This window comes from Hordeum vulgare, chromosome 6H (assembly GCF_904849725.1).
Source record: "Hordeum vulgare subsp. vulgare chromosome 6H, MorexV3_pseudomolecules_assembly, whole genome shotgun sequence".
NCBI lineage: Eukaryota > Viridiplantae > Streptophyta > Magnoliopsida > Poales > Poaceae > Hordeum > Hordeum vulgare.
Window position 1 is genome coordinate 20,504,483 of NC_058523.1, and position 72,089 is coordinate 20,576,571.

At 44.9% G+C, this 72,089-nt stretch overlaps 2 protein-coding genes across 3 annotated transcripts; both read right to left on the reverse strand.

Moving 5' to 3' along the window:
• Positions 1-16,443: 16,443 nt before the first annotated feature.
• LOC123403198 (ubiquitin thioesterase OTUB1-like) lies at positions 16,444-20,535 on the reverse strand. Its single transcript, XM_045097152.1, has 8 exons — positions 20,016-20,535; positions 19,159-19,209; positions 18,545-18,682; positions 18,356-18,475; positions 17,728-17,789; positions 17,582-17,637; positions 17,403-17,506; positions 16,444-17,293 (listed from the first exon to the last, which is right to left on the reverse strand). Exons 1-8 carry the CDS (start codon positions 20,133-20,135, stop codon positions 16,844-16,846), a joined length of 1,101 nt encoding a protein of 366 aa, XP_044953087.1. The 5' UTR covers positions 20,136-20,535; the 3' UTR covers positions 16,444-16,843.
• A 2,811-nt stretch (positions 20,536-23,346) lies between these two features.
• On the reverse strand, positions 23,347-28,287 carry LOC123403197. Of its 2 annotated transcripts, XM_045097150.1 has the most exons (10): positions 27,568-28,287; positions 27,438-27,482; positions 26,681-26,770; positions 25,774-25,824; positions 25,220-25,357; positions 25,014-25,133; positions 24,417-24,493; positions 24,271-24,326; positions 24,090-24,193; positions 23,347-23,976 (listed from the first exon to the last, which is right to left on the reverse strand). In XM_045097150.1, exons 1-10 carry the CDS (start codon positions 28,270-28,272, stop codon positions 23,665-23,667), a joined length of 1,698 nt encoding a protein of 565 aa, XP_044953085.1. In that variant the 5' UTR covers positions 28,273-28,287; the 3' UTR covers positions 23,347-23,664. The 2 variants fall into 2 exon arrangements, with proteins under 2 accessions (XP_044953085.1, XP_044953086.1); XM_045097151.1 differs by lacking the exon at positions 27,438-27,482.
• Between the last annotated feature and the right edge of the window lie 43,802 nt (positions 28,288-72,089).

Here is a 72,089-nt window from a genome sequence, read left to right on the forward strand (position 1 = left end):
GGCGTTATCATTGTTTACTCTAACTCTCTTGGTCTCAATGTTATGTATATGCGTATCGCTATCGAGATTCAATATGAACAATCCTCTCACATTCGGTGCATGACCATAAAAGATGTTACTCATAGAAATAGAACAACCATTATTCTCAGACTTAAAAGAGTAACCGTCTCGCAATAAACAAGATCCAGATATAATGTTCATGCTCAACGCAGGCACTAAATAACAATGATTTAAGTTCATCACTAATCCCGATGGTAGTTGAAGTGACTCGGTGCCGACGGCGATTGCATCAACCTTGGAACCGTTTCCTACGCGCATCGTCACTTCGTCTTTCGCCAGCCTCCGTCTATTCCGCAGTTCCTGTTTCGAGTTGCAAATGTGAGCAACAGAACCGGTATCGAATACCCAGGCACTACTACGAGAGCCGGTTAAGTACACATCAATAACATGTATATCAAATATACCTGATTTTTCTTTGCCCGCCTTCTTATCTGCCAGATACTTGGGGCAATTGCGCTTCCAGTGACCCATACCCTTGCAATAGAAGCACTCTGTTTCAGGCTTAGGTCCAGCCTTGGGTTTCTTCGGCGGATTGGCAACAGGCTTGCCGCTCTTCTTCGAATTGCCCTTCTTGCCTTTGCCGTTTCTCTTGAAACTAGTGGTCTTGCTCACCATCAACATTTGATGCTCTTTACGGAGTTCAGACTCTGCGACTTTCAGCATCGCAAACAACTCGCCGGGAGACTTGTTCATCCCTTGCATGTTGTAGTTCAACACAAAGCCTTTATAGCTTGGCGGCAATGATTGGAGGATTCTGTCAGTGATAGCTTCTTGTGGGAGTTCAATCCCTAGTTCAGCTAGACGGTTTGAGTACCCACACATCTTGAGCACATGTTCACTGACAGACGAGCTTTCCTCCATCTTGCAAGCATAGAATTTATCGGAGGTCTCATACCTCTCGATCCGGGCGTTCTTCTGAAAGATAAACTTCAACTCCTGGAACATCTCAAATGCTCCATGACGCTCAAAGCGACGTTGAAGTCCCGGCTCTAAGCCATACAAGACTGCACATTGAACTATTGAGTAGTCCTCCTTACGCGCTAACCAAGCGTTCTTAACATCCTGATCAGCCGTAGCGGGTGGTTCATCTCCTAGCGCAGCATTAAGGACATAATCCTTCTTTCCAGCTTGTAAGATTAGCTTAAGATTACGAGCCCAGTCTACAAAGTTGCTTCCATCATCTTTCAACTTAGCTTTCTCTAGGAACGTATTAAAATTGAGGATGAGACTTGCGTGAGCAATGATCTACAACATAAACATATTCAAAGTGGACTTAGACTATGTTCAAGATAATTAGAGTTCAACTTAATCAAATTATATGCTAAACTCCCACTCAAAAAGTACATCTCTCTAGTCATTTGAGTGGTTCATGATCCACTTACACTATCCCAAGTCCGATCATCACGTGAGTCGAGAGTAGTTTCAGTGGTAAGCATCCCTATGCTAATCATATCAACTATATGATTCATGATCGACCTTTCGGTCTCATGTGTTCCGAGGCCATGTCTGCACATGCTAGGCTCGTCAAGCTTAACCCGAGTGTTCCGCGTGCGCAACTGTTTTGCACCCGTTGTATGTGAACGTTGAGTCTATCACACCCGATCATCACGTGGTGTCTCGAAACGACGAACTGTAGCAACGGTGCACAGTCGGGGAGAACACAATTTCGTCTTGAAATTTTAGTGAGAGATCACCTCATAATGCTACCGTCGTTCTAAGCAAAATAAGGTGCATAAAAGGATTAACATCACATGCAATTCATAAGTGACATGATATGGCCATCATCACGTGCTTCTTGATCTCCATCACCAAAGCACCGGCACGATCTTCTTGTCACCGGTGCCACACCATGATCTCCATCATCATGATCTCCATCAACGTGTCGCCATCGGGGTTGTCGTGCTACTTATGCTATCACTACTAAAGCTACATCCTAGCAAAATAGTAAACGCATCTGCAAGCACATATGTTAGTATAAAGACAACCCTATGGCTCCTGCCGGTTGCCGTACCATCGACATGCAAGTCGATATTTCTATTACAACATGATCATCTCATACATCCAATATATCACATCACATCGTTTGGCCATATCACATCACAATCATACCCTGCAAAAACAAGTTAGACGTCCTCTAATTTTGTTGTTGCATGTTTTACGTGGTGACCAAGGGTATCTAGTAGGATCGCATCTTACTTACGCAAACACCACAACGGAGATATATGAGTTGCTATTTAACCTCATCCAAGGACCTCCTCGGTCAAATCCGATTCAACTAAAGTTGGAGAAACCGTCACTTGCCAGTCATCTTTGAGCAAAGGGGGTTACTCGTAACGATGAAACCAGTCTCTCGTAAGCGTACGAGTAATGTCGGTCCAAGCCGCTTCAATCCAACAATACCGCGGAATCAAGAAAAGACTAAGGAGGGCAGCAAAACGCACATCACCGCCCACAAAACCTTTTGTGTTCTACTCGAGAAGACATCTACGCATGAACCTAGCTCATGATGCCACTGTTGGGGAACGTCGCATGGGAAACAAAAATTTTCCTACGCGCACGTAGACCTATCATGGTGATGTCCATCTACGAGAGGGGATGAGTGATCTACGTACCCTTGTAGATCGTACAGCAGAAGCGATTAGAGATCGCGGTTGATGTAGTGGAACGTCCTCACGTCCCTCGATCCGCCCCGCGAACAATCCCGCGATCATTCCCACGATCTAGTACCGAACGGACGGCACCTCCGCGTTCAGCACACGTACAGCTCGACGATGATCTCGGCCTTCTTGATCCAGCAAGAGAGACGGAGAGGTAGAAGAGTTCTCCGGCAGCGTGACGGCGCTCCGGAGGTTGGTGATGATCTTGTCTCAGCAGGGCTCCGCCCGAGCTCCGCAGAAACACGATCTAGAGGAAAAACTATGGAGGTATGTGGTCGGGCAGCCGTGAGAAAGTCGTCTCAAATCTGCCCTAAAAGCCCCATATATATAGGAGGAGGGAGGGGGACCTTGCCTTGGGGTCCAAGGGAACCCCAAGGGGTCGGCCGAGCCAGGGGGGAGGACTCTCCCCCCCCCAAACCGAGTCCTACTTGGTTTGGTGGGAGGGAGTCCTTCCCCCTTCCCACCTCTCCTTTTTTTTTCCTTTCCTTTGATATTTTCTCTTTCTTGGCGCATAGGATTTGGTGGGCTGTCCCACCAGCCCACTAAGGGCTGGTGTGACCCCCCCAAATACCTATGGGCTTCCCCGGAGTGGGTTGCCCCCCTCCGGTGAACCCCCGGAACCCATTCGTCATTCCCGGTACATTCCCGGTAACTCCGAAAACCTTCCGGTAATCAAATGAGGTCATCCTATATATCAATCTTCGTTTCCGGACCATTCCGGAAACCCTCATGACGTCCGTGATCTCATCCGGGACTCCGAACAACATTCGGTAACCAACCATATAACTCAAATACGCATAAAACAACGTCGAACCTTAAGTGTGCAGACCCTGCGGGTTCGAGAACTATGTAGACATGACCCGAGAGACTCCTCGGTCAATATCCAATAGCGGGACCTGGATGCCCATATTGGATCCTACATATTCTACGAAGATCTTATCGTTTGAACCTCAGTGCCAAGGATTCGTATAATCCCGTATGTCATTCCCTTTGTCCTTCGGTATGTTACTTGCCCGAGATTCGATCGTCAGTATCCGCATACCTATTTCAATCTCGTTTACCGGCAAGTCTCTTTACTCGTTCCGTAATACAAGATCCCGCAACTTACACTAAGTTACTTTGCTTGCAAGGCTTGTGTGTGATGTTGTATTACCGAGTGGGCCCCGAGATACCTCTCCGTCACACGGAGTGACAAATCCCAGTCTTGATCCATACTAACTCAACTACCACCTTCGGAGATACCTGTAGAGCATCTTTATAGTCACCCAGTTACGTTGCGACGTTTGATACACACAAAGCATTCCTCCGGTGTCAGTGAGTTATATGATCTCATGGTCATAGGAATAAATACTTGACACGCAGAAAACAGTAGCAACAAAATGACACGATCAACATGCTACGTCTATTAGTTTGGGTCTTAGTCCATCACGTGATTCTCCTAATGACGTGATCCAGTTATCAAGCAACAACACCTTGTTCATAATCAGAAGACACTGACTATCATCGATCAACTGGCTAGCCAACTAGAGGCATGCTAGGGACGGTGTTTTTGTCTATGTATCCACACATGTAAATGAGTCTTCATTCAATACAATTATAGCATGGATAATAAACTATTATCTTGATACAGGAATTATAATAATAACTATACATTTATTATTGCCTCTAGGGCATAATTCCAACAGCTCCGAGGTGACCTCAACCGTCTAGGGTGCTCAAACACCCAAGAGTAACAAGATCCACAAGGGATTAGTGGGGGAATCAAAAATATCTTGGCGGAAAGTTAGATCAAGGTCCTCTCAAGCAATCCCTCAACAAGTTTGATTCGCTAGGGAGAGAGATTGGGCAAGAATAAGCTTTTGGAGCAACAATGGAGCTTGGGGAGGTAAGAGTTAAACTTCTTAGGGAAGAAGACACCTATATATAGTGGGGGTACAATCCAACCGTTACCCATCCACCAACTGCACTAGACAAACGGTACTACCGCTCTGGGAGCGGTACTACCTCTGCTAGGAGCGGTACTACCGCTCCTAGGAGCGGTACTACCGCCCGACAGCTCACCAACCACGGTAGTAAGAAAATACTACCGTGCCTACTGCCTACCACTATGGGGGAAAAGGATGCGCAAAAAGTCCGACGGAGCGGTAGTAAAAAACTACTACCGCCCCGAGGGTGGTAGTACCGCTCATGAAGCGGTAGTAAAAAATTACTACCGCCCTTATAGAGGTACTACCGTTGTGCCAGCGGTACTACCGCTGGCCCTTTTGCACATGCATGAGAAAATAGGGTTGGAGCTCCATTGTAGCAAGGGAAAGGTGGTGCACTAGAAAGGTGTACGTGATGATTCCACCCAAACCTTTTTTACGCAGACCCCTTCTTAATAGTACGGCTTTCCTATGACTCAAATCCACCAAAGAGAAATGTAGAAAGCAATCGTCTTCAAAATACTCCGAGGGGCATCAAATCATCTTGTGCCTAGTCATGAATTATTTGAAATGCTCAATGCACACGATTAGTCCGCACATGCATTGTCATCAATCACTAAAACCACTTAGAAAGAAATATGCCCTAACAGTTGGGTGACGCCGCCAGGCTTAAATAGCCGGAATTTGGCCCTTGGGCAACGGGCTGGAGTGGCATCACACGCAACGTTCGCACCCCGGAGGAGACGCCCGTCAGACCATTAGGTTTTCGGACAATATCGTGTAGGAACTAGTCATCACAATCTGACGCGACGAACGCGTTCGGGTGGGTGGGATAATTTTGGGTTTCACCAATTCCTCGCCGGATTCTTCTCCTTGGCATCTCCGCAATGACGTTACTAGTCCAGGACGTAGGCATCTATGGCTGGAGAGGGGTCGTCGTCGATGGTGGTGCCGCCGTTGGACGAGGATGAGGATGTGGAGGAGATGCCGACGAGACGACGGGCAACGGGGCTCTGCTCCTTGGCGAGGCGCGTGGCTCTTGCCGCGTTGGCGGAACTCCGCGGGGCGAATTGCCCACACTCCTCGATGCCCAACCGCAATGCATTTGCATTTGTGTGGTGCTAGCGACGGACGTTCGTCTCTACTGAGGTGAAGAACCGTCGGAGGACGTCGCAGAGGAGTTCATCTTCGAGTCCGAGGCCACCCGGACGGTCGTGGCATGGCTAGACCCCATCCGGAATGGCTGAACCCGGCCTTCACCGCCCTCTGCCGAGTGAGGCAAGCCGCCCTTGCCTTTGATTCTAGTTGGCGCAATGACACACGGTCGGTATAGTAGGCATGAGGAGCCACCGCCAGCCACAAGGAGCAGGTGCTGTAGTGGAAAACCGTAGAGTGCGAGGGGCTGACACGGTCAAGCGCGAAGCTTGACAACCGAACTATCAGGACGTTTGCGAAGCTCGAGCTCCCGCCCCCGTCCTCATCGCCCATAGCTTTGGTCGGAGTCGTTGTCGGTTCTGCTAACGAAGCCGGACATGGTGGAGGGACACAAGCTCAATGACAAAGCAACGATGCCTTTCCAACCCGCTAATTGTTTCGACCGTCCATGACGGATCTTCCAATCAAGGTTCGTCTTTAGTTTGTCACTCGCGTTATGGTTGATTCTCTGTTGTGCCGTGGAGCTTGATACACATGTCGGACCGGTGCGTTAGGTTGTTTGCAGAGTCTTGGTATTGTGATCCTTCGACAACACCTCATCTTTCCTCATGGTGGTCTTTCTGTCTGCAAGCTAGGTCATGTCTTTTTCTGTGTGACATTTTTTTTCTCATCTTTTGTAACTTTGTTACCTGTACGATTTTTGCCCAGTTTTGTCATATTAAACGGGGTCAAGTTATTTAGGTTTTCGATTCGGTTTCCCTTATAAACTGAATCAACCAAAGCTCAAGGAGTGACTCTGAGCTTTGTCAGCTTTTGAGCAATATATTCAGGTGGTGATCGTCTTCTCCCGATGATCGTTCAAAAATAATATAGTTGAGGAGAGTAGCTAGGTCAGTATTTGGAAGGTGCCGGATAGTCGAACAAATACGAACAATGAGTGGTCCGAGGTGGCATTCTCGTGACCGAACAATCCGCCCGACGCATAAGGGTGATTTGAGGTATCAAGCTATAGGTGAACAATTTGTCTTTTTTGTAAATAAGTTAAAGTGTAAACTGTTTTTTTTTAATCTCACAAGTATAATAAAAGATCAAGTTTATTTTAAAAATATTTTCAATATTTTTATTGACTTTTTTTTAATATAAAACGTATATATATCCAGGTTTCAAAAGTTACGGTCCCGTCGGTCACATAATATTGCGGAGCTGAGATGCAAGCCAAGTATAGAGACGATGCAAGCCAAGTATAGAGACCACAGCTTAGAGCAACTCTAGCAGACCATGCATCCCGCCCCGGCCCGCAAAATAACCGCCAAATTGCGGGTTGGGGCCGGAAAATCCTCACGATCAGACCCCGCATCCAGCCCCGACCTGCAAATTTTTTTACGGGGTGCGGCAAATCTTCTCCCCCAACCTCCATCTTCAGGGGTGGGAGGCCGACCCGAGCTGAACCCCTATCCGGCGCGAGATTTGGCGGGAGGGACATTTCCGCGCGCCCTTTCCCCGCTCCCCGCATCCTCCGCCACCATTGCTCCCCCTCCGCAAGCTCCGGTTCCTCCTCCCCGGCCGTTCCTCACCGCCATGAAGGACCCCATGTTGTCCCCCGTCACCGTCGAGGTCGCGCATGCTCCTTCCCCTCGAGCGGATCTCGTCGCCGGCCATGTTGCCCCCGCAGCCGTCGCCGAAGCACACGCCGCGCCTTCCCGAAAGAGGCAGGGCAACGTGGTCATGCAGGGCGGGAATCCGGCTGCCCGCGCTCCAGGCGCCAACGCCGCAGAAGGCTGGAAAGGCCGCAGGCGTAAAGCGGAGGAAGGTTCCGGCTTCAAGGAAGCCACCTTATTCAACCTCTGACTTCACCCCCCCCCCCCCCGCAAGGAGGTGCTCCAGCGATGCCGTTGAACGATGTTGCTCCCCCCGCGGCCGTGTTCGACGAAATGGTCGGAAGGTATGCCTCTTCGGTCTTGGCGATTCCTTTTCATTTTTTGCCATTAGTCTCGATAGCTCGTGACTTGTTATCGTTCGCTATAGCGGTGGTTCGAACAATGCAACAACCGAGTTCATGAACATGTTGGACACGAACGCGGTTGACATTGATCAAGCCTCTTTCGAACCATTCAACTACAATGAAACGGGCGTCGGCGTGTATGATCATGGTGCTGCAGACGAATTGGAGGAGATCAAAGCGGAAGCGTTTGAGCAATAGCAAGCAAAGGGTGGGAAAAGCCAAAGATCGAAGAACTACACGATTTTGGAAGATCAAGCTTTGATCCAAGCATGGAGTGCGGTGTCTCTTGATGCATGCACGGGTGTTTCTCAAACCGCCAAGAGATATTGGCAAAGGATCGAAGATCAATACTTCCGCATTATGAAAAACTATCCTAATAGGACTGCACGCACATTTCGGTCACTTCAAGGGCGTTGGGAGAATATCAAGCCTATGTGCAGCCGTTGGGCAGCTTGCTTGGAGCAAGTACGCAATGCACCTCCAAGTGGCACCGCGGAGTCCGACTATGTGAGTTTGTTTGTCCTTTGTTCAAGTTGTGCATCATCATAATGTATCATGGGAAATGATTGCATCACTTTGTTCACATTTTTTAGGACAAGATTGCTCAACGTAGATACAAGGACATGGAAGCTTCGGAAGGCAAATTCTTCAAATTAGAGCATTGTTGGGAGTTGCTCCAAAAGTGCAAGAAGTGGAAGTTGATCGACAAAGAATCCCCACCAAAGAGAGGCTCACTTATAAACATGGATGAAGATGAGGATGATCATGGCCCAATAAATTTGCACAAGCCCGATGACGACAAGAAGACTAAAGAGAAGATGAAGAGAGAGCAAGAAGCAGCGAGTTTGAGGGAGAAGATTGATGCCATGGTGCAATCAAACGAGTTGATGTTGTTGAAGTCATTGGAGATCAAGAAAGAGTTGGCCGAGAAAAAGGCAAAAGAGAAGCAAGAAAAATGGCAAATGCTCAAGGAAGAGGGGCTTCGCAAAGCTGTCATTGAGAAGAGAAAAGCACGCGTCTCTGAAACCAAATCGATGTCATTGTTGCTCGTCGAGGAGAACAAGATCATGTCAATGAACCGCAATGACATGGACGACCTCACCAAAACATGGCATGCTATGACAAGGAGAGAGATCTTGAAGAGGAGAATGGTCGCCTCGGCCGGTCCGTGTTCCAGTTCCGATGATGTTTTCTCTGCTCCGTATGGTGCCAATGTGGATGATTTCGGTGCGGGAGTTGGAACAAGCGACGGAGGTGGATTCGGCGGCGCCGATAAGACTCCATGGCGCGGAATGAAGATCGACCCCGAAGATGATGCCGGACATGACTTCAAGGGTCTGCATCTGTGCCAGCCAGCGTCGTCCCGCAAAAGTGGTTTTGCGCGAACTACAAACGCATTTTGCGAGCCGGCGGGATGCGGCTGCTAGAGTTGCTCTTACACATGTACGACCCAGCAATGCAACTTGCGAACATGCCAACTAAATTCAGCCAACACTTGTGAATATTTCTCTAGCTGCATTTGTTCATCCTTGCTCGCCTGTAATGTAAGCCGAAGCTCTATACATGGACTTTGGCGGTGCAAAATTTTGTTAGCGTACGTGCAGTGAGCTCCCCCGTTGCACACAACCCAGTCCTCCTGATGGATCGGTGACTAAGATGTTTTACAGCACGTAAATAAGTTCAACCCGTTTACTGAATGTCCCACTGCTCCTGAGAAGATTCAGCAACCTCTGAATGGCTTCCAGATCTGTTCTGAATGCAACCTCTGGCTAGATTCAGCCAGCGATCCCTGCTTCCGAGGGCAAGCGTACGTGATTCTTGCGCTATGCAGGGGGCTTGTTGGTTCTTGCGCTACGCCGAGCAGTATAAGTACGGGAGGGCACCACCCCCCAACCAACGCCCCAACCGCCTCGCCCCCAATCCTTCAAACTCCCGCCACCCCCAACGGCCGCCTCCATGGCCTCCTCCTCCACCTCCACCATGCCCTCCATCGCCTCCTCCTCCATCTCCATGTCCTCCGCCGCCGCCGCCACCTCCTCGCGGCCCCCCGCCGACGCAGCGCTCGCGCCGGGGCTCGACTACGACACGGCCTTTCCGGTTCTTGGGAGTTCGCCGTCGCGTCCGAGGGGCAGGAGCGCGGCGCGGCCGCCGCGTCCTCTGAGGAGGAGCGAGGACCGTCCGAGAGGAGGGAAGGCTGCGGCCACGGCCGTGGCGAGCCATGCCGCCGCGGGGACGACCTCGGCGGCTCCTCCGACCTCTGACGTTCCCGCCACGACGAGCAAGGCGGGGGCGATCTCCGCGCGTCCGCCGACCTGCGCCGCCCCGGGAAGCCTCGCCGCAGCGGCGGCGGTTCTCTCAGGTGCGATCGATCGGTTCCCGCAGAGTTTTCCTGTTGGATTCTTGCTTTCTTGCAAGCTAATCGGAGGAACAACTCGTCCAGGGGCTCCCGCCCTGCTGCCTGCCGTGCAGGCGTTCGGCGGCTACAGCTTCGGGTACAAGATGGGCGACCTCTTCCAGGACCTCGAGCTGCATCCCCCGTCTCCCCAGGTCGAGCCTGCCGGTCTCCGGCAGCATCCCCAGCTCGTCAACGAGCCGAGGCATCCGCCGCCGCTCCGGTTTCAGGTCCAGCCGCCGCTCCGGCCCCAGATGCTTCAGGCCCCCGGCTACTTCAACGCGCCGATGGCCCAGGTTCAGCTCCAGCGGCCTCCGCCCCAGTTCGCGCCGCCGCGCTTCGGCGGGCAGCAGTACCAGGTCCCAGCTCGTCCGCTGCACCAACGGCATGCGTCCGACGCAGCTCGCGGCGCCGCACCACCACCCAACGCCATTCCAGTTCGAGCACCAGCAGGGGTCCTTCACGGGTTTATTTCGTCAGGGTACAGGCGCGAAGACTGCCGCAGCTCGTCAGGGTATAGGACAGGTACACTACGATCTGCACAGGATTTTTTTTTCATGCACAGTAACTGATGATCCTTGATTATATTTGTCATGCACAACGTTCATATTTTGGTCTAGATGTCTTTTGCTGCATTCCAGTGATCTTTTGGGGTTTACTGAAGCTGTTTTAGTCCGAGAAAGAGTTTACTGAAACTGTTGTGGTCTGAAAAAACAGTGAACTGAAACTCTTGTAGTGTAAAACTGAATAACTGATAGGTGTTGCAACTTGTCTGCATGCAACTGCTGTAATCTTGTAGATTAGTAAAAGGTGGTATGTTATTGGGTGAATAAATCGTTATGGAATCTGAAACTCCAAATCAGTTAATTCATCTCCTTTTGGCCTTAACATAGAAGATGGTGACATCCGTTCGAATTAGCCAATTTTTCGTGCGTCGAACCATTCTGGGAACAATATTCGGGTTCCAACAATACTAAACTAAATGAATCTTATTTCTGAACATGAGCTGCATTCAGGTTTTGTACATGAGTTGTAATCTTTGATCTTCCTATATTTTATTCTACAAAAATTTTGAGATTTAGATTTTTCATATGCCTCCTGCTGATCTTCTTTGGCAAGAATGTGCTCTGGTCTTGATTATATTATGCACAATGTAGATCCTATTTTGATGCATAAAAATATTTGGAATCTTCCTTCAGTTGAGTGCTAATCTGATCGTGGTTGGAAAAAGGATATTATGATACGTTCTGTTAGGACTTGGTAGTTGTCTGAAACTGTTAGTCTTATAGAGGAGTGAAAGTAGATAGAAATAGAAGGTGCCATGTGGATTTGTTTAGTTCTTGATTCAGATAATTCAGTTCCATGTCGGAACATTTGCCTATAGATAGGTAGGTAAATCAAGTTCAGTCATCTCATTTCATTATTGCAGATAATATACTACATAATTTTCTAACCTCTGAATTAATTCCTAAGAAACTCTGAATATAATTCAGGTAGTATCTTACAATAATAGCGCATGATGCTTAGTTCCTTGCAAATTGTATTGTTTGAAGATTCTTCCTTCTTGATCTGCCTAACTCGCTCATAATTTCCTCTAATTCAGCCTAGGATGAACTGCAACACCCGGATGTCGACGCAGAGTAGATGAAGATCAGAGTGGGAGTTCTTCACCAGTTCGGGATACGATGACACCCGAACTGGACGCTCACTTTTCCCTATAGAACAGATAGATATAGGTTTAGAAAAATGCAATCAGCAGCTCTCCTGTTTCTTCTGCTAGCTACACTCGCTCCGTTCTGTCGACAGAACTGGTGTTTTGGCCTCGCGGTCCTATGATACAGGACTGCTGAAATTGTTGACGCTGGATGTAGTTGTTCTTCTGACATTCATCTCTGTAATGTGATCCGTTGACGAAGCATTCCACCGTAGGGATTTTTGCAATGAGTGCATGATCATGCAGTTTTCTTTAGATCATCATTTCGCATAACTACAAAATGCAGTGGTTTTATGATAGAATCGTAAGAGATTTCAGAAATATTAATAGAGAAGGGCGGCAAATCAATTCTATTGTTCTGCTTTTCTTTACGAACATGCATGTATCCTCTTGGACCGATTTGAATTCTTTGGCCAACATATCATGGGAATACTTGTCAGTAGCAACTTTTTGCAATTTCTGTCAAGAACAGACACATCATAATGAAGATGATTTGCACCAGCTACTGAGAATATTTCAGTATCACAGGTGGCTTGCTGCTGACAATCTATCTCCTGTTTCCAGTTCATCTACTATACTGTCTGTCTACCATGCTCGTTAATCTGATGATGATATCCACCTTGCCTTTTCTGTCTGTTGAAATCAATATGACTCCTCAATCAGGAATCATATGTAAGAACATCATATGTCCTATGCTCACAATTTCCCGTTTCTGTCTGTTGAAATCAATATGACTCCTCAATCAGGAATCATATGTAAGAACATCATATGTCCTATGCTCACAATTTCCCGTTTCTGTCTGTTGAAATCAATATGACTCCTCAATCAGGAATCATATGTAAGAACATCATATGTCCTATGCTCACAATTTCCCGTTTCTGTCTGTTGAAATCAATATGACTCCTCAATCAGGAATCATATGTAAGAACATCATATGTCCTATGCTCACAATTTCCCGTTTCTGTCTGTTGAAATCAATATGACTCCTCAATCAGGAATCATATGTAAGAACATCATATGTCCTATGCTCACAATTTCCCGTTTCTGTCTGTTGAAATCAATATGACTCCTCAATCAGGAATCATATGTAAGAACATCATATGTCCTATGCTCACAATTTCCCGTTTCTGTCTGTTGAAATCAATATGACTCCTCAATCAGGAATCATATGTAAGAATATCATATGTCCTATGCTCACAATTTCCCGTAGATGCAAAAACAGTTCAATGATAATCATGCAACTGAGCACCCATTGTACGAGGCCAAGCAGTGGCGGGTGTAAAATCATTCAGATTCAGAGGCTAGATAAATTTAAATAACCAAACTACAGATATGATGTATAAATTTAACTGAGTTCCAGTGGTAGCTACATCGTAGGAAAATCCTCAACTTTTCAGTGAGATTGATTGTACAGCTACATTACGCTCCTGCGATCAAATATCAGGAGGCAGAGGCAGGCGGCGTAGTGGTTTTGCACCAGCAAGCACACAGAGCATTGCTTCATGGTTATTTCTCCACCAGTGCAGCGACATCCGGGTTGACAGAACCGAAAACACATTCAGTCAAGATGTGGGAGATCGACTCCGCTTCTTGGTCGCAAAGGGACAGATTGCCCGGTGTGATGCCATTTTTTTGTTTGATCCCAGGTGCTACTACAAAAATGTGTCGGAGGAAAATGGGAAACGGCACAGTGGAAGAAATGAAAAAAAATGGTTCACATTAAGAATTACTTAACGTTCTTATATTTCTTTACGGAGGAAGTAGCAACTACTCCCTCCGTTCCTAAATATAAGTCTTTTAAGATATTTTACTAGAGTCTACATACGGAGCAAAATAAATGAATCTACACTTTAAAATATGTCTATATACATCCGTATGTAGTCCATTAATGAAACCTCTTTAAAGACTTATATTTAGGAACGGAGGGAGTAATAGACAGTCTGAGCACCGCCCATTATGGATAATGCCGAGATAAATATAACATTTTTTCCCAAAGTTTAGGTAGGCAAGGCTATTTTGGGTTTTCGGTGCAGCATCCTCGAATGCCGACTTTCCGACGGCATTGTAAAAATATATATTTTAAATGTCACAAACATATTTTTGAAAAGCATGAACATTTTTCTGAATGTGATGTGCCATTTTCCCTTCTTGCAGATTGTGTTGATGTGGAGCTGGAGCCCGATGACACCACAGGTGCAAAGATTGTGGTTTCTACAAATTCTGCTGATGTAAGCGAAAGGGATTACTAGAAAAGATCCCGGCCGGTCTGCTATTGGAAGACCATATGGTGTGATTTTTTTTTAGAGAAGGAGGTTAACCCCCGGCCTCTGCATCAATCGATGCATGCAGCCATCTTATTAATTATTTCACAAAGGTCTAACAAGAGTATACATCAATTCACCTAAAGCCACCACTCACACCTAAAAACTCGATAATGTGGAGTGCTCTCACTCTACATATCTAAGACCGGTGTTGTTTCCAATTCATCCACATAACGTATCGGGAACAACAGCCGGTGCAGCACACCTAAAACACACACCTTACGCACACGTTTTACCAGCCGACACCATCCTCGAACCACTGACCCATCTTCAGGTAAGAGATCCGCATCATCCTTGCCAGTCCAATCATCCGTCGACGCCACCACGGCGCCCAACGGCGCCACCGCCCTGCGCTCATCCGTCCATATGCGATTGTCGTGCGTAGCACCTGCCAACCAGGCATGACTCAGCGTAGCACCTGTCGGCCAGGCATGACTTGACAGCTCCACCGAAATTCCGTGCAAGACGAAGCCGCTCCACCTCCTGCCTCAGTCTGCCAACGCTGCTCCACAAACGATGCTCCCAAGAGAGAAACAGCACCGCAGTACCGCCATCGTCCGATCTGGAAGACCAGGTCCTAGGGTTTCCCCCGAAGCAGTGCCCACCACCAGCAACCGTTCAGGACCCACACAGTGCCCACCACCACTCAGCCCTCAAGGCGACGCCTTCAGGAAGGTCACGACGTCAAGGACGCCGCTGCCGCCCACCGAAGTTAGGGTTTTCACCCGAGAGGCAAGGAAGGGGAGCAGAGGAGCATATGTATACCGACATCTCCAAAAAGAATAACGGCGCCTTGAGCGTCATCGGCGGCGCGGCCGGCCTGGGCCAACCAAGGGGTTTCCCCCAATCCGAATCTCCTCCACCGGCTTCACCCACAGGAAGGGCCCCGACAACCACGCCGGCACCGCCAAGAATCCGCAGGAGAGAGGCCCACAGATCAGGACCTGGGGGACGCAGGTGGCGGTGCGGGCAGCGCCCGATGAAGGGGAACAACACACCTCCACAACGATGCTTCCAAGAAAGATAGCGGCACCCGCGGGCGTCGCCGTCGCGGCTCCGATGAAACCAGAGCAAGGATTTCTCCCGGAGCTGCGCTGGATATCCACCGCCACCAACCGCTGAGCATGGCCGCCACGCACCATCACGACCCCCAGCCAAGGCCACTGCACCGCGCGCCCTGGACACTGCTCGTGCCCAGCCGACCAGCGCAGCCCCACCCGGCTGCCGCTCCCGGCTACCGCTCCCTACCACCAGGGCCGAGCGCCCCGCTAGATCCGGCCATGGAGCCCCGGATCCGCCCTCCACCGCTGTCGATTGGCGAGATCACACCGGATCCCGCAACCGCCGACGCGGGGCGCCGCCGTCAGAGCCCGAAGGCCGACGCGAGGGGCCCCGCCGCCGCCATCCCCGGGGCGCGCGCAGCTTCGCCGGCGTCCCCTCCGGCAGCGGCGAAGCGGGAGGTAGGCGAAGAGGGGGTCCGGTGGTGGCGCGGTGCGTGTCTCTACGCGGAGAGGATGCGCGCCGGCGACGTGCTCGCAAGGCGCCGGACTGGAGGAGCGCGGGCCGGGCAGATCGGGAGCCGGGGCAGCGGCGTGGAACTGGTGAGATGGGGTGGCGGCGGCTGGCGCACGAGATGGGGTGGCGGCGGCTGGGGCACGAGAAGAGCTATCGTGTATGATCCAACCAGCCGACCATATGGGGTGATGTGTGCCTCATGCCGGAATCAATTAGTACAACAAGTTGTCTTAACGCATAGTTAGGGACTGTTCGGGAACCCACCAGCTCCGGAAATCCCAGGATCCACGGAGTATCAATTTCCTCGCTCCGCTCTTTTTAACTGCAGCTCCTGCTGCTCCCGGAGCGGAGTCGCGTGGAGCGGAGGGGCTCCGAACAGGGCTTTAGTATACCCTCTGTTTCTAAATGTAAGACATTTTAGTAGTTTAAAACCCTCTGTTTCTAAATGTAAGACGTTGAAACCGTTTTCCAAGAATTTACTCGTATTACTCTGCCTGCTTTGTGAAGCTGTTTGAATCACAACAACCTGGCTGGTACAGTACTACTTTGTAATGTACTGCCTCTGTTTCTAAATGTAAGACGTTCTGTCAGGCAGGGTAATATCTAATATGAGTAAATTATTGGAAAACAGTTTCATCCTTGGCACCAGCAGTGCAAATATATGCCAAACTGATCAATCATTCCAGTGGCATCAGCAGTATGTATTTTTGCCAACACAAGCAAGAATGCACAAGTATCTGTGCTTCATTACTGTATTCATTCATATGCAGGCAGTAGCCCAACTCAACATTATAACCTAGCAAAATCTGTTGGATTTCTGTGTGGGGGATCAATTATACACCAGCCGGCAATTAACAAGTTCAATGTGATCACACAAGATTCAACGTATGCTATACCAGCTAACAATTAAAACCACAACACAAGTTTTCCTTCCTATCAAAGAAGAAAGCACAAGTGTACATGCTATGCCTACCCCCAACTTCATCACTGCATGTAGATATCTGGAGCATGACATGCCTACCCCTAATCTCGGAAACACTCTCATTCATAGGCAGCAGCCCAACTCAAGTACTCAGAATTAATCCAGCGGAATCTATTCACTTCAACTCTCATCAGCAGGATCTTCTCTCTGGGGAGCCTGATGACTTGGACTCTCATCAGCAGGATCTTCTCTCTGGGAAGCCTGATGACTTGAACTCTCAGCAGAAGGATCTTCTCTCTGGGAAGCCTGGTGACTTGAACTCTCATCAGCAGGATCTTCTCTCTGGGAAGTCTGTTGGCTTGAACTCTCATCAGCAAGATCTTCTCTCTGGGAAGCCTGATGACTCGAACTCTCATCAGAAGGAGCGCGTGGGTAGATGATTTCGTAGTGATTTGCCGAGTACAACAAGGTCACTCTTGGACGGGGAACTCCAGGACCAGTGTAGATATCTGGATCATATCCTCCTCGGACTCGCTCCACTCTGAGGGGTACCTCAAGCGCTCTGGCCAAGGCCTCCATCATAACATGATCTGTCAACTGACGAGCTGGAGTGACGCGCTGCAAGCACCACTGTTTGTACACCAACAACAACAGGTTAGATAAGTCGAGTGATGCGCCAAGAATGGATGCATTTGGAAATCAGCACGAGGTAATGCAAGGGAGGATATGCATCACTGACATCTTCCAGATTGTAATTTCCTCTGAGCCCTGGTATAAGCGGTTCATACACCTCCCTGTGCGAGCATATCTGGATAGCTACTACTAATCTGAGGAAAATGAAAACTAACCAAGAAAATGTGTCAGAAACATGAATTATGAAGAACAAAAGGAATATGACTTCGAGGGTGTTTCTCTCACTGTCTAGCGTCGTATCATACTTGCTGAAGAACTTGAGAAGTTTCTCTTTACGGTAGCTAAAAATTGCACATATTATGTCAGTGAGATGGAATGCATTCGGCCACAACACTATGACGGAATTGCAAAAAACCAAGCGAGTCAAAAACCTGCTAGTTGAATCTCTGCCGTGTTTCCGTCTCATTATTTTCTTGATCAGATTCTTAAATGCCTGAAAGAAGCCGCGACTACTTAATTCGCAGTTGATAATCATATATCATAGGTTACAATGATACATACAGAATACTGATCAGTAGCAAGATATAAAAGAACACACCTAAGACAACTCGCCTGAGAAGCTTTAGTCATTAAGTATATACTACAGCTAGTAACAGAACAGTGAGGTGGCTATACAATAATAACCAGTAGGTGTGCATTGTTGCAGTGCTCAAACAAGCATAAAATTATGTTATTTCCTCATTATATTGACGCTGTTCCTTTGTAAGTAAATTTTCTTAAGGCCATTGTTACAATCGTGTCGTTAACTTTACAATGAACTTCAAATTTGAGTTTCTGCCAACAGTGTATAAAACTAGGATGGCATGCCACTACTGTGTTAAGCAATTGTGAATCTCCTGCAAATGAAAAACAAAGATTGTGAGATGCCAGATGCTGATTGAAGTGTAATTTAACCTGAATAGAATCATCATCCCTTACAAGCATGTTTATCCAAGAAAGAACATTACCCTCAAAAAAAGAAAAAGAAAAAGAACAAATATGGAGAAGGCGAGAAATTACTTTGCTGCTCCTGATAAAGTCAGAGTTCCATCGAAGATTTGCATGTTGCATGGACATTCTTTCAACAACACGAAGGAGACGATGTTCCTCATGTGTGTCCTGCCTATCAATAACTTGCTCCTGTAAACAGAGAAAGTTAAATAACTAAACCTACATCCTATGATAAGGAAAAGAGGGGAGGACGATTACAAGGTACGAAAATATGAAGCTCCTGTAGAAACACTCCCCATCTCCAATCACCGATCGATATTCTGAATAGGCATCAAGATGGTTTGCCTCATCAGAAGCAAGCCTATGATGCCTTCTGACTTCAGTGATGGGATGTGTCTGCAACGAACGCACAAATATGAGAATTCAAATTACGCTGAGTTGAACATGGAAACAATATATCTACAAATGTGATGGAAATTTCGTTTTCATTCAAATTTTCAGGTTTCCATGTTCTCTGGAAATGTTTGAAACCGCTGGTGATACTGATTGGCTGTTGTTCAGTAAGAAAACAAGAAGATGTCCACTAACACATGATAAACTCAACAACAGTATAAGTACGATTCAGGTCCCATCCGACTATCACAACCAAGAGTTAACATACAATTTAGTATTTATAAAAGAGGACATAATCCTTCTGAAGTGTTGATTTTACAGGAACCGCTAATCACAGTATCTTGTAATATAGGGATTTGATTCTGAAGTGTTGATTTTACAGGAACCGCTAATCACAGTATCTTTTGATATAGGGATCTGATCCTGAATTTTCTTGCACTTCCATTTTGAACATTACATCAGGCAAAATGGAGACAAACCTGGTGGTTCACATGTTCCGAACATATTTCCCTTCCTTCTCTATGAAAAATCTATTTGACAGGAAATGAAGAAAACCGAAGTTACAATTGTACAGGATCAACAAGATCAAGTATTTCAAAACAAGAAATAAGGGAATGGAAAAAGGATGGAATTAACAAACAACCAGTCATTTTTGTTCCTTTTCCCAGTCAAAAGGAAAAAAAAATGTATGGCAAGACCACAAAACATGTGCATCCAAAGCTTCTTTGTTTTTGGCAACTATTTACATGAATTATATTCTGGGGCTTCTGAACCAGTTCCAGGTACCAATCGACAAAATGGCGAAACTTCTCGACCAGATCCTAAATTGGTCGCCGATTTTGCATGTAAATGGCAAATGATTTACAGGAATTATGTTCAATTATGCAGTCTTGAACTAATGTCTAGATTAAAGTTTCTGATAACAGCATCTATTTGCAAAGGAAGCTCATACATTTGACTTCAGGCTCTGTTGCCAAAATATTGCAGTAGGACATGACCTCATGATTTCCCCACATTTTACAGACAACAGTTTCAACAAGATAGCCATTTGCTTCAAAATACAGTGCCAGATTGTGGAAAGACCCACGAGCACCAAGGGCATTTGTACTTCTGCCAACATTTGCCCAAGATTCCTCCTCTATGCTAGGATGTCACATGACGCTCTAACCAAGATTCCATGCCTTGATTACACTAACAGGTCCAAGAATTTAACATGAACAACCAGAAACCAAAGAAAATCAAAACAATCCCAGTTCTACTTTCTATGCACAAAAAATCCCAGTTCATACCACCAAGGAATCACAAGTGAGAAGAGTGGACAAGATTCAGGCCATACCCTGTTCATGAGCTGACTCCAGTTTATACCTAGGTTGTCCTGCTTGGATTCCACCTTTACCACAACCTTTGCTTGTGATAGTTTCTCCTGCTCCACAGAATTAGCATCAATATCACACATTTCGGATTAGCAAAGATGAAAAGGCTAACAAGATTGAAATGTTGAGTCATCCAAATCCTTTCTACTCTTGCCAATTATTCATATGAATTGAGTTTTGAGGCTTCAGAGCCAGTTTCAGGCTTTCAGGCAACAGATGATGTACGTCTGGCCAAGTAACCCCGAGCAAACATTCGGATTAACTTCCTCTATAACACCATTCATCTACACTGGAAACTGAAACATTTTGGCATCAAGATTTCTTGTCAAAACATGCTATCACTGCAATCACTGCCAAGACATGATCCTCATATCTCCCAACATTTTTCACTTGTAACAAAAGTGCAAAACATGCTACCATACCATATAGAGAGTCAATTAGCACAAGCCTGGACACCTAAATCTTGAACAGTTTCGAACAATCACAACAAGATCCTCGCCTGTCTCTAAATTTCATAACGCACCGCAAGAAGAACTCGAGTAATAATCAAACTGCCCCAACATTTGCCCGAGATTCCGTCTGTACTACTAAATCATACAAGATTTTAACAGGCTTAGATCTTCCGCGCGCAACGAGTTGAGCTGCTCAAGAGGAAACCAAGAAACGCTAAAGAAGGCACTCCTCGTTGAGACTCCAAGAACTCCAAGAAACATTAACAAGAACAGCACATCACCTCGTTGATGGCCGCCTCCTCTTTCGCCAGCCGCTCGATCAACCGCTGCCCAACAAGGTTGAGGTCAAATTCCAGGTTGGGGCCCAACGGCTGCGCCGCCGCGTTGGGCATCGCCTGCTGTTCCCATAGCACGTTCGCCTCGTCGACGGCCGCCTGCTGTATCGCCAGCCGCTCGATCAGCCGGTGGCCGAACGCCAGCTTGGAGTCGGACGGCCGCGCCGCCGCGTTGGGCTCCTCCTCCCTCGTCTCCGCCACCAAGGGGTCGCTCCACGTCGCCCGCGCCCTTCCGTCCGCTGTGGAGGTCGACTCCCTGCCGCCCGCCGCGGAGGTCGACTCCCCGCCGCCCAAGGGACTGGCTCTGAGCGTCTGCGCGATGGCCTTGTCGAGGGAGTGGGTGGAGGAGCTGCTGCTGCTGCTGCTCGTGGAGCTCGGAGGAGAAGGAGGGGCGATCTCCTTGCCCTTCCGGGGCTCCACCGCCGTGGCGGAGGTCGACCCATCGGCGCCCCCTCCGGCCTGCTCGCGGCGGGGTCGCTCGAGGTCGAGGGACCTCAAGCGGGGCACAGCAGCGCTCGGGGGCCCATCGGCGTGCTCGCGGCGGGGTTGCTCGCGGTGGAGGGGCGTCGCGCTCGCGGGGGAAGGTGGCGGCGCAGCATCCCCATTGGAGGAGGAGGAGGCGGAGGAGTCCGGTTCTTGGATGCGGTCCTCCTCGACCGGTTCTGCTGCTCCTGAACCGGAGCCGGCGGTTGGCTCCATCGCGGGAGGACTCGCCTGGCAATTCCGCTAACTCCCGAGGACAGAATGGAGAAGAAACGTGTGGAGGGTGCCGGATGAAAAAGGGGAGGAGAAGGCTTTGACGGCTATTTATTTGGAAACCCTGAGAGCGGTTTGGTCCTTGGGAGTTTTCTTTTCTGCAAACAACTCCACGTTGAACCACAAAAAGAACACAACGTTGAACCGCTTAAGTGCAGGGTAGGCACACATGAAATTTGCTAATTATTAGGTACTCCCTCCGTTCCTAAATATAAGTCTTTAAAGAGATTTCACTAGTGGACTACATACGAATGTATATAGACATACTTTAGAGTATAGATTCATTCATTTTGCTTCGTATATAGACTTTCAGTGAAATACTTAAGACTTATATTTAGGAACGGAGGAAGTACATGAAATTTTTGCTAATTATCGGTTTTTGCTAATTATCAGGTACCAGTCACCTTCTTCCTTCCTTCCTTGCGCGAAGGTATGTCTCACTTACTGTGAGACGACCTACCTCCACCTCTGCTCTCGCACTAATGAATATGTTGTTTTAGTGGGACAACCTAATGAAGTGGATTTTCGTGAAGGTTCTGAGGTTTGGTTCGTGGAACCTTCCATCGATTTTGAGGAAGGTTTCACGCATTTTTTTTCTTCTGTGTTTTCCTTTACGATTTTCATTATTTTCTTTTATATATTTTGATTTTTTTTCTTATTTGTTCTTTTCTTCTTATTTTCCCGTTTTTAATATATGTTGACTCTTAGTACTTCATATAATTTTTTCGTACACATGCTGAAGATTTGTTTGATATACGATGAACTTTTTTTACATTGTTTAAACATATTATTAAAAAGCACTAACATATTATTGAAATGTGTGAACATTTCTTTGAATATAAAAGTCTGTTTTTGCATTTTACAACCATCTTTAGAAAATTTACGAACATAGTTTTGAAATGGGTGAACATTTTCTTAATGTTTAAAAAAATAAAAGTTTTATCGAACAATTTAAATTATATAAATACTATTTAAAATGTAATGAATATCATTTGGAATGTGTGGACATATTTTAAATGCCAATTTTTTTAATGTTACTAAACTTTATTTTAAATTATGTGGACATGATATACATTGTATTTTTTTAAATGTCATGACCATATTTTTTGAAAAGCATGAATTTTTTTTAAATGTGATTTGCCATGTTTTCTTCTTGTATATTCTTTTTTAGGGGATCTTGTATATTCTATTTATGTCCCCAACCTTCTTCCAGAGTTCTTCCAATGGTAATTGCAACATCCATAAATAACTAGGAAGATGAGCGGAAAGTATGCTCTGCAGGAAGTTGTCCCCTCTGTAAATGACATCTCCAATCCTTTCAGTTGAATCAAATCCAGTCTGAAGATGAAGCATATATCTCAGGGCTGCATCAAGCCTGAAACCTCTACATGTTGTTCCATTTTTCTTGTTCTTCGCCGTCTGGATGTTGATGTCTGCAACATTCTTCCAGAGCTGGATCCGGCCCTGGATGACACCACTGAAGGTTGCGTAACAGTGTAAGCGAAAGGGTAGAAATGTCCATCTTCTTCAGATGAATTAGAACAGTCCAAAGATGCATAATTCCATACCGTGGTTCAAACAGGTTCCCAAACCATTCCTGCAAAATATAAACAGGTTCAGACAAAAACAGGGTAACCAGCAGAGATAGAAATGATCACAAACAGACCTTCCGAAAATATAAACCAACCATTAGTGGCCTACCACTCAACTTGGCAACGCCCATATTCATAGGCATTAGGCAGCAGTCCAACTCAACATTAAACTAGCAAAATCAGTTGAAAATCTGCATGGAATTCACTGTATACCAGCCAACAATTCAAACAACAGCACAAGTTTTTCTCCCTTTTCTCTTTCAAGACAAGGGATCAGCTACAGATCATCCGTCCATCGGCACCAGCAGTTTGTGCCACAACACAAGAAGAATGCACAAGTAAGTATATGCTATGCTATGCCTACCCGAACTTCATGGGGAACCAGTTGTACTCTAACTCTCTAACACTAAGCTCAGCAACATTCTCATTCATAGGCATCAGCCCAGCTCAACTTTAATCCAGAGGAATCTGTTAACTTCAACTCTGATCACCAGGATCTCTCTGGGAAGGCTGATGACTTGAACTCTGATCAGTAGGATCTTCTCTCTGGGAAGCCTGATGACTTGAACTCTCAGCAGAAGGAGCACGTGGGTAGATGATTTCGTAGTGATTTCCCGAGTACAGCAGGGTCACACTCGGACGGGGAACTCCAGTACCAGTGTAGATATCTGGATGATATACTCCTCGGACTCGCTCCACTCTGAGGGGTACCTCAAGCGCTGTGGCCAAGGCCAGCATCATAACATGGTCCGTGAACCGACGAGCTGGAGTGACACGCCGAATGCACCACTGTTCGTACAACAACAATAACAGGTTAGGTAAATTGAGTGTCATGTATCTAACAATGGATGCATTGAAAATCAGCACAAGGGTAATGCAAAGGGAGAATATGCATCACTGACATCTTCCAGACTGTAATTTTCTCTGAGCCCTGGTATAAGCTGTTCATACACCTCCCTGTGCGAGCATATCTCGATAGCTACTACTAATCTGAGGAAAATGAAAACTGACCAAGAAAATGTGTCAGAAACATGAATTATTGATGAACAAAAGGAAATATGACTTCAAGGGTGTTTCTCTCACTGTCTAGTGTCGTATCATATTCGCTGAAGAAGTTGAGAAGTTTCTCTTTACGGTAGCTAAAAATGGCAAATATTATGTCAGTGAGATAGAATGCATTCGGCCACAATACTATGATGGAATTGCAGAAAACCAAGTGAGTCAAAAACCTGCTAGTTGATTTCCTGCTGTTCCACCTGCCATGTCTCTTCCATCTCTTTACTTTCTTGATCAGATTTTTAAATGCCTGAAAGAACCAGCAACTCAATCATTCGCAGTTGATAATCATATATCATAGGTTACAATGATACATACAGAATGATGATCAATAGCAAGATGTAAAAGAACATGACTAAGACAACTATCCTAAGAAGCTTCAGTTATTAAACATATACTACAGCAGAGTAACAGAACAGCGAGGTCGCTATACAACAACAATCAGTAGGTGTGCATTGTTACAGCGCTCAAACAAGCATACATTTATGTTATTTCCCCATTAGATTGCTGTTGTTCCTTTGCAAATAAATTTTCTTAAGGCCGTTGTTACAACCAGGTTGTTAACTTTACAATAAACTTCAAATTTGAGTTTGTGCCAATAGTGGGAAAAACTGTGACGACATGCCACTACTGTTAAGCAATTGTGCGCTTCCTGCAAATGACAAAGATGCTGCTTGAAGTGCACTGTAACCTGGCTAGGAATCATCATCCCTTCCCTTGCAAGCATGTTTGTCCAAGAAAGAACAAGTATGGAGAAGGCAAGAACTTACTCTGCTGCTCCTGGAAAATTCAGAGTTCCATCGAAGATTTGCATGTTGCCTAGCCACTCTTTTAACAACATGAAGGAGACGGCGTTCCTCATGTGTGTCCTGCCTATCAATAACTTGCTCCTGTTGTACATTCGCGAAAACAGAGACAGTTCAATAACTAAACCCACATCCTATAAAGAAAAGAGGGGAGGATGATTACAACTTACAAGGTATGAAAATATGAAGCTCCTGTAGAAACACTCCCCATCTCCAATCACCGATCTACATTCCGAATAGGCATCAAGATGGTTCGCCTCGTCAGAAGCAAGCATATAGTGCCTTCTGACTTCAGTGATGGGATGTGTCTGCAACGGACAAAGAAATATGAGAATTCAAATTACGCACAGTTGAACATGGAAACAACATATCTACAAATGTAATGGAAATTTTGTTTTTATTCAAAATTTCGGGTTTGCATGTTCTCTGGAAATGTTTGAAACCAATAGTATATAATCCCATCACGGATACTGATTGGTTGTTGTTCAGCAAGAAAACAAGATATCTATTAACATCTGATAAACTCAACAACAGTACAAGTTGATTTGGTCCTGTTGAAACCAAGAGTTAACATACAATTTAGTATTTATAAAGAGAACATAATCCTTCTGAACAGTTGATTGTACAGGAAGCACTAATCACAGTATCTTGTGATATAGGGCTTTCATCCAGATTTTTCTTGCACTTCCATTTAAACATTACATTAAGCAAAATGGAGACAAACCTGGTGCTTCACATGTTCTGAACATATTTCTCTTCCTTCTTTACGAAAAATCTATTTGACAGGAAATGAAGAAAACGAAGTTAAAGACCATACATCCTGCCAGTCCTACAATTGTACAGAATCAACAAGAAGATCGAATACTTCAAAACAAGAAATAAGGGAATGAAAAACGAATGGAATTAACAAACAACCAGTCAGATTTTTTTTCTGTTTCCTGGTCAAAAGAAAAAAAAAGTATAGCAAGACCACAAAAACTTAATACATCCGAACTTCTGAACCAACTATTGACCATCCGAATTAGCAGATTTTTTGGCAACTATGTACATGAAACTATATTCTGAAACTTCTGAACCAACTATTGACCAAATGGCGAAACTTCTCGACCAGATCCTAAATTTTACAGACAACAGTTTCAGCAACACTCTTGACAAAGTGGCGAACCAGTTCCAGGTCACCGATTTTGCATGTAAATGGCAAATGATTTTGCATGCAGTCTTGAACTAATGTCTGGATTAAAGTTTCCGATAACTGCATCGTTTTGCAAAGGAAGCTCATACATCCGACTTCAGGCTCTGTTACCAAAATATTGCAGTAATCGGGACATGACCTCATGATTTCCCCACATTTTACAGACAGCAGTTTCAACAAGATAGCCATTTCCTTCGAAATACAATGTCAGATTGTGGGAAGACCCATGAGCAACATGGACGTTTGTACCTCATGATTCTTCCTCTACGCTAGGATGCCACAAGACACTCCAACCAAGATTTCATGATTTGATTACACTAACAGGTCCAAGAATTTAACATGAATAAGCAGAAACCAAAAAAATTCCTAGTTCTGCTTTCTACAAAAAAATAGGCAAGTGCAGCAATGCTCATGTGGTCATAGCACCCAAGAATCATACCTTGTTCTTGAGCTTACTCCAGGGTAATTTCCCCTTTGCTTGCGGTAGTTTGTCCTGCTTGGATTTCACCTTTGCTTGTGATAGTTTCTCCTGCTCCACAGAATTAGCATCAAGATCATACATTTCGGATTAGCAAAGGTGAAAGGGATAAAAAAAAATTGAAATGTTGAGTCATCCAAATCCTTTCTACTCTTGCCAATTATTCATATGAACCGAGTTTTGAGGCTTCGGAGCCAGCTTCAGCCTTTCAGGCAACAGATGGCAAAAGCATAGAGCCAAGGATCCAGATAATGCACGTCTGGCCATGTAATCCCGAGCAAACATTCAGATAAACTTCCCCTATAACACCATTCATCTACACAGGAAACTACTACATTTTGGCATAAATATTTTCTTGCCAAAATATGACAGCAAGTCAGCAACTACTGCAAAGACATGATCCTCATATCTCCCCACACTTTTCACTTGCAGCAAAAGTGCAAAACATGCTATCATACCAATTAGAAGAATCAAGAAGAACACCTAAATCTTGGGCAATTTCGAATAATCACAACAAGATACTCGCCTGTCTCTAAATTTCACGACGCGCCCCAAGAATAGCTCGAGTAATAATCAGGAAATACCTAATCGTCAAACTGTCCCCAACATTTTCCCGAGATTCCGTTTCTACTACTAAATCATCCATGATTTTAACAGACATTGAGATCACAATTCCACATTCCGAACAGCAAGAAGACCAGATTCACGCCTTACATACCTGTTCCTTCCTGTACATCTCCTCTTCCGCGCGCAACGAGTTGAACTGCTCGAGAAGAAACCAAGAAACGCTCAAGAACGCACTCGAGAGACTCCAAGAAACAACAAGAGCACGTCGCAGAGGCCATCACCTGCTGTTTCCATCTTCTGTTCTCCTCCTCGTCGGCCGCCTGCTCTTGAGTCAGCCGCTGGATAACCACCTGGTCGAACAACGTCTTGCTGCAACTACTGCAAAGACATGAGTCGAACACCGTCTTGGAGTCGAACAGCTGCGCCGCCGCGTCGGGCACCTCCTCGGCCACCTGCCCTTGAATCAGCCGCTCGATGACCACCTGCTGGAGCACCGTATTGGAGTCGAACAGCTGCGCCGCGGCGCCGGGCACCTCCTCGGCCACCTGCTCCTGAATCAGCCGCAAGATGAGCATCTGATCGAACACCGTCTTGGGGTCGAGCAGCTGCACCTCCGTCGTCTCCTCCACCACGGGGTCGCTCCACGTCACCCGCCTGAACCTAGCGGCCGCCGCGGCACTCGACTCCGCGCCTTGGAAGGCTCTGAATGCCGCGGCGTAGTCGTGGGAGCGGGTGGAGGAGCTGCTGCTGCTGCCCGAAGAGCTCCGCCTCGGAGGAGAAGGAGGGGCAGGATCCTTGCCCTTCCGGGGATCAACCACCGTGGCGGGGCTCGACCCATCGGCGCCGTCTCCGGCCTGCTCGCGGTGGAGGGGCGTCGCGCTCGCGGGAGGAGGTGGCGGCGCAGCAGCGGTCGTGGAGGAGGCGTTGGAGTCCGGTTCTTGGACCGGTTCTGCTGCTCCTGAACCGGAGCCGGCGGTTGGCTCCATCGCGGGAGGACTCGTCTGGCAATTCCGCTAACTCCCGAGGGCCGGATGGAGAAGAAACGTGTGGAGGGTGCCGGATGGAAAAGAGGAGGAGATGGTCTGACGCCTATTTATTTGGAAAACCCTAAGGGCGGTCTGGTCCTTTAGAAGTTCCTGTTTTGCAAACAACTCCACGTTGAACCACAAAAAAAAAAAAAAAAACATTGAACCACTTAAGTACAGGGTAGGCACACAGGTCCATTTGCACATACAACCCACATGAAAAATTTGCTAATTATCATGTACCTAAAATTTTGCTAATTATCAGATACCTGGAATTTTTGCTAATTATCAGGTACCTGAAAATTTTGTCCACATATCAGTCACCTTCTTCCTTCCTTCCTTCCTTCCTTCATGCCGGAGCTCGCTGGAGAACTCGTCGGAGAAGCTATCTCAGGGGAGCCATGGTCCCATTATCTATCTTAGCGGGTGGGGTATAGGGGATCGACGAAGTTGTTTCCGGTGCGGCGGGGATTGGAGGGATGGCTAGGGCGATGGCTAGCACAACGCTCGGGAGATGTAGAGGGGAGGGCGGGGAGGCCAGATGGTGCTAGTCGCATGCTGCTAGGGGCAAAGGCATGCTGCTAGGCCTGGGCTGGTTGGCGGCTACACGGGAGGAAGAAGAAACCCATGGTTGAAGATGAATAGTGTCAGGACTGTTTACATCTGTTGAATGAAGTTCGGACGATCTAGAATAGAAATGACTGATGAGAGTTTTTTTAACGTACCTCATGCATGGTCGGTCCCAATATATATTTCTTACAGAATTCAGGGACACCTGAGCAATTCACTAGCAAAGGGCAGGATACATGTCAGGTCACACAAAACATAGGTTGCATTTGTGCACTACGTGAGAAACTAGGGTAGCCATCGGACGACGCCTCTACTGAAAAAACTCAATCTGTCACTAGTAAGTCGGGCTCTCATTGCCACTGCGAAGAGTGGAGATCAAACAAACAGTATCAAGAAAGAGCAAGAACAAAAAAAAAAGATTATAAAGTCTTGGTTTGCCAAAAGCAGCAACGAAGTCGTCAAGGATGCATGTGGTGAATAAAGCATCGTCATGGTAAACTCGGACCAGATGCGAACAATCCTTGGAAGACAACAAACAATGGGATAACAACTCAATGGCACCATGATCCCCATCCTTCCACCCAAGCCAAGTACCCAAGAGAGGGCCTCCAAAACCGGAGGAAGAAGAGGCTAAGAGAAGAAGAGCAACAAATCTAGGACTAGAGAGTACAGGCATGAAAGAAATAAGGAAGAACGTAACTAGGATGAGACACGAGAAGTGCCAAGAACATTACCTGATCACGTGGACCTCCACCAAACTAGTATGACTCTATATACAATCGACCTTATGGCAAAACTATCGATTAGAAGCACACGACATCTAAATGTTCTGCTGGTGCAAGGCTAGTTGATGCATTAATCAGGAAGTGTCGTTTCCCAATTCAATATCAATTAAAAAAAGGTATAAGAAGTTGTTTCAACCATGCTTAAGATATCACTTCTCTACCTAATAATAAAGCAAATACTGGTCGTCGTGGCGTTTTTGCAAACCCTCCTCTGTTTCCTGGAAATCAACCCACGGTCCTTCATTAAGTGAAAAAAAATGTTTCGTCTTTTTATAAAACACCCCCTGCGCAGAGTCACTACAGCACATCTCGTCAGCTACGCGGCTCACCTCCTCTCCCTCTCGCCAAGTCCTCGCCGCCGCAACCAACACCACCATCCACACCGGCAGAATCCGGCGAGCTCCGGCCTGTGCACGATGATAAGGTGTAAATCGAGTACTTGAAGGTATAACCTTGTTTGGCAAGCTCGACTTTTTGAACTTCACATGCATATCTCCTCGTTGGGGTAGAGGTGTTTCTTCATCATCATCATCATCATCATCATCATCATCATCATCATCATCATCACTAGAAGATTCCATCATCTTGAGGTCGGCCTCCTCCTCCTGTGTTGTTCATCCATAGGGATTGTTATCCCCATAGACCTTGGTATCCGCGATGAGGTACGAGACATAGCTCTCTTCGTCTGAATTTCTGCATTGTTTTTTTATCTCACTCAATAGAATTTCTCTAATTTTTTTATCTTTTTGTTTCTTCACCGTTTTTCTCCCCTTTTCTAGGTTTTCACTAGTTTTCTGTTCTTCTTTCTCCGTTTTCATTGTTTTTTATTGTTTTTAATTGGGTTTATTTGTTTCTTTCTCTTTTTTTTTCTTTCTTTGTCAGCTTTCATCGTTTTTTTCACTTTCTTTGTGTTTCCTTTCGATTTTTGCATTTTCTTGGTCACAATTGTTCCACTGTTTGGCATCGATTACTTTTCTTTATTCGGTTTTATTTGCTTTTTGGTTTTCTTTGGTTTTTAGTTTATTTTTCACTATGTTCCACTATTTTGCGTCGATTTTTTTTCTATTTTCTTTTTCTCTCTTATTTTCTTTGTTTCTTTATGGCTTTCACTTTCTGTTTTTTTTACCATTTATGCCACTAGTTGTGTCGTACTACTCACTTTTGTCATCGAAAGTTAGAACTGCTCAAAAATGCCATCATCCCTTGAGATGTTTGCTAAAAATGACATTAGTTTGCTAAAACAAATGTCATCGTTTCATTAGCTGTTTGCTCAAAAATGCCATTAGACATTGTTACTATGGGTTCAAACCCCTTGACCATGTTATATGAGTAAAATACCCCTAGACCCACATGTCATATCTCTCTATCTCACAATGATAAATCTGGCCCCACTTTGTCAGGAGTAAGCAAGTAAATAATTTTAGAGAAAAATAAGAACATTGCTGGTGATTGAGTGAGACCCATACTTTATCGTATTTAGATAGATGGAGAGCTGACATGTTGATCCGTGGGTATTTTGGTCATTATAACATAGTAAATGGGCTTTGAGCTGACATCAATGGTGTCTACTAGCATTTTTGAGCAATGCGCCTAATGGAGCGATGTCATTTTTGAGTAGTTGAAATTTTTAGTGACAAAACTGAGTAGTTGGACAAAACTAGTTGCATAAATGATAAACCCCCTTGTTTTTATACCTTTTTCATACATATTTTATATTCTCCATACATATCAGGAACCTTTTTTGTCCACATTTATTATTTTTAAAATACATGATTACCTTGAAAAATATGGTTTGTGCTTTTTTCATACATATTGGTTTTTTTTTTGCAGAAATTTTGAACTTTATGGTATGCTCATTTAACATTTTTCAAATATATGTTTAACACTTTTACCATATATTTGTTTTGGTGGCCTGTTTGTTCACACAATTCATACATTTTCCGTATACATTAGAATCAATTTTTTTAGACATGTTTGAAAATTTTCAAATGCATGATTAATTTTTTTTCCAATATTGTTTTGATGTTTAGGTTTCCTCATACATATTGTACATTTTTTGTGTACATAAGAAAAAATATTCTTATACATGTTTACATTTCTCAAATACACGATTAACATTTTTGTGAGATATATGTTTCAATGTCTACTTTTTTCCATAGAGATTATATATTTTTCTTACACAAAAGAAACAATTTTCTTATACATGTTTAATATTTTTCAAGTACATGATCGACATTTTTTTCAAGTACATGCAAACTGTAGTGTCCTGCTTGCCTGTATTCTCGGCTGGATGAAAGTATGGAGACCACAGCTTACACATGTGAACATGCCAAATAAATTCAGTCAACTTGTGAATACTTCTCTAGCTGCATGAATATTTCTCAAGTCATGCTTTGTTAAACCCAATCCTCCTGACCGATCAGTGACCAAGATGTTTCACAGCATGTAAATAAGTTCACCCCGTTCACTGAATGTCCCACTGCATCTCTGAATATTCAGCAACCAAGCACATTTGGTTTTCAGGTACTTGGGACAGGGCTTCCGCGCGCTATGCAGGGGAAGGGGAAGGCGAATGCGGCAGGCGTTTCTTGATTCTTGCGCTGTGGCGAGCGAGGTGTATAAGTACTGGTAACCACCCCAACAACCAACGGCCCAACCGCCTCCCCCCACCAATTCTTCACACTCCCGCCAAACCCAACGGCCGCCATGGCTTCCTCCTTCGCCGCCTCCCTGTCCTCCACGAGTTCCTCCTCCTCCTCCTCCTCCTCCGCCATGCCCTCCACGAGCTCCTCCTCCTCCTCTCCCGCGCCCGTGCCCGCGCCTGCGCCCGGACGCGTCGACGATGTCGCGCTTCCTCTTCGCCGGCCCCCGCTGACGCCGCGCCCGCACTTGCACCCGGACGCGTCGACGCTGCCGCCGCTTCCTCTTCGCCGGCCCCCGATGACGCCGCACCCGCGCCTGCATGAATTTTTCAAAACAGGCCTCAATCATTGAATTCCTCAATCATTTTTTGAAAACATGAACATTGTCTAAATCATAGAACAAATTTGAAAGCGCGATCAATTTTTTAAAGCACGAACATTTTTAAATCTTGAGAATAAATTTTAAAACCAAGAACAATTTTAAAAAAAAATCTGAACAAATTTGGAAACGCGAGCAATTTTTTAAAGTATAAACATTTTTGAATCTTGAGAACAAAATTTCGAAACGGAGCACAATTTTGGAAACCCCAAACAAATTGGGAAGCGCAAATAATATTTTTTTAAACACAAACGTTTTTTGAATCTTGAGAACAATTTTGAAAAATATTGAACAAATTCATAAACATGAACAATTTTGAATCTTGAGAACAAATTTCGAAAAGCAAGAACATTTTTTGAAAGACATTTTAAAAAATCTAGATCATTTTTTGAAAATCCAGAGAATTTATTGAAAATCCAGAACATTTTTCTAAAAATCCAAAATATTTTCCGAATTTTAAGAACAATTTTTGAGTATCCCTACCATTTTCTGAATCCAGATTCTTTTTTTTTAAATCAGAAAGATTTCGAAATTCTTTTTTTTTTTTTGAAAATCTAGAACATTTTGTGAAAATCGAGAACATTTTTCTAAAATGCAAAAAACATTTTTCGAATTTGTGGAACAATTTTTGAAAATCCTAACTTTTTGAAAATCTGGAACAATTTTTTAAAATCAGAACATTTTTTAAACAAAAAGAGAAAAGAATAAAGAAAACGAAAAAAATAAAAACTGGTTCACGGAACCTTCTAAAGGTTTTCCAAAACCGAAAAAACCGGTTGGGAACATCGAGAAGTTTTCCAAAATCGGGGGCCTTAGAACAGTTAAACGGCCGGCCCACTCCCAAACCATGGCTGGGTGTCTGTCCGAAGTCGCGACTATTTGATGCAGCGTGAGTCAAATAGGGTTTTCCGATTTGAGGTATGGAACTATAGATATTCTAATTCTTGCAAACGCTTGTGGAGCGGTCCCAAACTGGTCCATGAACTCTGGAGGGCTTTTACCCGTGATGACTGTTGAAATTGGTAGTGGGCTTTAGGCCCATTAGAGAATTTCAAAAAAATCACCAAGGGCCCATGTAGGTGGTGGCATGACAAGGTGGTGGGAAGTTTAGTCCCACCCCGCTAGTGGAGGAGAAGTTGGACCCCTTTATAAGGGTCTCTCTTCCACATGCTATTGCAGAGTGAGAAGAGAAGATGTCCTCGCGCACTCTTCCTCCCCCGCCCGCCACGCCTCGTCATGACGCGGGTTGCGGGAATGAGCCAAGCTCATACCTACGCGCTTATTTTTGCCGGTCAGGAACGGAAGCCGCCTTTACAAGCAGGCTATCGCCTACCCTAGCCGTCACGAGAATCAGATCGCATCTGTCTCACGCGTTCGTTCCTTTTGCTGCTGCTGCCGCCGGCGACTCCGTCCCGTTTACCGCGTACACGGTCGACGGGAGAGCAGGCCTCCGAAACCCCGCCTCTCCGGTTCCTGTACGGGAGAGGGGCGATTAGGTTTTTGGGGAGCGATCACGCGACTGCTCGCCTCTGTCCGTCTGCTTCATCTACGTCTGCGTCGCCCTCGTCATCGCCATGTCTTCACCAAGCGAAGCTGACCGTCTCGTCCACGAGAAGGCCGAAGCCGAGAAGGCGGCGGCAGAGGATGCTGCCGCCGCCACCGCTGCTGCTACGGCCAATTGGCCGATCGGAGGGTATGATATGTTTATCTCTCTCCTGTTTGTGTCTGCACTAGTAGTACTGCCTATATGCGTAGATGTTTCTGCTATATGCGTAGTACTTGCTAGTATACTCCGTGATCAGTATGTCATGAACCTAGTCAATGCCATGTTAGTAATTATTTCATGGATTAATCTAATCGGAAAATTGCCTATTTACTCAACAATCCAAAAACCTAATGTGTGTAGGAATTTTTCGAGTAATGGCTTTGCTGCTGCACTGAAACCGGATAAGTTTACGGTACTTTTTTCAAGCATTGGCAAACGAGAACCACCTTATGGCTCACGGCTATGAACGTGTTCTGGTTAGCTGGTGTTACTCCTACGGAAACTATCACTCCTGAACAGGAGATGATGTTTAAGGAGGCCACCGTCCTATTCCTTGGAGCAGTCATTAGCGTGATCGGAGATAAGCTGGTTGATGCATATTTACATATGCATGTTGCCAAGGACCTGTGGGAGGCGCTCGAATCTAAATTCGGGGCCACCGATGCTGGGAGTGAGATGTATGTTATGGAGCAGTTCCACGATTACAAGATGGTTGACAACCGTTCTGTATTGGAACAGGCTCATGCGATAATATGCATAGCTAAGGAACTTGAGGTTCTTAAGTGCAATTTGCCGGGCAAGTTTGTCGCGGGCTGTATAATTGCTAAGCTCCCTAATTCCTAGAGGAACTTTGCTACTACTCTGAAACATCAGAGGCGTGAGTTCTCAGTAGAGGACATCATCGGCCATCTGAGTGTTGAGTAGAACTCGAGAGCAAAGGACTCCAATGGAAAAGCGGTGGAAAGCTCTTGTGCTGCCAATATGGTACATCAGAGGAACCTCAACTCTCACAAGCCCAAGGGAAAGAATTCTGTCCAACAGAATACCGACTTCAAGAAGAAGGGAAAGAAGCCCTTCAAGAAGAATAAGAAGGGGGATGGCTGCTATACTTGTGGTTCAGAGGAACATTGGGCGAACAAATGCCCAAACAAGTACAAGAAGTCGGCGCGGGACTCCAAGTCTGCCAATATGATTGTGGGCAACAATGAAAGTGGTGCATCTGGGTACGGTAATTTACTTACTGTATTTACAGTTTGTCAGTCCACCGATTGGTGGGTGGACACGGGTGCAAATATTCATGTGTGTGCTGACTTATCATTGTTCTCTTCTTATCATGCCACCGGTCGCGGGTCCGTATTGATGGGGAATGGCGCGAGTGCTTCTGTTCTTGGTGTTGGCACGGTCGATCTGAAGCTTACTTCGGGAAGGATCGTGCAGCTGAAGAATGTGCAGCATGTCCCCGCCATCAAGAAGAATCTCGTTAGTGGCTCCCTTCTGTGTAGAGAAGGGTTTAAGTTGGTATTTGAGTCTAATAAAGTAGTAGTTACGAAATATGGACTTTTCGTTGGAAAAAGTTATGAATGCGGAGGTCTGTTCCGCCTTTCTCTTGCAGATTTTTGTAATAAAGTCGTGAACAATATTCATTCGAGTGTTAATGAATCTGAAGTTTGGCATTCACGTCTTTGTCACATAAGTTTTGGTGTTATGTCGCGGCTAGCAAAACTGAATTTAATCCCAACTTTCACTTTAGCCAAAGGTTCTAAGTGTCATTCGTGTGTGCAAGCAAAGCAACCTCGCAAGCCTCACAAGGCTGCAGAGGAGAGACACTTGGCACCATTAGAACTCATACATTCTGATCTTTGTGAGATGAATGGTGTGTTGACTAAAGGTGGAAAGAAATACTTCATGACATTGATAGATGATTCCACTAGATTTTGCTATGTGTATCTGTTAAATACTAAAGATGAGGCTCTACACTACTTTAAAATCTATAAGGCAGAAGTTGAGAATCAACTTGAAAAGAAAATTAGACGAGTTCGGTCTGATCGTGGTGGAGAGTACTTCTCAAACGAATTTGATTCATTTTGTGCGGAACACGGCATTATTCATGAGAGGACGCCTCCCTATTCACCCCAGTCAAATGGGGTTGCCGAGCGAAAAAACCGTACTCTAACTGATTTGGTTAACGCCATGTTAGATACATCGGGTTTATCCAAGGTATGGTGGGAGGAGGCTATATTGACTGCGTGTCATGTCGTGAATAAAGTTCCTACAAAAGATAATGAGGTCACTCCCTACGAGGAGTGGTCGAAGAGAAGGACGACACTCTCGTACTTACGTACTTGGGGCTGCTTGGCGAAAGTCAATGTACCGATCCCCAAGAAGCGTAAGCTTGGACCAAAGACTGTGGACTGCGTTAATTTGGGATACGCTAAGAATAGCGTAGGCTATAGATTTCTAGTAGTGAGAGGTACCTGACGTGAAGGTCGGTACAATAATGGAGTCGAGGGATGCTACATTCTTTGAGGATATATTTCCCATGAGAGATATGCAAAGCACTTCTAGACAGGAATCTGAGATAACTCCTGAGCCTGCCATTCCTATGGAATACTATGAACAAACACATGATGAAAATCCTGAGGAGGATGACGAGGAAGCCCGTGGTAGGGGCAAGAGACAAAGGACTGCAAAGACCTTTGGTGATGATTTCTTCCTATACCTCGTGGATGATAATCCCACTTCTATTTCAGAAGTGTATGCTTCTCCAGATGCTGATTACTGGAAAGTTGCGGTCCGTAGCGAGATGGATTCCATCATGGCTAACGGGACATGGGAAATCACTGATCGTCCCTATGGTTGCAAACCATTGGGGTGCAAGTGGGTGTTCAAAAAGAAGCTTAGGCCCGATGGTACGATTGAAAAGTACAAGGCTAGGCTTGTGGCCAAGGGCTATGCCCAGAAAGAAGAAGAAGATTTCTTCGATACTTATTCACCTGTGGCTAGACTGACCAGCATTCGAGTACTACTCTCATTGGCGGCCTCTCATGGTCTTCTCGTTCATAAAATGGACGTTAAGACGGCTTTCCTGAATGGAGAGCTAAATGAGGAAATCTATATGCAACAGCCAGATGGCTTTGTGATAGAAGCTCAGGAAGGAAAGGTGTGTAAGTTGCTGAAATATTTATATGGTCTGAGACAAGCACCTAAGCAATGACATGAGAAGTTTAATACAACTCTGACATCTGTTGGCTTCGTTGTTAATGAAGCTGACAAATGTGTATACTATCGCCATGGTGGGGGAGAAGGAGTTATATTGTGCTTGTATGTTGATGACATACTGATATTTGGAACCAACCTCAAAGTAATTGAGGAGGTCAAGTCTTTTTTGTCTCAAAACTTTGAGATGAAGGACCTTGGGGTGGCTGATGTTATCTTGAACATTAAGCTGTTGAGAGATGATGAGGGTGGGATTACACTTCTGCAATCCCACTATGTTGAGAAGATTTTGAGTTGCTTTGGATATTCAGACTGCAAAATTTCTCAAACACCATATGATCCTAGTGTGCTTATTAGAAAGTTTAAAGGCACAACTGTAGATCAATTGAGATTCTCTCAAATTATCGGTTCGCTTATGTACCTAGCTAGCGCAACGAGGCCTGACATCGCGTTTGCTGTGAGCAAACTTAGCCGGTTTGTTGCAAACCCGGGCGATGTTCATTGGCGTGCTGTTGAAAGAATTATGCGCTACTTGAAAGGTACTGTCAACCACGGGCTTCACTATACGGGATACCCATCGGTACTTGAAGGGTATAGTGATGCGAATTGGATCTCTGATGCTGATGAGATGAAGGCCACTACTGGGTATATGTTTACTCTTGAGGGTGGTGCTGTTTCCTGGAAGTCATGCAAACAAACGATCTTAACGAGACCGACAATGGAAGCAGAATTAACAGCATTAGACACATCTGGTGTCGAAGCAGAATTTCTTCGAGATCTTTTGATGGACTTACCTGTGGTTGAGAAGCCGGTTCCGGCTATCCTTATGAACTGCGATAATCAAACAATTATTGTTAAAGTGAAGAGTTCAAAGGACAATATGAAGTCCAACAAACATATAAGAATGAGATTGAAGTCTGTCAGACGTTTGAGAAACTCCGGAGTGATAGCGTTGGATTACGTCCAAACGGCTAAGAATCTGGCAGACCCCTTTACTAAAGGGCTATCACGTGTTGTGATAGATAGTGCATCGAGGGAGATGGGTATGAGACCCACATGAGTTGCCATGGTAGTAACCCAACCTATATATATTCGGAGATCCCGTGAAGTAGGACCTAGGAAAACAAGCCAGTGGTGAACTGAGGAGAGTAACTTTACTAACCCACTCCGTTGGAGATGCAATACTCTCGGATACTGTATGGTAGGATGACTACTATCTTAATGTGTTCTAAGGCTTATATGTAAGCAAGATGTTGTCCTACAGAGCGATCTTTGGAGGAACACACCTATATGAGCTTGACTGCTAGTCATAGTCTATGAGATTTGGGTGATCTCTAGTAAACTCATGAATAGGGCAGGAGTGTGACTAATATGCTCCACCCGAGGGGTCACCTTCGGCAGTCTAGTACTAGTAAGACTTGTGGTGAAGCTCCTTTACGCCAAACTGACAATTCAAGGCATAGTCCATTGTTCAGTTGTAAAGGGGTGTAGCTACTTGCTCTAGGTGAAGCTCAACCTTAACAGGTCTTCACTGAAATGCTGGTATATTAAAACAGTGATTGGAACAAGGGAACACGATGTGCCCTTGAGATCTGGTGGGGGATTGTTGAAATTGGTAGTGGGCTTTAGGCCCATTAGAGAATTTCATAAAAATCACCAAGGGCCCATGTAGGTGGTGCCATGACAAGGTGGTGGGAAGTTTAGTCCCACCCAGCTAGTGGAGGAGAAGTTGACCCCTTTATAAGGGTCTCTCTTCCACATGCTATTGGAGAGTGAGAAGAGAAGGTGCCCTCGCGCACTCCTCCTCCGCCGCCCGCCTCGCCACGCCACGCCTCGTCCCGACACGCCGCGCCGCGCCGCGTCGCGCCGCGGGTTGCGGGAATGAGCCGAGATCATACCTACGCGCTTATTTTTGCCGGTCAGGAGCGGAGAATACGTAACGGACACGGCATGATCCGAGACGTCGGATCGTGGGCTGTTACCGACTCGGACGTGGGTTCGGCCCACATCTCTCCACCCAGCCGCCTTTATAAGCAGGCTATCGCCTACCCTAGCCGTCACGAGAATCAGATCGCATCTGCCTCACGTGTTCGTTCCTTTTGCTGCTGCTGCCGTCAGCGACTCCGTCCCGTTTACCGCATACACGGTCGACGGGAGAGCAGGCCTCCGAAACCCCGCCTCTCCGGTTCCTGTAGGGGAGAGGGGCGATTAGGTTTTTGGGGAGCGATCACGCGACTGCTCGCCTCTGTCCGTCTGCTTCGTCTACGTCCGCGCCGCCCTCGTCATCGCCATGTCTTCACCAAGCGAAGCTGACCGTCTCGTCCGCGAGAAGGCCGAAGCCGAGAAGGCGGCGGCAGAGGATGCTGCCGCCGCCACCGCTGCTGCTACGGCCAATTGGCCGATCGGAGGGTATGATATGTTTATCTCTCTCCTATTTCTGTCTGCACTAGTAGTACTGTCTATATGCGTAGATGTTTCTGTTATATGCGTAGTACTTGCTAGTATATTCCGTGATCAGTATGTCATGAACCTAGTCAATGCCATGTTAGTAATTATTTCATGGATTAATCTAATCGAAAAATTGCCTATTTACTCAACAATGACGTGGCTTGGAGGACACTTTCTAGTTAAAATCGTGTGCGTGAAAATTACTTTTGTCCAAAAAAAGAAGCGAATGGAAGCCTCGGAGAGTCAACGGTGGAATGAGGTTCAGAAATGCTTGTATTCTTGGCTTGATTGTGCCGTCGATCAAGGGAAATATATTTTGGTCTATCAATATTTTTTATATTAATTAATTAAAAGGTCAAATAGTTCTAAGGTATTTTTAGTTTAAACTTGACTTTGTTTTTGCACTAGTATTTACATTTTCATGAAAAAAAGCCAACATTGACTCTTGGATAAAAAAGACAAAATTTATTTGCTATTATAGATCACTATTCATACTACTCCGTCCGGTTCTAAGTATAAGTCTTTTAGAGGTTGCACTAGATGACTACGTATAGATGTATATAGACATACTTTAAAGTACAGATTTATTCATTTTATTTCATGTATAGTCTCTAGTGAAATTTCTAATGCTTCGTTTGGATGTAGATATTGAAGGGCTTGGCATTGAATTGGCTCCAATGCCAATATCTAAGGACATTGATATTGATCTTCAATTTCAATTTTAGTGTTTGGATGTTCATATATTGGATATTGGAATCCAAAGGGAGAACCAATTCCAATTTTTGTTTGTTTGGATACCACGTGTATTATCTTGCACCGTACCTACATACATACCATACATCGAGCTGAATGGGTTCGCATCAGTTATAAATTTTGACAACTATGGAGTGCGACGATACGCCGCACTGAATGTGTTGGCATTCTGCCGAGCAGCTCATGGGCATTGCGGCCTTACTCGACGACGGGGAGCTGCGTGTGGTGGTCTAAGTAGAAGGACGATGCTCTGGATGGAGAAGGTGCATGGTACGTGCATCTCAGGTTGCAGCTTGAGATGCCACAAAAGCTAGTGTACGCTGAGGCCTGCACGCGCGTTCGCCATTGCCACGCAGGATCGGTTCTGCCAAGAAAGCTGTGCAGGTTCCTCAGGGCTGTTATATTTAGGAATGGAGGGAGTAAATTCAGTCAACACTTGCGAATATATTGTGTAGCTGCATTTGTTAATCCTTGCATTGCTCCCTATACATCGAACTTGGCAGTGCAAATCTTGCTACTTAGTTGGCACAACCCAATCCCTGCTCCCCGATCCAGCAACGATAATGGAAGCACATTTGGTTTTTCAAGTTGTGAATGCAACCTAACATCTGAAAGTGGCATGGTACAGGGGCTTCACGCACGCTATGCCATGCCAGCGATTGGCATTGGAGCAGGGGGAGAAGAAGAAGGCCAATGTTGCAGGCACTTGTTGATTCTTGCGCTACGCGGAGCAGTATAAATACGGGAGGGCACCGCCCCAACCAACGGCCCAACCGCCTCGCCCCCAATTCTTCAAACTCCCGCCATTCCCAACGGCCGCCTCCATGGCCTCCTCCTCCTCCTCCGCCGCCGCCTCCATGTCCTCCATGGCCTCCTCCGCCGCCATGCCCTCCACGAGCTCCGCCTCCTCCTCTACGCGCACCGCCGCGTCCTCTTCGCTGGCCCACGCTGACGCCGTGCCCGCGCCCGTGCCTGCGCCCGGACGCGTCGACGACGCCGACGCTTCCTCTTTGCCGGCCCCCGCTGACGCCGCGCCCGCGCCCGCGCCTGCACCAGGACGCGTCGACGACGCCGCCTCTTCCTCTTCGCCGGCCCCCGCTGACGCCGCGCCCGCGCCCGGACGCGTCGACGACGTCGCTTTTCCGCGTCTGGGGACCGCGCCGCCGCGTCCGCCGAGGGGAGGGAGAGCTGCGCCGCCACCGCCTCCTCTGAGGGGGAGAGAGGCGCGTCGGCATGGAGGGAAGACTCCCAGATTCACGTTCAACAGGGATACCATCACGCTGTCGCTTGGTTCGCTCTACGGGAGCGCGCCAGGTACTGCGGCCACGGCCGAGGCAGCCGGGCCGACTGTGGGCACGGCCGAGGCGGTCGATGCGCCGTCGGGGAACACCTCGGCGGGCGATGCCGAGCCGGGGACGACCCCACCGAGCGGCGTCGCGCAAGGAAGAGTCGCCGCAGAGTCTGCAGTTGCCCCAGGTGCGGAATCCCAATTCGATTCGATTTCTTGAGTTCTTGCAAGCTAATTTCCATGTCGACCCGATTCGATTTCTTGGATTTCTTGCAAGCTAATCGGAGGAATTTCCTTCAGGGGCTCCCACCCTGCCTGCTGTGCAGGCGTTCGCGTTCCGCGACCTGTTCGAGCAGTTGCGAAGCTCCTGGTCCCCGCCGCCGCCGCAGCTGCAGGGCCCTCCCTATCGCGACCTCGTCCCGCTCCAGGGGCCGCTGCAGCCGCCGCCGCTGCAGGCAGCTAGCTATCGCGACGTCGTCCCGCTCCAGGGACCTCCGCCCCAGTTCGCGCCGCCGGGCCACGCCCACTACGCCAGAGCAATGCAGTTCGCGGCGCGGCCGCAACACATGCGTTTCCACCTCTACGAGCCAGGGAGGCCAAGACTGTTCCTGGACGTGCTCTGGCATTTCCAGGCGACGCCCCCCGGCCACCCACAGGGGCCTACACGTCTTCTGCCGCTCCCCGGCCACCCACAGGGGGCCTTGCAGCGCGCGTATCCTCCTCTGCCGCCTGTTGGGCACGCGGGCAGCCTGTGCTGGGATTGCCAGGTCCGGCCGGCGGCGACGCCGTTTCCCTGCGGCCACTTCTTCCTGTGCCTCCTATGTTACCAGCGCCGCTTCTCGTGTCCGTGTTGCACCGGCGAGGTTCCCCAGCCTTTCTGAAGGTACGTCTGGTGTACGTAGATGCTATTTGCTGCCTGACATTCATCTTTTGCTGCCTGAAACAGAAACAGTTTACTGAACCTGTTATAGTCCCAGAAACAGTTTACTGAAAATGTTGTAGCTGAAAAAAACAGTTTACTGAAACTGTTATAGTCCCAGAAACACTTTACTGAAAATGTTCTAGTCTGAAAAAAATAGTTTACTGAAACTGTTGTAGTCCCAGAAATAGTTTACTGGAAATGTTGTACTCTGAAAAAACAGTTTACTGAAACTCTTGTAGTCTGATAGGTATTGGGAATTTTCTGCAACTGTTGTAATCTTGTAGGTAAGTAAAAGAAGATCTGTTATTCCGGGAATAAGCCATCATGGAATTTAGAACTCCAAATCAGTTGATCCATCTCATTCAGCCTTAACATAGAAGAGTATGATATTCGTTTGATTTAGCCATTTTACTTGCGTCGAATAACTCTGAACAAAACTCAGGTTACAGGAATTATAATAAGAGAGTTTTTACTGTACCCTGAAACTAGTATGGACCGTCCATTCATTATAATAGAGAGTTTTGCCATGTGCATTTGTTCAGTCCTTGATTCAGATAATTCGGTTCCATTTCGGAGCATTTGCCTATACATCTTGTAGATAAGTAAAAGAAGATTAGAGTGCAACTGAAACTCTTGTAGTCTGAAACTAATACGTGTTGGGAATTGCCTGCAACTGTTCTAATCTTGTAGATAAATAAAAGAAGATCATTATGGAACTTAAAACTCCAAATCAGTTGATTCAACTCCTTTTGGACTTTTCATAGAAGATGGTGATATCCATTTTATTTAGCACATTTTACTTGCCTCGAATAAATCTGGGAACAAAATTCAGATTCCAACAATGCTAAATTAAATTAATCTTGTTTCTGCAGATGAGCAGTTTTCAGGTTTTGCACATGAGCTCAAACCTTAGTCTTGGTTTTTATTTTATTTTACAGAATTCTGATATGTAGATTTTACTTCAGTTGAGTGCTAATGTGATCGTGCTTGGAAAAAGGATATTATAATACGTTCTCTTAGGATCTGGTAGTTGTCTGAAACTGTTGCCGTTGTGTGTTGAGTAAAAGTTGTTGGATGAACATAGTTGGATGAACATAGTTGTTGTCTGAAACCTCTGAATTAAATTCAGGTAGTATCTTACAATAGGGCATATAAGCTTAGTTCCTTGCGCATTATATTGTTTCAAGATGTTTCCTTCTTGATCTTGTTATTGATTATGTCTGATGCCTAACTTGCTTATAATTTCCTCTATTTCAGCCTATGATGAGCTGCGATACCCGGATGTCGACGCAGAGTAGAAGAAGATCCAATGACAGAAGAACTGGACGTTTACTTTTGTCTACAGAAAAGATAGATATAGGTCTAGAAAAATATAATCAGCAAATATCGATTAAACTCTCTCCGTTCCATCGACAGAATATGTGCTTTGGCCTCGCAGTCCTATGATTCAGGACTGCTGGAATTGTTGACGTTGGATGTAGTTGCTTTTCTGACATTCATCTCTGTGATGTGAGTTGTGGACGAAACATTTGAACTTAGTTTGTTTTTGCAATGATTCGATGGTCATGCAGTTTCTTTAGATCATGCATTTTTTATACCTGGAAAATGAGTGATTTTATGATAGAATCGTAAGAAGCCTCGAAAATATTATCCGGGCATCCAACTATGCTTAAGTAGTACAATAAGTATGTTATCTGGGCATAGGTTTCATGATAAGAAGTTTCAGTCTGTTGAAATCAATATGACACCTCAATCAGGAATCGTTTGTAAGAATATCATAGGTTCTATGCTCACAATTTTTTGTAGATGAAATAACAGTTTAATGTTAGTCATATAACTGCACTCAGTGTAGGAGGTCAAGCAGTATCAGGGCATGCTGCATTAAAAAATCATCCAGAGGCTAGATAAATATAAGTAACCAAACTACAGATATGATGTAGGAGTAGTATGTCACAAACTACTAAACCTGTTATAGTCCCAGAAACAGTTTACTGAAAATGTTGTAGTCTGAAAAAATAGTTTATTGAAAATGTTGTAGCCTGAAAAATCAGTTACTGAAACTCTTTTATTCTGAAAAAAAAGTTAACAGAAACTCTTGAGCCTGAAACTGGTACGTTTTATGAATTGTCTGCAACTGGTCTAATCTTGTAGATAAGTAAAATATCTGTTAATGGGGTAAAAAAATCATCATGGAACTTAAAAAACCAAATCAGCTGATTCATCTCCTTTCGGCCTTTACATAGAGAAGTGTAACATCCGTTTGATTTAGCCCATTTTATTTTCGTCGAATAATTCTGTCAACAAAAGTTCAGGTTCCAACAAATATAATTAAATTAATCTTATATATGCACATGAGCTGTATTCAGGTTCTGTACATGAGCTGTAATCTTGGTCTTGTTAGTTTTATATTTCACAAAATTCTGAGATTTTTGAATGTTCATCTGCCTCGTGCTGATCTTCTTTGGTGAGAATCTTATATTTGCATAATGTACAGATGTTGGTGCAGATACTATTTTGTTGCATGAAAACATTTAGAATTTTGCTTTAGTTGAGTGCTAATATGATCGTGCTTGGAAAAAGGATATTCTGATACTTTCTGTTAGGATTTGGTAGTTGTCTGAAACTGTTGCAGTGTTATAGTACAAGAGTAAAAGTAGTTGCATGGATATAGTAGGTTCCATGTGGACTTGTTCAGTCCTTGATTCAGATAATTCAGTTCCATTCTGGAACATTTGCCTATAGATAGATAGGCAACTCAAGTTCAGTGATCTCATTCCACATTCGCAGATAATATACTTTATTTTTCTAACCTCTGAATCAATTCATCAAAAAATACTCTGAATATAATTCAGGTTGTATCTTACTATAGCACATAAAGCTTAGTTCCTTGCACATTATATTGTTTGATGATTTTCCTGCTTGATCTTGTTATCTATCATGTCTGCTGCCTAACTCGCTCATAATTTCTGCTAATTCAGCCTAGGATGAGCTGCAACACCCGGATGTTGGTGCAGAGTACATGAAGATCAGAGTGAGAGTTCTTCAGAAGTTCTGGATACGATGACAGCGAATTGGACGCCTACTTTTGCCTATAAATAGATAGATATGGTTTAGAAAAATGCAATCAGCCGCTGTCGTGTCTCTTCTGCTAGCTAAACTCGCCCCGTTCCTTCGACAGAACAGTTGTTTTGGCCTAGTGGTCCTATGATTCAGCACTACTGAAAGTGTTGATACTCGATGTAGTGACTCTTCTGACATTCATCTCTGTAATGTGATTCGTGGACGAAACATTTCACGTAAGGATTTTTGCAATGAGTCGATGATCATGCAATTTTATTTAGATCATCATTTCATAGAATCGTAAGAAGCTTCAGAGCAGGGCGGAAAATCAATTTGATTGTTCTGCTTTTCCTTGGATTCAGCTTGGATTTTGTGAGAAAACTTGATTGTTTGGCAAACCCTGCTTTTCCTTACAAGGATGCATGTATACTTGTGAAACGTGGATAGATTTGATTCTTTGGCCAAAATATAATGGGGATACTTGTAAGTAGCAAGTTTTTGCAATTACTGTCAATAGCAGACACATCATAGTGATGATGATTTTGCACCAGCTATTGAGAATGTTTCAGAGTCACAGATGGCTTGCTGCTGACAATCTATCTGCAATCAGTCAGATAAGTTGCAGTTTCCAGTTCATCTACTAAGCAGTCTGCGTACCATGCTCATTAATGTGATCATGATATCTACCTTGCCTTTTCTGTCTGTCGAAATCGATACGACTCCTCGATCAGGAATCAATACTACTAAATTAAATGAATCTTATTTGTGAACATGAGCTGCATTCAGGTTTTGTACATGAGCTGTAATCTTTGATCTTTCTTTTCTTTAATTCTACAAAATTTTGAGATTCAGATTTTCATCGGCCTCCTGCTGATCTCCTTTGGCAAGAATGTGATCTGGTCTTGAATCTATTATGCCCAATGTAGATCCTATTTTGCTGCTTGAAAATATTTGGAATCTTACTTCAGTTGAGTGCTAATCTGATTGTGCTTGGCAAAAGGACATATTTATTGGAATCTCCTGATGCAACATTTTTTGAGAATATATTTCCTATGAAAGATATGCATAGCATTGCTAGATTTTTTTCTGAGATAAACTCTGAATCTAGTACATTTGATGATTATATTAAACAAACACCCGAGGAAGTCCGTGAGAAGGATAACGATGAAGCTCCTGTAAGGAGTAAGAGACGAAGGGTTGCAAAATCCTGTGGTGATGATTTCATCGTATACCTTGTGGACGATACTCCCAAGTCTATTGAAGAGGCATACACTAGTGGGGACGGGGCTAAACATAAGGGGCTTTAGTCCCGGTTCACCAACCGGGACTAAAGGGGCGGGACTAAAGGCCTAACCTTTAGTCCCGGCCCTGTTACAAGCCGGGACTAAAGGTGCTCCACGTGGGCGCCTCGTAGCGCCCCAGGGGCGGGTCCTTTAGTCCCGGCTCGTTACACGGACCGGGACTAAAGAGTTTCAGATTTTGCTTATTTTTGTTTTTTTTGATTGAAATTATTTTTGGGTTTTAGGGTTTTAGGGTTTTGGTGTTCGGGAGATTAACGTGATGCCTCGTTTGGTGTTCGGGAATTAGTTTTCATATAATTTAAATAGAAATAATTATGCATATATATATAAGATTAACTTATCTTACAAGCGAGCATATATATACAATTATATGGAGATCTGAATTATCGGGACTAGAGCCCGTCTATTCGATTACATGGACGAACATCAGTAATGACCCCTAGCTACACTAAATCGTCCTTTGTCATCTATAGCTTCCGTCCTCAGAAAGGTCGCAAGCTCCTCTGCAACACCAATCGCACGTTGCTCTGGTAGGACCTTCGTCCTCATGGCCGTGTACTATATAAGAAGAGGAGATGAATATGAATATCAATCATGATAACAAAGAATGACGGGTAAAAATAGAGGTGTGAATGTTCATTGCTTACGTCAAATCTGTGATCCTTGTGCTCAGAGGTAAACGTGCGAATGGTCTCGCAAACATAGTATCCGCATAGATGCGTCCCCCGTGGCTGCTGGTCGCACTTTACGAAAATAGAATATATATAATCAAAATAATAATCTAGCATCATAAATGTATTGAAAATAGAAGTATATCATACTACTACTTACCTGAGCCGCTCTAAAGGTCAGCTTCTCAGGAAAGTTACCGGGAGTCACGCACTTGAACCGCTTCCAAACCCTGCCCGACAAGGATAATGATTTGCTAAGTTTTCACTAATTGATATATCAGAAAATCATCGAAAGAGACCGATAGAGCGCAAGAATGATTGAAATTACCCTTGGAGCATGTCCAGCAGGCTTTGGAACTGTTCCAAGGGTCTCGATAATGGGTCGAAGGCATCAACTCTTCCCTTATCAATTTGAATGTCCAACAGAATCCAATGGAAGCTGCACATGTATATATATATATATATGTGTGTCAGTAACTTATCAATTACACTTATAAGTGAATGGACACAACAGAGTAAAGACCCTCACCTGAAGTTGTATGGAAACAGTATGTGGTCACAGAAATTTTGATCTGTTAGAAACCTTAGAAGGTTTTCCTCCGTCTCCTTGGGTTTATCAGTTAGCGTCGCTATATGTATTTTATTTGGGTCAATAAACCCAATATTTAGGATGCTCTTACTTTTACAATCCAGAATCTTCATTCTGCATAATAGAGTACAAGTTATATATAGACAATGAATTGAAATAACTAAACAAGTTATATGTAGACAAAGAATTGAAAAACTTACAGACAATAGCAACTCATAAGCGATTTGTCGAGGGCGTCGCCATTGTACATCTGGAAGAGTTCATCAAAGTCGATATGGATTTCTTCGGGGCGGCCGTAGTACTCCCGTGGGACACTCACCACGATCATCGTTCTCCCATTCTTTGATTCACTTAAGTACCATGTATGCAAGTAACGCATATTTGTTGGGAGATCATCTTTGCTGACCAAAGGCTCTCCCATGAAAAACTGTGGCTTAGGGGCTTCCACAGCCTTGGGTAACCTGTCGTCTTGGGAAGGCAGAACATCTTCAACCGAGACACCCCATTCAGCCACCCACTTCTTTGCTAATTCAAAATCTTGCCCATGCACCGGAGGGGGAACATTCTCGGTTAACACCTTGAGGGATGGGATCGACTGTTTGGCCTGTTGTCCAAGCTGAGGAACGTCTGATTTTTTCTTGCTTGTAGTTGAACTTGATTTGCTCCCACTTGTACTTGCACGTGATCTGCTCTTTTTCACTTCCTTCTGCAATGTGCGTGTATAGTCATCAGGCTTATGGTGTAAGTCATACTGTGATGGAAGGGTCGTGAAGTATTTTGCAAATGCTAATTGCTTCTCGGTGTACTCCGGGCGGGGCTCGGGTTCCTTCTTTTTCATCTGCGCATCATGATGTTCCTTTGCTATCCTGGCGTTTTCCTCGGGGGTACGATCATAAGGTCTGATAGGAAGATTAGCATGAGGTACCTTTGGGAGGGGCGACCGTTTGCGCTTTGGGGGGCTCCATCGCTTAGATATCGTCGGCGGAGCGTTCTTGGTGGCACGCTCCCGCTTAGTATCTGGAGCGGGCGGCGGCGGAGACGGACGACCCAAGTCCGGCAGTGGTGATCGAGATGGACTCGTGTTTTGCTGGCCGACGTCATGTGGAGGGCTTGGAGGTAATGGAGGTGTAGGTGACCTGCGACGACTCGGAGGCGGTGTTGTCCTTGGGGCCGAGCCTGGAAGCTTGATGTAGTTCTTGTCCCATAGGATGACTCCACCCAGTACTTCTCAGAGTGTCCTCTCATCTTCGGGTCCAGTTATGTCAAGCTCCATATCATGAAACCCCGTCATGATTTCATCCACCCCGACTTTAGCAAAGCCAGCTGGAATCTCACGGCCATGCCAGCGTGCATGAGGGCCAGAAGGTAAAGCTTGTCCGACGGCCACCTTCATGGATATGTTCTTGAATTTCTAATGGAGTTCACATGATGTTGACTCCTTGATTCCATCCACGGGGTAGCCGGCACCGCCCTCTATCATTCTTCGTGCATCGTCGGGCGGGGCCTCAGATTCAGCCACGCTGCTTTTCCGCTTAGATGGGGCGCCGGTAATATCAAGTGCAGGATCTTCCTGGCGCGGTACTCCTCTAAGCTCATCAATCTGCTTCTGTTGCTCGTTAATCCTGGCAAGCAACTGGTTGAACTTGTCATTCTCCTCATCCTGCTGCCGCTTCTTTGCTCTCTCTCGGCTTCTGTAAGTGTCTTGGTCTCTGGCAAACCCAAGCCACCACGGGTAAGAAGGACCGAAGCCTCGCGTTCGTCCTCCATGTTCGTCATTGCCGAGGACCAGTGTGAGCAATCTTTCTCTCTATCTGCAGTGAACTTTCTTTTTCCCTCCTTAATTTCTTTCACTATCCTTTTCCAATTCTCCCTGGGTATCCTAAGACCGTCACTGCAGATGAGGTCCCCTGTTTCTTCGTCGTACGAACCACCATGCGCAAGGAACCAATTTCTTTCTCTCAATCCCCACTCATCACGGAGTGGTTCAGGTACGATGCCTTTATCTAGCAGATCTTGCTCTTTCTTATCCCACTTTGGGATGGGAGTCTCATAGCCCCCTGGCCCCAACTTGTGATGATATTTCTTCTTGCCGGCATTTATCTTGTTCTTTTCTGATAATGTCTGGGCATCTTCTGACTCCTTGTACTCTTGAAATGCCTTCCAGTGATTCGCCTGCTTGCCTAGATACCCCTCGAATACTAGCACTTTCTTTGTCTTCAGATAGTTTTTCCATAGTTTCTTCTTCCTGCTACGGAATAGTTCGGCCATCTTCTTTAGAGTCCACTGCTTGACTTTGGCCCTCAGTTTGTCTGCGGCGTCTTCATTCTCACATTCTGGCAGGTTGAAATGTGACATGAGGTCATTCCAAAGATTATCTTTGTACCTTTCGGCGACATAGTCACTATCGGCTGCCCCTTTGCGCTTGTTCCACTCCCGAACGCTGATCGGGACGTGATCCCTAACGAGAACTCCGCATTGCTTCTTGAATGTGTCAGCAGCATTCTTAGGAAGCTTGGGTTCGCCCGTAGGCAATATCACCTCAAAGGTGTAATGCGTCCGTGCATCCAACTTTCTAGTCGGGCCTCGTTTCGTAGCTTTGCTCGATGTGGAGGCCTAAGAGGGAGAAACATTCGTCAAATGAATGTATATGTATACAATATAGAGCTATCTCCAATATTTTTCACATATTACAAGTGATTGTCGAACTTCATATGTATACCTCGCCGGACTTTATTATTTCTTCACCGGCTTCTCCACCGGCTTCTCCATCAGTGGAGCTATCACCTTCTCCGTCATTGGACCTATCTCCTGCCCCATCGGCTTCATCTTCGTGTCGGTCGACCTCCATTCCATATCCGGAGGGGTTTAGATATGACGACGGAGATTCAGCTGGTTCAACGTCGGGGCCGTCTTTGATTATATCTTCGAGAAGTTCTTCCTCTTCGAGGTTCCTGACATGTGGATCCATAGTTCTGCAAAAAACGGATACTCTTAACCTTTGTACAAAAAAAGAATTATTCTATCAGGAACTCTGTTCCAAAACAACTTTAGTCCCGGGTCGTGGCTCCACCCGGGACTCCTAGATTTCTGCATAGTATTCAAAGTAGGAGTACTTTTCCAATTTGAGCATTCAATAAGCAAAACCAAATCGTAAAATAAAGTAGTATTCAAATTAGCATGCATTCAATTATAAGCAAATACATCATCTCTTTTGTCCGTACATCGTCGAATATTATCACTAATACTCCTCGAATACTATCATACATATAGCATCACTGATACATCTAGAACCGTAGCGCCCGACGGGTATCGGCGCGGGCGGTGGACACCCAAAGAGAAGGAACCATCACAGGATCATAGCTCCAGTGAGATCCCTGAAGAACCTGCCAGGTATGCTCGAACCTGCCCTCCAACGCAACCATGTAGCGACGGATGTGCTCATCCTCCTCGCTGACACGGTGACGTACCATCTCCGCGGTGTCCGGAAGCCTCGGCACCCTCACTGGCCCACACGACCGCCACCAAACAAGGATCGGGTCAACGACGGGCTGGCTCCTCACCAACCTACGCCCCCTCGGAAGGTAGCACCTCCCAATACCAGCCGAGCGGAGCCCAGTCCCAGACAGGGCCCCTCTGATCAAGCAGGTGTCCTCCGCCGAGTCGACGACGAGGATGCGGGATAGGCATCGTAAAATGAACTAAAAAATAAACTAGTTCTATTAATTTTCTTGCTAAAAATAAACTATTAACACTTAAGCATATACAATAGCAAAATTAAAATATTAACACTTAAGCATATACAATAGCAAAATTAAGCAATAATCTAAGAAACACTATTAACACTTAAGCATATACACTATACAATAGCAAAATTAAATGACAAAAAAAATATTTCTTCTTCTTGTAACCCTAAACTAATTTTTCCTCTTCTTCTATTTCTCCTCTTCTTCTACTTCTTCTTCTACTTGTACTTCTCCTCTTCTTCTACTACTTCTCCTCTTCTCTTCTTTTACTTCTCCTCTCCTCCTCTTCTATTTTTTTCTCTTCTTCTACTTCTCCTCTTCTTCTATTTTTCCACTTCTTCTCCTCTCCTCCTCTTCTTATTCTCCTTTTTCTTCTTTTCTTCTCCTCCTCTTCTTATTTTCCTTTTTCCTAATTCTAAATATTACTAACCCTAATAATCTAGCACAAACCTAATAACAATAGGAATTAAATGACAAAAAAATCTTTTTCTTTCTTTCTTCCCTTTTTCTTCCTTTCTTCTCCTTTTCTTCCTTTCTTCTCATTTTTCTTCCTTTCTTCCCTTTTTCTTCTTTTCTTTTCCTTTTTCTTCTTTTCTTCTCCTTCCCTTTTTCTTCCTTTCTTGTCCTTTTTCTTCCTTTCTTCTCCTTTTTCTTCTTTTCTTCTCCTTTTTCTTCTTTTCTTCTCCTTTTTCTTCTTTTCTTCTCCTTTTTCTTCTTTTCTTCTACTGGCCGGAGTGTTGGGGAGGAGGGGGCGGGGGGCTTACTGACTGGAGGTGTCGACGGCGCATGGCGAGGAGGACGACGGCGACGGTGAGGAGGACGGCAGGCAGCGGCGAGCAGGACGGCGGGCAGTCTGACGACGTCGTCGAGTTCGTCGCTGTGCCGCGCCGGGCAGGAGAACGAGGAAGAAGGAGAGAAGGAAATGCGATTTGGGTTGGAAATTTTCTAACTCCCGCTTATATAGGTGGATCTTTAGTCCCGGTTCAGGGCTCGATCCGGGACTAAAGACCCCCTTTAGTCCCGGGTGGAGCCACGACCCAGGACTAAAGGCCTCATTTCGGGCAGACCAGAAGGCGGGAAACACGGAGTCTTTAGTCCCGGTTGGAGCCACGCACCGGGACTAAAGCCCCTCCTCGGCTGCACGATAAGTTTAGTCCCACCTCGCCCAGCGAGGGGGACTAACACTTGTTTATAAGCCCCGTCGCACCTTCCCCATCGAGCTCCTCTCTAAAGCAGGCTTACGGGCCTAAACTCACTAAAAATTGAAACTATATTCGAAATTATGGAGAAAATTCAACCTGAATTCAAAGTGAGTTCACTTTGAATTTAGGTTGAATTTTCTCTATAAATTCTCATATAGTTTCAATTTTTTTCTATTTTCATAATTAATAATTTTGACTATCCAAACTATTATCTATTTTGTTATTTTCAATTAAAAACTATGTTTATTAAAAATTCTTTTTGCATATTTGAGAATTTGACAAAACTATGATAATGAAAAGTGTTTGAAATTGAATAAATAATGCAAAACTATTTTCTATTTTCATAATTAATAATTTTGACTATCCAAACTATTATCTATTTTGTTATTTTCAATTAAAAACTATGTTTATTAAAAATTCTTTTTGCATATTTGAGAATTTGACAAAACTATGATAATGAAAAGTGTTTGAAATTGAATAAATAATGCAAAACTATTTTCTATTTTCATAATTAATAATTTTGACTATCCAAACTATTATCTATTTTGTTATTTTCAATTAAAAACTATGTTTATTAAAAATTCTTTTTGCATATTTGAGAATTTGACAAAACTATGATAATGAAAAGTGTTTGAAATTGAATAAATAATGCAAAACTATTTTCTATTTTCATAATTAATAATTTTGACTATCCAAACTATTATCTATTTTGTTGTTTTCAATTAAAAACTATGTTTATTAAAAATTCTTTTTGCATATTTGAGAATTTGACAAAACTATGATAATGAAAAGTGTTTGAAATTGAATAAATAATGCAAAACTATTTTCTATTTTCAAAAGTAATTATTTTGACTATCCAAACTATTAACTATTTTGTTATTTTTAATTAAAAACTATGTTTATCAAAATTCTTTTTGCATATTTGAGAATTTGACAGAACTATGATAATCAAAAGTGTTTGAAATTGAATTAATAATGCAAAACTATTTTCTATTTTCAAAAGTAATTATTTTGACTATCCAAACTATTAACTTTTTTTTTTGAGCTAGTTGACCCTGAAATTGAAAAGCACTACAAATGAACTCTAAAAATGTTGAAAGTTGGCATGCTATCATCATTTCACCCACATAGCATGTATTAAAAAGTTGAGAGGGCTACGACAAAAACTGGATGCACTTCGTGTACAAAACGGACAATCTCTCTCGAAGTATCAGCGTTTCGAACGAGAACTCATCTCTTACAAAGGGATTTCATTTTTTTGAACTTATTTGAACTCCACACTTTTTGTGTGTTCAAAATGCACCATTAAAAGGCACATCACAAAATTTCAACAATTTCTGACTTCATTTGGTATTCTTCGTGCATTTACTTATTTTTTTGAGCTAGTTGACCCTGAAATTGAAAAGCACTACAAATGAACTCTGAAAATGTTGAAAGTTGGCATGCTATCATCATTTCACCCACATAGCATGTGTTAAAAAGTTGAGAGGGCTACGACAAAAACTGGATTCACTTCGTGTACAAAACAGACAATCTCTCTCGAAGTATCAGCGTTTCGAGCGAGAACTCATCTCTTACAAAGGGATTTCATTTTTTTGAACTTATTTGAACTCCATACTTTTTGTGTGTTCAAAATGCACCATTAAAAGGCACATCACAAAATTTCAACAATTTCTGACTTCATTTGGTATTCTTCGTGCATTTACTTATTTTTTTTGAGCTAGTTGACCCTGAAATTGAAAAGCACTACAAATGAACTCTGAAAATGTTGAAAGTTGAAATGCTATCATCATTTCACCCACATAGCATGTGTTAAAAAGTTGAGAGGGCTACGACAAAAACTGGATGCACTTCGTGTACAAAACGGACAATCTCTCTCGAAGTATCAGCGTTTCGAACGAGAACTCATCTCTTACAAAGGGATTTCATTTTTTGAACTTATTTGAACTCCATACTTTTTGTGTGTTCAAAATGCACCATTCAAAGGCACATCACAAAATTTCAACAATGGTATATGGTGGACATTCTTCTTCTCTCATATATGGTGGACACTAGCTCACCTGATTTTTCAACCATCAATGATGGTCGCTACTCCTACTTCCCCTAGTGCATAACCAATATCTAGCACAAGGAGAAGAAGGAGAAACGACCCCCCACAGCAACAGTCGACATTCTTGTTCTCTCATGTATGGTGGACACTCCCTCACCTGATTTTTCGACCGTCGATGATGGTCGCTACTCTAAAACATGCAAGATAAGTGTGAGTGCTATGGAAGGCCTTCTCGTAGGGAGACGAGAGTGGATCCATAGTGGTGTATTGAATTGGTGAATATGTGGACTCGTGTGCGCTATCCCACCTCAAAGAAAGAACTTGTAGTCGTAGTACAGGTTAGCCAAGAGTCAAAGCTGGCTTGCTGCAATCAAACCCCACAATCCTTTCATTGAAACATGATGCATATCTAGATAGTTCTGATGTAAGACTTGCTGAGTATCTTTGTACTCACGGTTGCTTTATTTATGTTTTTGCAGAGAAGACTTAGACTCATTAAAAGGTTCTACGCGATGTGTTCGATGTTGACCGGAATAGCTTGGGAATCCCAGACAGAGGTCTGGCTCCTTTGGTAGGGCCGTAGTAGCTTTTCAAGCTCTTCCAGCCATTTTTAGTAGATGTCTGTACCTAGACATGATTTGCTTCCGCTTGTTGTTTGTATGACTTGAGTGTCGGGTCACGAGACCCCTGTTTGTAATATCACACTATGTTGATTCTTATGAGTCTTTAATAAATGCTTGAGTCATAGAGTTATGTTGTGATGCCATGTTGTATCCACACATATCATGCATAATGTGTGTATGTTTGAAATGCATTATATGTGTGGGATTCAACACCTAGTTGTGTGCCTTTAGTAGTACTCTTTACAGGGAAATGCCTCTTTGTGCTTCTATCGAGCCCCGGTAGCTTGCTACTGCTCTAGACACATTGATTGACCGGCGTGTATCCTTCTTTGCTGCTGTGTCTGTCCCCTCGGGGAAATGTCACGCGGTGTAATGGAGTTCTTGTAGCTTGCTACGACTCGTCTACACACGCTGATGACCGACACCTGCTTTGCTGGGTTATGTATGCCTGTCCCTGTACGGATGTACCGCTTGGGTTTATAACTAGTCATGTCGACCCGGGTTCTTTGTCGTTTGAACGGTAAGCAACATATTCATATACGTGAGCCAAAAGACGCAAACGGTCCCGGCCAAGGTAAGGTGGCAGCCGTGGAGTTTACCGTGCATGAGGCCGCAAAGTGATGTGATGTGTTACAGGCTGGGTTCTTATGACTTAGGATCGGGGTCCCGACAGCTTTGGTATCAGAGCCTGACTGCCTGTAGGATAACCAAGCCAAACTGGTCGATGTTGAGTCTAGCAACTCTTTAGTTATATAAGGGAATTGTTTGTGAAAGGGAACGTAAGGCTCTTTTTACTCCTTTCCTTGTGTCATTCTTATTCTAAGTCAGCCTCTTTTTTATTCTAGGGGTTTAAGAATTAGGCTTTCCCATCTATTCATTAGGATGACGAGTTACTATGTTGGAGACTTATAGGAAAGTTGATATCTTCAAGGATCAGTGTCTCCATAAGAATTCAATTGTTATGTTGTTAGTTTTCTTGCAGGTTGCCTCATAATTCATGCCCGTACAACCGTTATGCTGTCTGAGTTTTCCAAAGTTCCCAAATAGTCTGATGCAATTGCAAATTCCCTCCTCCTGAGCTAATGTCTTTTGGCTGGACAAAGCACACTAATAATTGTGTTGAGGTACTTTATTACCTTGATGTTTTGTTGAAGTATTAGGAAAACATGTTACTCCGAAAACTACCCAATAGTCTAGATGTGTGGTATGTCTTCCAGTGTGATAGTTCTGGCCATCATTTTCAAAAAACATCTCGTGATGTTAAATAGCTTGTAGGTACTCTATTTCTGGGTCTTTGAATCCAAGGATCATTCTGCTCATCTCTGTTGATAGTGTTGCTACTTCCTTTAGAATGATTAGTAACCTTGTTGTAATCCTCAAGGTGCGTGGTATATCATTCTTCCAATACCATGGACCATCTCTGTCAAAAGTTCTTCATGAACTAAAGATCATAATAAGAGTGCTCGTGATGAGTTCCCCACTCCATATTGTGACTCTGTCAACTCCGCCTTTCTGCATGGGTTATCTAGAAGAATTATGTTGAACTTGTTCGACATGTTAATCTATGCATCTACAGCTCCGAAAATCATGTGCCTTTGAGTTGCCCCTCTTTAGTTGGATTCTGACCTTCATCTATGAGAGGATAGTTAAGAGTAGTTGTGCATCCATGTCATCGATGCCTATTATTCTTTTAGTCTATCAAGTTGTTGTTGGGGAACGTCGCATGGGAAACAAAAATTTTCCTACGCGCACGAAGACCTATCATGGTGATGTCCATCTACGAGAGGGGATGAGTGATCTACGTACCCTTGTAGATCATACAGCAGAAGCGTTAGTGAACGCGGTTGATGTAGTGGAACGTCCTCACGTCCCTCGATCCGCCCCGCGATTAGTCCCACGATCTAGTACCGAACGGACGGCACCTCCGCGTTCAGCACACGTACAGCTCGACGATGATCTTGGCCTTCTTGATCCAGCAAGAGAGACGGAGAGGTAGAAGAGTTGTCCGGCAGCGTGACGGTGCTCCGGAGGTTGGTGATGACCTTGTCTCAGCAGGGCTCCGCCCGAGCTCCGCAGAAACGCGATCTAGAGGAAAAACCGTGGAGGTATGTGGTCGGGCTGCCGTGGAAAAGTCATCTCAAATCAGCCCTAAAACCTCCGTATATATAGGTGGGAGGGAGGGGAGGAGGCAGCCTCAAAACCTAAAGGTTTGGCCGAAATTGGAGGTGGAGGAGTCCTACTCCAATCCTACTTGGAGTAGGATTCCACCTTCCCACTTGGAAACTCTTTCCACCTTGTGTTTTTTTCTTCTCAAACCTTATGGGCCTTAGTGGGAACTTATTCCAGCCCACTAGGGGCTGGTTTATCTCTTCCCATAGCCCATGAGACCCCTTGGGGCGTGACACCCCTCCCGATGGTCCCCGGCACCCCTCCCGGCACTCCCGGTACACTACCGATGAGCCCGAAACTTTTTCGGTAATGCACGAAAACCTTCCGGTAACCAAACTATATATCAATCTTCATTTCCGGACTATTCCGGAAACCCTCGTGACGTCCGTGATCTCATCCGGGACTCCGAACAACATTCGGTAACCAACCATATAACTCAAATACGCATAAAACAACGTCGAACCTTAAGTGTGCAGACCCTGCGGGTTCGAGAACTATGTAGACATGACCCGAGAGACTCCTCGGTCAATATCCAATAGAGGGACCTGGATGCCCATATTGGATCCTACATATTCTACGAAGATCTTATCGTTTGAACCTCAGTGCCAAGGATTCATATAATCCCGTATGTCATTCCCTTTGTCCTTCGGTATGTTACTTGCCCGAGATTCGATCGTTAGTATCCGCATACCTATTTCAATCTCGTTTACCAGCAAGTCTCTTTACTCGTTCCGTAATACAAGATCCCGGAACTTACATTAAGTTACATTGCTTGCAAGGCTTGTGTGTGATGTTGTATTACCGAGTGGGCCCCGAGATACCTCTCCGTCACACGGAGTGACAAATCCCAGTCTCGATCTATACTAACTCAAGGAACACCTTCGGAGATACCTGTAGAGCATCTTTATAGTCACCCAGTTACGTTGCGACGTTTGATACACACAAAGCATTCCTCCGGTGTCCGTGAGTTATATGATCTCATGGTCATAGGAACAAATACTTGACACGCAGAAAATAGTAGCAACAAAATGACACGATCAACATGCTATGTCTATTAGTTTGGGTCTAGTCCATCACATGATTCTCCTAATGATGTGATCCCGTTATCAAGTGACAACACTTGCCTATGGCCAGGAAACCTTGACCATCTTTGATCAACGAGCTAGTCAACTAGAGGCTTACTAGGGACAGTGTTTTGTCTATGTATCCACACAAGTATTGTGTTTCCAATCAATACAATTATAGCATGGATAATAAACGATTATCATGAACTAAGAAATATAATAATAACTAATTTATTATTGCCTCTAGGGCATATTTCCAACAGTCTCCCACTTGCACTAGAGTCAATAATCTAGTTCACATCACCATGTGATTCCAACGAATCCAACACCCATATAGTTATGGGGTCTGATCACGTCTTGCTCGTGAGAGAGGTTTTAGTCAACGGTTCTGAAACTTTCAGATTCGTGCGTTCTTTACAAATCTTTTTGTCATCTTATAGATGCTGCTACTACGTGCTATTTGGAAATGCTCCAAATATCTACTCTACTATACGAATCCGTTTCACTACTCATAGTTATCCGAATTAGTGTCAAAGCTTGCATTGACGTAACCCTTTACGACAAACTCTTTAACCACCTCCATAATCGAGAAAAATTCCTTAGTCCATTAGTTACTAAGGATAAATTTTGACCGCTGCTAGTGATTCAATCATGGATCACTCTCTGTACCTCTCAACATACTTTGAGTCAAGGCACACTTCACGTGCGGTACACATCATGGCATACTTTAGATTCTACGGCTAAGGCATAGAAGACGACCTTCGTCTATTCTCTTTATTCTGCCGTGGTCGGGTTTTGAGTCTTACTCAAATTCACACCTCACAACGCAACCAAGAACTCCTTCTTTGCTGGTCTATTTTGAACTCTTTCAAAAACTTGTCAAGGCATGCATCTTGTTGAAACTTCTATTAAGCGCTTTCGATCTATCTCCATAGATCTTTGATGCTCAACGTTCAAGTAGCGTAATCCAGGTACTCCTTTGAAAACTCCTTTCAAACAACCTTGTATGCTTTACAGAAATTCTACATTACTTCTGATCCACAATATGTCAACCACATATACCTATCAGAAATTCTATAGTGCTCCCACTCACTTCTTTGGAAATACAAGTTTCTCATAAACCTTGTACAAACCCAAAATCTTTGATCATCTCATGAAAGTGTATATTCCAACTCCGAGATGCTTGCACCAGTCCATTGAAGGATCACTGGAGCTTGCATACTTGCTAGTATCTTTAGGATCGACAAAACCTTCTGGTTGTATCACATACAATGTTTGCTCAAGGAAACCGTCGAGAAAACAATGTTTTGACATCCTACGTGCAATATTTCATAAATAATGCATCAACAACTAATATAATTCTAACAGACTTTTAGCATCGCTACGAGTGAGAAAGTCTCATCATAGTCAACTGTTTGATCTTATCGAAAACATCTTTGCGACAAGTCGAGCTTTTCTTAATAGTGACTTATCACCATCATCGTCTGTCTTCTTTTAAAGATCCATTTTTACTCAAGTCCTATGACCATCAAGTAGTTCTACCAATGTTATTGCTTGGTAGTTAATGGACAATAAATTCACTCGTATGGTGATGATGATTGAATCTTCATCCTAAGATTGAGCGTGCTACCTAGTCCATGTTGCATGGTGCACTTTTCGATCTATGAGTTAGGATTTGGTCAATCCCTCGTTCTATTGATCACATCATCTTGCCCTGAAAAGCGAGATTGTTCCCGAGCTTAATAACATATCGGTGGTTCGTGATTTTCTGAATATCTTCTCGGAAGTATTACCAGGTTGTTTCCTGACTGTTATGATAGAGCTCGTGATCAAGTTGGTTTCTCTATAAGCCATCTTCTCCAAGAATCCGTGTTGGATACCCCGAGCTAGTTGGTTAAGCTAAACAACAACTTGGGGAGTTGGAAGATAAAGGCTTCGCCTAAACTCAACTCATTTAAAAGGGATATCTTTCTGTTGTGAGAGTCTTGAAGAAAGATGATATTGCCATCGGTTGATTCGTGTGATCAATTGTTGCATATATTATATTGTTCAATTTTGATTTGAGCATGGGCTATCGTCAAATCAAACTCAGAACCAAAGATTTTCGTAGCGGTGTTTTACTCATGGATTTCTCTGAGCATACACCATTATATTCTTTGATCTGACCAATGCTATTATCTTGCTCACATAGTTATGGAAATCCATTTATATGGGTATCTTGATGAATTGTTGTTGAGCCCATCGGCAACATTCTCATCTGTTCCATGATCTATATTGGACATTAAGCTAGTGCTGGAAACTTTGTAGACATTGTCTTCGTGTCTCGTGCACGAGGTATATGTTAGGTGTAAGAAGTGACTTCCTCTAATTCATGTGCATCTGATGCAAGTTGTCGCCGTGAATTCGAGAAAAGTTAATTTGTTTTCTTCGGAATCATCTCAAGTTAGTCATGCACGTGCGAAGTATTCTATGGTCTGAGAGATTAGCTACCTCCATTCCATATGTATCTCCTAGCACACCAAGCCACTGATTGATTTGTTCAAGGAAAAGAAGTTAAGTGCCATTCCTAAAGGTACCAGACGGACTTGCACATGGCTTCATTATCCGCAATGATGGTTCCCATCCAGAACTCGGTAGTGTTTTGTTGTAAGACTTTTCATGTGGTCATCATTGTCTTGGGCAGTGTGTTCACATGTGTCTTGCGATCCAGCTCATGTTTTGGAGTTGTCTTCCGTAGTTCATTTCCTGAGAATCATGCAACGTTATCTCGTCGATTTGTGTTGCAAACTTTCTTTTCAGACATGCTGAGTCTGAAGCATCATGTCACCAACCGGAGCTGAATCTCAGGCAGTTATAATGGTTGGAATTTTCCCCAAGAATTATAATATTGGTCTCTATGTAACCCGGTAAAGTGATGTAATGGCTAACACATCTAGCCAGAAGACTTGATATTATAAATATCTTGTATCAGCAATCCTAGCCATCTCCCCGTGAGGTTTTGTATGACTTATTTTGGAAGTTGTTCCTCATGGACTTCCTTTGATGCCCCGAATTCCGACCTATACTTGATGTGCTAGATATCAAGCATGATCTATAACTGGGTTGTGCTAGTACATCAAGGGGAACATTAGAAGCGGAGTGCTAAATGTCTCTCGGTCGATCAACCAGATTTCGTTTCCTTGGCACAGCTAAGGTGAAATCTGAGGAAGTGTTGTCTTCCTTTGCATTTGCATCCTCCATCTCTGTTCATCATAGTAGTAGGTTGTGTCACCAAGATCTTGGAACAAATATTGGTAAAACTTTGATGAATATGGAAATGCTCAAGTTCTTGAGAGCACGCTCAGACACTAGGTTATATCCTCAGTAATAATTGGAATGTGCCTTCCGTTCGCTGAGTTGTTCTATAACCCTAGTTTCTTTCCAACTGAGTATGCCATTCTTTCAAATTCCTCCAACAATTAATTGTGAATTGCCTTACCCTGGTATGAAGAGTTTCAATGATCTTAGGATCAAAAGTAATTCTTTTTGCCACTTAAAGGAATACCTCTATGAGTCATCTTCTAAGGTGCCCCATTATGGTATGAATGGCAATTTAATCCCCGCAACTTTGAAACCTCGTCACCATCTGATTTAAGCATGGATTTGTTGCCTACCAATTGAACCTTTGTCTTATGCCTCACTTCCTCGTTTCTGTCATGAGTGTTGTGTTTCAGCTCAAGGGACGTCTTTATGTCTCATTCTATGAGTTCATCTTGAGTTGCTCGATCTTGAGGATATCGAATCTTGTAGAGCCTTCCTGTTCTTTTGTCGTCGAGCTAGATGAAGATCTCAAAGACAAATATGTCAAGATCAACATGATGTGATGAATCAATATCCTCGAGAGGAGAAAATGGATCGTGAAGATTGTGATAGTGTAGTGTCCCCTCTTCCTCTTCCCGACTATGCTTGAATCTCGGGACGAGATTCTTGTTTAGTGGGGGTGAGTTGTCATAGCCCTAGATTATAGCTTGTAGTTAGTTGCATCAGTGAGCATTCATGCATGCATTCAAATCAACTTAATACATTGGGGATGATCTACAATTGGGAAGTGATCAAAACCCCAATGATTTGATAAATTGACAACAAGGCAATAAAAATTAATACCTTAAAAGGGACTAAGAAAATGTTCCAAATACTTGGCAAAATAGTGACATAAAATAAATTTGTCAAACCAAAAATTTAAGTCACAGAAACATTTTTGAAATGGAATTTTGATTTGACCAACTAGCTATTTGGAATGGAATTATTTTGATTCCTTCTATTTTAAAGTTTCAAAAATGTTAAAACTTTTATGTGACATTGGATATTATCATCTGTGTCACATAATAACATTTTAGGGTTTCATTTTTTGGTCAAACAATTTATTTTAAAACCTAAATCTAAAGGCCAGAAGGAAATAAAAAAAAGAAGAGAGAGAGAGAGAGAGCTACCTGTCGCCCCTCCAGGCCCAGTCCACCAGGGGCGAGGAGGTCATCTTCCTCCTCTGCGAGGAGGACGGGCAGAGCCGTGGCGAGCTCGCCGTCGTGCCTCGCCACCTCCTGCTTCCACCTCCTCCCTGCGTGCCTGCCTCGCCTCCTCTCCCTTATCTTCGCGCCGCTGAGCCGCCCCCGCCCCCTCTGCCTCATCTTCTTCCTCCCCTCCATCTCTCTCTCGCCCTCTCCCACCATGGCCGAGCACTGCTCGACGCCGCCGATCGTCGTAGCCGTGGCCACTGGCCCCCTCTAGCCTAGCTGATGTGTCCCATAGCTCCGCCGCTCACCTCCCCATCTCTACATGCAAAGAATCGAGCTTAGACACACTGCCGCGCCGCCATCCGCATCAACTTCATCGTCGGCCGCCGAACCTCCCCGGCGTCGATTTGCCGCTTCCGGAACTTCCCCGGCCTCTACGTGTGCGCAATCCGAACCCCTGTGAGCCACCAGACTCGTTCCCCCTCTCCTTGTTGAGCTCCCCTTCCTCTAACCTTGCTAGCCGTCGGAGCCGAAGCTCCTGCCGCCGGCCATGGCGTCGCCATGGCCAGTGCCACTTAGGGCCACTGCCGAGCACCTCTCTGTGCTCTCCGCGCTCGCAGGAAGCCGTAGCCGGCCTCAGCTGCTTTCCCCTGGTCCCCTAGTCTCGAGTCCGACTAAGCAGAGCTCCGGCCGCAGCTTAGGCTCATCGCCGTCGTAGTTCCGGTGCCCCTCTGGCCACCCAACTGCCACATAAGTACTCAGCGTGTCCGCGCGATCCCATTCCGCCCTTCGGCGCGTCAAATGGATGCCGATGACGCGATTCCGGCGAGCCTCCGTCGCCCTGTTGGTCGCTGGCATTGACCTCGCCGGCCTGAGCCACTGCCACGTGGGCTCGGCCGGTCAGGATTAGATTAGCCCTAATAAAGCTACTAATTAACCCAGAGCCACTGACAGACGGGCCCCACTTCTTATTAATTCATTAGTTAGCTAATAAAACCCTGTTATGAAACTGAGTCACTGACGTGTGGCCCCCACACGTCAGGTTTGACCTGGCCCAGGCCAGTTGACTGCTTATGCAATGCTGACGCAGTAATTGATTTCCTATTATAAAATAAATCCAGGAAATTGCTAAAACTTGTAAAAATCATAGAAATTAAAATATAACTCGGATGAAAATAATTTATATATGAAAAAGGATCAGAAAAATCCAAAGAATCTGATTACATCATTTTCATGTATGTTTGAAAAATTTAACAACACCAAATAGGCAAAATGATGAATAGGGTAAATTTAATAAATAGTTTGGAGTTGGAAATTGATACTTATTTGATTTCCACTTCAACTGTTATGACCAAACATTGGTCAATGCAAAACAATACCTCAAAATACTAACCCCATGCATGTTGGAACAATTTGTTATGAGCATCAGGTCGAATCAATTATAAGGGTACTTGGAAAGATACCCGACTTGAAGTGATGCTTGGATCCTAATTCAAACCAACTTCGACTTAAGAAATGATAGCCACATTAGCCCTGCCACCTTTCATTTCATGTCTTGAGCATGCATCATAGTGTTGCATTTCCGTGAAGTAATTGTTGTTCTTTCTTGTTTGCCGGTGTTGTTCCCTCTCGGTAAACGATGTTTCCGACGATGTGATCGTTGACATTGATGAGGACTCATTGCTATCTTCAGACGTGTCAGGCAAGCAAACCCCCTTGAGCATATTGAAATAAACCCACTCTCTCACTCCTGCTCTCTTTTACTGCATCAGGACAAACACGATTCAACTGTACATGTTATCGGTAGTTGAACCCATTCCTCTGCATGACCTGATTTTGTCACAGTAAATAGTTGAAACCACTTAGCATGAGTAGCAACTGCTTGAGCCTTGTTGTGCTTACTCATCCATGCTTGTTTACAATGCCTGCTATGCTTAGAGTCGTGTCGGGTCTGATCCATCTGAATGATGTATCGGAATGGTTGTGTTCATGTCCTATAGTGTGAGAGTAAAGGTGTGAATCTGATTTGGTAAAGGTAGCGATGAGAGGCCATGTAGGAGTACATGGCGGGTTGTCTCATTGGGACCGTCCTTAAGAACTGAGTTCTGTGTGTGTTATCCAAGACAAGATACTACCACACATTCGGATACTTAATTGACCCTCTCGTCTTATTAATCGCCTAGATCTCTGTCCAGGAGTTGCAATTAGTTTCTGGTGTTTGTAGGAAAAGTGTTGGCAGCCGTGTTTAGCTCTGCCCGACGGGGTAGGATTCACTACGGTAGATACACAGTGGCACGGTGTACCAAGTGGCACCCGAATGGTGGGCTTGGGAACCCTGCGCACATCGTTTGGGGCTGTAGAGGAAACCTCGGCCGGACTTCCTTGCGGGTTCAGTCTCAAATAGGCGATAAACCTGGACTAGGGTCTTGTGTGGTTAACGGTCGTGGCCGACACCCACGCCAGTGCTTTCGCTTGAAGGTTGCCGAGATGCATGACATGCATATGGTGCTAAGTGGTGGGAGCATGTGTGAAGAAGTATACCCCTGCAGGGTGATTCAATCTGTTCGAATAGCCGCGTCCTCGGATATGGACTACTTGGAAGCATTACGTAGTACATAGACAACTTAAATGGATACTCTAAAACATGCAAGATAAGTGTGAGTGCTATGGAAGGCCTTCTCGTAGGGAGACGAGAGTGGATCCATAGTGGTGTATTGAATTGGTGAATATGTGGACTCGTGTGCGCTATCCCACCTCAAAGAAAGAACTTGTAGTCGTAGTACAGGTTAGCCAAGAGTCAAAGCTGGCTTGCTGCAATCAAACCCCACAATCCTTTCATTGAAACATGATGCATATCTAGATAGTTCTGATGTAAGACTTGCTGAGTACCTTTGTACTCACGGTTGCTTTATTTATGTTTTTGCAGAGAAGACTTAGACTCATTAAAAGGTTCTACGCGATGTGTTCGATGTTGACCGGAATAGCTTGGGAATCCCAGACAGAGGTCTGGCTCCTTTGGTAGGGTCGTAGTAGCTTTTCAGGCTCTTCCAGCCATTTTTAGTAGATGTCTGTACCCAGACATGATTTGCTTCCGCTTGTTGTTTGTATGACTTGAGTGTCGGGTCACGAGACCCCTGTTTGTAATATCACACTATGTTGATTCTTATGAGTCTTTAATAAATGCTTGAGTCATAGAGTTATGTTGTGATGCCATGTTGTATCCACACATATCGTGCATAATGTGTGTATGTTTGAAATGCATTATATGTGTGGGATTCGACACCTAGTTGTGTGCCTTTAGTAGTACTCTTTACAGGGAAATGCCTCTTTGTGCTTCTATCGAGCCCTGGTAGCTTGCTACTGCTCTAGACACATTGATTGACCGGTGTGTATCCTTCTTTGCTGCTGTGTCTGTCCCCTCGGGGAAATGTCACGTGGTGTAATGGAGTCCTTGTAGCTTGCTACGACTCATCTACACACGCTGATGACCGACACCTGCTTTGCTGGGTTATGTATGCCTGTCCCTGTACGGATGTACCGCTTGGGTTTATAACTAGTCATGTCGACCCGGGTTCTTTGTCGTTTGAACGCTAAGCAACATATTCATATACGTGAGCCAAAAGACGCAAACGGTCCCGACCAAGGTAAGGTGGCAGCCGTGGAGTTTACCGTGCGTGAGGCCGCAAAGTGATGTGATGTGTTACAGGCTGGGTTCTTATGACTTAGGATCGGGGTCCCGACATTTGTACACAAAGTGCATCCTGTTTTTGCCGCAACCCTCTCAACTTTATAGCACATGCTATGTGGGTGAAATGATGATACCATGCCGACTTTCAACCTATTCAGAGTTCATTTGTAGTGCTTTTCAATTTCTGGGTCATTTAGCTAAAAAAATCAATAAATGCATGAAAAATACCAAATAAAGTCAGAAATAGTTGAAAATTGATGACGTGGCTTTGAATGGTGCATTTTGAACACACAAAAAGTCTGGAGTTCAAATAATTCCAAAAAATTGAAATCCCTTTGTAAAAGATGAGTTTTCGTATGAAACCCTGATAATAATTTTTGTGACCTAAAAGGAAAAAGAATCACTAAAAACAGTAAGTCGAAAGAAAATAAAATAAATAAAGTAACAAATGAAACAAAAAAATATAAAGAATTACTGAAAAACAGTAAGTAGGAACAAAAAACTATATTCTTTAAAAAGAAATGTCAACTAATGGGCCACCACGGCGTGAATACGACTAGAAACCCAACTAGATAGTTGGCCCAGGATTCAGGCCCGCAGAAGGCTCAACAGCTAGTGACAGTTTAGACCCGGAAGCCTGCATATGAGAGGAGCTCGAGACTGTGTGCGCATAGGCGCTTATAAACCACTACACTTCTCCCTCGGCTAGCGAGGTGGGACTAAACATCTAACCGCACCGTGGCTATGCCAGACACAAGCCTTTCGTGTCGGTTTGTGGTATAAACCGGGACCAGAGACAGACTTTAGTGTCGGTTGGTGGCACAAACCGGGACAAATGGCCCCCTTTTGTCCCGGTTGGTTCCGCAAACCGGGAGTACAGGTATCTTGTTCCCCGCCATTTGGGCTGCTGAAAATTGACCTTTAGTCCCAGTTTGCTGAGTCAACCGGGACGAAAGGGTGGTATTGGTGCCGGTTCGGGCCATCAACTGGGACAGAAGGTTTTCACATATAGGCGGGAGTTGTCGAAATTTTCCCCCAAAACTCTACCATTGCTCGTCGCCGCCCCCGAGCCAGTCCTCGTCGTTGCCGCCCCCGATCCAGTCCTCCTCGTCGTCGCCGCCGTCCCCGAGCCCGTCGCCGTTGCCCCGAGCACGTCGCCGTCGCCACCTGCACCGATCCAGTCCTCCTCGCCGCCGTCGACGCCCCGAGCACGTCGCCGTCGCCGCCCCCCGAGCCCGTCGCCGTCACCCCGAGCCCGTCGTTATCGCCACGCGAAGCCCGTCATTGTCGCCGCCCCGAGAGCATCGGCCCCGGTGAGCTCCTCCTCTGCGTGCTCTGCTTGTTGCCGCCGTCGCCCCTGCATATTGTTGTTCATACAAATTTTGTTCATATATAGATTATACTAGAGATGTATTCGAGATTAAATTCGATATGTATTAAGTTGATTATTGGTTCTAACTAAAAGAAAACCTTTTTGCCTCTTGAGATATATTGCATTATATATCATAATGCACATCTATGAACTATTCAACATTTGGAAACAAAATATAAAAAAGTTTGTGCATCTTTTAAACATAGAAGTTCGTGTAATTCGGTTATTCATACAAGGAGCTAAAATATTTGCAGAAACTATATGGATCAAAGAGAATAGTTGTTGGGGGAGATAACGCTCGGTGATTATTTGTCATATCTCAACAACACCGTTGGTCTGGAAGGAGAGGATAACGGCTCGGATGATAACAATGGAGGAGGAAGGACATGATCATGATGGCTCCGATGACCGAAGGCCGGAGGAAGAAAGAGACCATGATGACGGCTCCGGTGACCGAACGAAGGAGGGAGATGTTGCAAAGTCCGGCAAGGTATATATATTAATTAAGCCCGAAGGTATGTACATATATTAACTCTTCTTTCTTCTTTTATAGCCCTCCGGATCAAGCCAAACTTTGGTAAAGAGACGAGGCCCGAAGAGAAGGTTGCACATGGATGAAAAGTTCACAATCACAACAATCGCGGCCAATGACCTACCAATTGAACCCAAGCTGACCAAGGACGCATTTTTTGCTCAGTGCGGAGCTATTGTTAGGGACAACATCCCGATCAGCATCAAGCAATGGAAAAAGCCTAAGGGCGACGACGTCCCTAAAGGTGATTATGTCACCGATAGGCAGAAAGATGATCTTTGGACCGCGCTGAAGGCAAATTTCACCCTACCGCCAGTGGAAGATCCGAATAAGACAGTTATAGAGCCACTTGTCAAGGCGTGTGCTCTTAAGAAAATGGCACACCTATTCGGGAAGTGGAAGAATGACTTGAAATCAATGTTTGTCGACAAAGGGAAGACTCCAGAATTCGTCGGCCGATTTGAGAAGATAAGAGATCACTGGACCGCGTTTGTGGCCTACAAGTCACCGGAGAAGAGTAAGAAAATGTCAGAGAAAAACAAGAACAATACCGCAAAGAAGCAGTATCACCATCACACGGGGTCAGGTGGCTACCTCAAAGCCCGGCTGTTCTGGGACAAAGCTGAGAATGACCTGATTGCTAAAGGGATCCAACCACAGACATTGAACTGGCCAACGCATTCAAGGACTTGGTTCTTCGGGGTTGGGGCAACTTTGGACCCTGAAACAGGGAAGTGTTGTTGGACGGACGAGCAACTTGCAATACCCATGATCAAGCTTCAGAAGTGTATCGCCACAGCGCAGTAAGGGACGTTCATTCCAGACAGAGAGAATGACGAGCTGACTGAGGCCCTAGGGAATGCTGAGCACCCTGGACGAACACGAGGCACACCAGGCTCCGTTCCATGGAACTTTGGGTTTCCTAACGCAAGCGGTTACAGAAGCCGGGAGAGAAAGAGGAAAGCTGAGCTGAGCGGCATGCAACAGATCAAGGCAAGACTGCAAAAGCTAGAGGAACTTGAGAGCCAGCGAGCTGCCGGCCAACTATCTCAGCGGCACGAAGCTACCCTAGAACGTACCCCACCATCTCAGCGGAGAAGGAGCGTGGCTTCCACGGAGCCCATTCAGCATGACTTCACGGCTCCTAGCTACCCCGTGGATACTATCACGGAGTCTCAATGTTGCGAGCTTATGATGAAATGTCGAAACATCACTTTCAAGGCGGCTGTCGGCTCTGTTGAACCTTCTCAACCCAACGGAACTTTTCACTGCCTTCAGATTCCACATGGCTATGCTGTTGTGATGGTGAATCAAGTAAGGGAGGAATTTGAGCAGGTCGAGCTTGACCACCCTAAAGGTGAAGGGGAGATTCAGCTGGTTCGTGCTCTGGGGAGTACATGTCTATGGCAGAAGGAGTTCATCAAGCTTCCAAACTGGACGCCTCCGCCTCCTCCTCCTCCTCCGACGAGTCAGGGCACTCTGCCTCCTCCCCTCCTCCTCCCCCTCCTCCTCCGGTGAGTAGGGCACTCCGCCTCCTTCCCCAGCTCCTCCGACGCGTGAGGGCACTTCGCCTCCTCCTTCGCCTCCTCCTTCGCCTACTCCGGTGCGTCAGAGAAGTCCGCCTCCTCCTCCGCCTCGTCGACAATGTCGGAAGACAAATGTCACCGCTCCGGCTCGTCCGGCACGTCAGAGCAGTCCGCTTCCTTCTCTCAAGCGGAAGAGAGACGCCTCCTTCTGTCCGGCGGCTAGCAGTACAAGCAGAGGCGGGAGGCAAATCAGATTCGATCCATCTCTCAAGCCTCTGGAAAAGTTACCATATGAGAGGACCAAGGAAGAAAACGAGGAGATATGTTGTGCCGAATTGAGGGCCCATTTTGCAAAGAAAACTCCACCTCCGAAGGAGAAGCTAGATCCGGTGAAAGTGGAGCGCACTATCAATTAACTACAGCGTCCACCAGCGCCTCTGCCGGATTCCAACTATGACCGCATTCTTGAAAAGACATATGCATAAGCGGTGCGATCGGGAACTACTTCTAGTGATGCAAGGTTAGCAGAACGAACAAGTGGGAAAAAAATTCCCGAGCTCAATATCGTCGTCGCTAATCATCCGGAGATGGTGCCCGGTACCAATCTTGATGATTACTTGGGGGATGATGTTACAAAAGAACAATATAAATACGTGCCCAGGAAGCCTCTCGTCAAAGCTGGTCATCCTGCTCTAACAACGATGATGCACAAATTGCATGAGTGGTACATGAAAACCTGCAGGGAGTCTGGGAAAAATGCTATGTATGTGGCAGTGAAACCAGAGCACGAATTCATTGGACTTCCCATGATTACTATTCAATTTGAGGAGTTATTTTAGTTATACAATCAACTGGCCATCGACAAATAACTCATGGCTTCCTACTGTCTGTAAGTATTACTTCTATAGTTAAGTCTCTAGCTCAGCTCGTTCATTGCATGTATATATAATTATCCTCACTATATATATTATGCAGATTGAAGATCGTCGAATTAAAAAAAGCAGGAATCGTCGATGTTGGGTTCATTAGCCCAGTTGCCGTAAATGAATTGACGGTACGAAACTCAATCGAAGAGACCGAGGAGAACTTGCTAAACTCGTTCCATATACATAAAAAAGGGGAAATAATCTTTCCTTACAACTTCAAGTG

Bases quoted from the DNA above. Each gene is read 5' to 3' on its own strand.
- LOC123403197 (XM_045097150.1), bottom strand. From the start codon at position 28,272: ATGGAGCCAACCGCCGGCTCCGGTTCAGGAGCAGCAGAACCGGTCCAA. The intron at 25,825-26,680 runs GTATGATTCTTG...CCTGTCAAATAG, and splicing joins GGAGTAAGCTCAAGAACAAG to ATTTTTCGTAAAGAAGGAAG. The intron at 24,327-24,416 runs GTTTTTGACTCA...TGCCATTTTTAG, and splicing joins AGCAGGAAATCAACTAGCAG to CTACCGTAAAGAGAAACTTC.
- LOC123403198 (XM_045097152.1), bottom strand. From the start codon at position 20,135: ATGTGTGATATTGATGCTAATTCTGTGGAGCAGGAGAAACTATCACAA. The intron at 19,210-20,015 runs GTATGGCCTGAA...CCTGTCAAATAG, and splicing joins GGAGTCAGCTCATGAACAGG to ATTTTTCATAGAGAAGGAAG. The intron at 18,476-18,544 runs GTAATCGTCCTC...CTCTGTTTACAG, and splicing joins GCTTCATATTTTCGTACCTT to GAGCAAGTTATTGATAGGCA.